Source organism: Neltuma alba, unplaced genomic scaffold (genome assembly GCF_004799145.2).
Source record: "Neltuma alba isolate B1F8T4 unplaced genomic scaffold, ASM479914v2 tig00013037_pilon, whole genome shotgun sequence".
In the NCBI taxonomy this organism is placed as follows: domain Eukaryota; kingdom Viridiplantae; phylum Streptophyta; class Magnoliopsida; order Fabales; family Fabaceae; genus Neltuma; species Neltuma alba.
The window spans coordinates 1-62,566 of record NW_021637383.1 but is presented as its reverse complement, the minus strand read 5'-3'; the positions used below and the strand labels follow the sequence as shown (position 1 = coordinate 62,566).

The window sequence follows — 62,566 nt, the reverse complement described above, 5'->3', positions numbered from 1 at the left end:
CGTTCACCCAAAAAAGAAAAAGAACCAGTACCTAAAGCTCATCCTATCGAGATCATTCAAATTTGATCTAAATGATCCAAATAGGATTTTTTAATTAATTATTTCTAAATAAAGAAAATCATCTTTTGATAAAGTGATGATTAAGAAGTTATTTTTATTTTATATTCTATATCATTATAAAAAATTATTTTAAAAAAAGTAAAAATAAAAAAACATTAAATCAGGACCATCCATATTATATCTGGACAATTTGGATGGGACAACCTTTGGATGAGCACCTAAATTGGCTTCCTTTTTTTTACCTTGTGAATAGATTAGATGACTATAAATGGAGTATACAATTCAACTATGTGTTTGCATCTCTCGAGATTAAAAATGGAGACGATGGGTTAGTGTTGTATGAGCCTTGAAAAGCCAAAAATTGATAGAGTTGTTATAACAATGAAGAAGGCTATTCTAATTGTTTTATTAATTTTGCCTCCACACTTCTCTTCCTTCCTTCCTCCACTCATGCTCGAGTATTTGCCGGTAATTAATAACCTAAACTCAGTTAGTTAGCTACTTTGTCTGGTCTCATTTTCCATAACCATATCTCTCCTTGCATCAATTGTTAAATCTTGAGTTATATATTAATTATTTTAATTTTTACTGTGAATCAAAATAATGTATTTATGGGTATATTATTATATGATTATGCAAAGGAGACATTGCCAGTAATTAGGGGAACAAATTAGTTTAGATCCCTTTTTTGGTAACGCTGGTCGGGAGGAAATAGCGAAAAAAGAGAAATACTAGTATATATTTACTTTTTATAAACTTTTTTGACAACTATATTGCCTAAAATTAAAGAGTAAATTATATTGATATAATTTAGGTTTAAATATATTTTTATAGCGTTTTCTATCCAACTCATGTTGACTTAACTTTTCGTCAATGAAACCATCTTTATATCCAATTGTATTCGTTTTAAAAATGAATTAATATATTAACGCGCCATATTCATCATCATATATTAAACTTGAACAATAGGTTTACAAGATAGTTTAACTCGTAGTTTATTTCTAAATATTATTTCTCACTTTTATTATTTTTATAAATGAAGATTATCCATCATCACAGTCGAGTCTTCGTTTGAAAATTTTATTAATTATTGGAGGACATGAATTTGAATAGTGGTACCTTTATCTATGAAATCCTAGAGTACCGCACTAGTACTGTTTAAATACTACTCCACTAAATTATAGTACAAAATAGATTTTATATTTAAAATTACAGGATTATAAGATTTCCAAATAGCAACTTTTTTACGAATTTCCCAAGTTTTTCTCATCAAATTAAGGCAATTTTTTTTTTTCATAAAAAGAAGTTTAGATGAATAGAGTCATAACTCTTTTTTTTTGATGTAATAGAGTCATGATAACTCTCAAAGCACTACAGATAGATATATCTATAGATAGCCTCCCAACATAATCTTTATTTTAATAGCGAGATTTGAATTCAAAGATTAATGGATTATAAGGCAAATTCTTATGAACTGGAGAACTTTAATTGGTTCAAATTAAGACTATTGCTTGTCAAACATTGAAATGTACTATCTCTGGTTCTTAATATAAAACATCGTTTGACTTTTATTTTGGTCCTAAATAGAAAACTCCAAATCTATTTTATTTCTTATATTAAAGATCAGAGGTAATACAAGAGATTCCCGCGTCATAACATCACTTTCGATATCCTCAATATATGCCAATCTTTAATAAAAATAAATTTCTTTGTTTATAGGGGCCAGCCAATAAATTTTCAAGAAATTGCCTTTGACTTAGACCTAAATTATATTGATAAAACCAAACCATGGTTAAAAAATAACTTCCGGGAGAAAGTTATTTTTGAAAATAAAATTTGAAAGAATAAATTTTTGTGAAAAAGTGATTTTGATAAAATAAGAGTGATTTGATATTTGTTATCAAAAGTACTTTTTTTTTTCATACACAAATTACTAAAAAAGACATAAGTTGATGTGATCATTATATAAAAAGTATATTTTTATTTTTATTTTTATTTGAAGCCATAAATTTGTTAATAATATTTTTTTACCAACATAATAAGTAATATATAAAAATATAATTAATTAATAAGTAATATGTGTATATACATCTATAAAATATAAGATTAAATATGATTTTTAAAAAATGATTTTTTCAACAGAAAAATATTATTTTACCTTAAAGATTTTACATGTGATATCCCATAATATTTTTTATTACAGAATTGAATAAATATACATAAAAACAATTTATTAATTATATAACTAATTAATAATTGCAAGTGTATATAAAGTATGAGATTAAATAATCAAGTGTCATAATCATTGTGAGGTTGCAACTATATACAGCATTTGAGCAACTACATTTTTAACAACATATTACAGAAAGAAAATAAAATAAAATAAAAAGGCAACGAGAAAGTGGAAGAAAATGAGAAAGGAAAGTAGAATGAGGAAGGAGAAAATGTGAAGTTTTTGACTTTTGCTGAAGGGTTTTTTTGGACACTTACCGTTGGCTTTACTCTGACACTTTAATAGTTATGCGACAACCACACATTAAACCTTTCAGAAGCAAAATTTTTTCACTTAAGGTAAAACCATAGTTTCATCGGGCCAAATCACGGTTTTCTAGCCAAACCACAGTTTCAAAAATATGTAAGGTATTTGGATACTTTTTAGGTCAACCATGGTTTGGGCTGCAAAAATATTTTTTACAAAGTTGACAAATACCCCCATTGTACAATTGATTGATGCACTCACATCCTGCATAATATTGGCAAATTACATCAATTCTATTTTTTAACTTTGATTATACTAATTCGACAGCTCTTCATATATGTCCAGCTATTCTTTCATTTTTTTTTTTTTTTTCCAAACTTCAATCCCTTATTCACCACCTGGGAAGTTGGGATATGCATATGTGTACATTTTTGATCTTGCAATTGAAATGTGCAGACTCATGGATGGCTTGTTAGTTTTAGAAATCACCCATTAATAAACATGCTGTTAGTCTAATTATAAACAAAATTTATTCTACTACAAAATAATTCCATTTGCTACTTGTTATTTTGTTTTAAATTATTCACGTTATTGTGATTTTTGCCGCTATATATATGCATTCCTTAAACTAATATCAACATCGTCAATTCAAAACATTGTCATTTGGTCCACATTGGCGGCGAAATATTATACCTTTGTATTGAACTCCTATGCTTAACTTAAATTTTTATTATATATAATCCATAATGGGCGGGGGAAAATTTCAGGTGCCTAGTGCTGAAAACTTTTAGGGTAAATTTGCACCTTAGCCCATACCTATCTATCAAATTTTGGATCCTCTCCTCATCCCTTTTCATCTTTTCTTTCTCCTCAGCTTATCGTTATTATTGGATCAACAACTGAACGGTTGAGATTTAATAATATATAAATTATGATTATAATATTAAATAAAATAATATGAATTAATTTAACATATTAAAATTTAATTTGGATAGTTTACAATCGTAAAACCAGAAAAATGATGAATTTATAAAATATTAAATGTCAGCGGTTTATTTTTCTGATCCTATCATAGGAATGAGATGAGCAGAAAGAAAAGAAGAAAATGTATAAGGAGATGAGCTAAAAATCTCATATTCATCACAAATTCATATTTCTTGTTTTCCATGAACGTAAAGTTTTTTGTTTTCCATCCCAACGAATATGAGGGTCCCAGTCAATAATCAATAAAAACATGAAATTTAATAAAGCAAATTATTGAAAATAAAATATTTAATTATATCTGACCATTTCAACTTTGGATTTCTATCTAGAGGCTAAAAATATAGACACATTGAAACATACAAAAGTTGTTTCGTCATGTACCTCTGCACCTTGTTAATTCACTTGAACTTCTTATCTTCTTTGGCAATATATGTATTTTTCTTTAAAATAATATTCCGTTCGGTCATAACTATAGAGCTAGACAACGAATTTATAGAGATGAAGAAAATTAATTAATTTAGTTATATATAACAAATATATGTTGTTTTTTTTTTCTAAAACACCCATTCTTCTTCATTTGCAGATTGAAACTGCTCCTAATATATGCAATCAACAAAAATACTTTAAGAAAAAAATTATAAATTTAGAGCAAAAAGTCAATTGCAGTCTTACGTTTAATATTCATATATTGTCATTTTTGGGATGGAATTCACCAGGAAACTCACACACCAATTATTGTTGACAATTTCAACTTCGATTCTCTTCCTGAAGCCTATAACTAGATATGAAGGGGTAGTGTTGTGTGGAGCATATCAAAGGCATTATTGACAATTATTGTTAGTGTTTTCTCTACTCTCTCTCAAACAATGAGGAAGGTTATTATTCTAATTGCTTTTCTGACTTTGGTTTCTTCATTTCTCTCCCTTCCTTCTTCCACTCATGCTCGTGGATTATATGGTAACGACTCAAAACTTCTTTACTTTAGTTTAATTTGCGACCTTTTCCAACCGTGAAATTATTATGAGTTACAGATTCATTTTTCTTTCTTCTTTTTTTTTGTTATTTAAACTGAAGTTATACGTTTGTAAATATTATATGATATTTTGCAGATGCTAACAAACCAGTGATCTCGCCAACAAATAATAGGAACAAGCCTGCAGTTCAATGTCCTCCTGGTTCTTCTTACAGATCTTGCCTTAAAAGTCCGCCCACAACAGCAAAACCTTGCCCTACATATACCCGTAATTGCAAGAAGTAGCAAAAGAAATATATGACTAATAATAATGATTAATATCACATAAAATGTTAGATAAATGGTCGTTTTGCGTATGTGGAGAGAGAAACTACTTGTTTTTAATATCTTCTCTCTAGCTTTTATTGTCTCTTGGTTATCATTTCTGATGAATTCTGTGTATTGTATTTGTCTGTGTTTTTGTGTGTGAGAGGTTCTTAAAGTTATGTATGTGGCCGTATTGTACTTGACAAGAGGATGGTATCCTATGGTTTATCTGCTACAAGTCAGTTTAATAAACATATGAAGTTCGTCTTCTATCATGTAATTTTATTGTGCATATTTTTACATTATTTTATATCATTTTCATTTAATATAATTTGGGCGATTCATATACAGAAAAATGGAGAACGCAAAAGCATATTTTTATAAAAGCAACTGAAGCCCTATGATCAAAAAGCCGAAAGCAAATGAATTTGGACTCAAGAATGAAGGGTAAATTATTATTGTGGGTTGGATCTAATGGAAGTACTAACTGTAAAAAAATTTTACTTCATAAGCTTGACATGTAATTATTGTATAAAAAAAGCTTAACATGTAATTAAGATGCAAAATATATGGATCCTCACCACCCCTTATTGAATACACTTTTAATTCAATTAACATGGAACATAACTTTCAATGCTAAAAATCCCTTTGCCAACGAAGTGAAATACTATTTTTGAAAGTTAGAAATTGTTATAAACCTATTCAAATCGAAATACTATAGGAATTTTCCTAAAGGAAGTGTGAACAGCCTTGCTTCTAAGTCTTACTCGTAATAAAGGAATTTGTTCTATCAAAATTTTTTAAGATGTTACCTCAATGAAGTTCATTAACAAAATTGTTAATGATTTAGGGGCCGGATTTTTTGCAGTACCAAAACAAAGGGTATTTTAGGAAAAGCATTATTATTAATGTTTTTAAAAATATGTGGAAGCTCGAATAATAAAACCCATCGGGAGCGATCATATAAAGATTAAATATCAAAGGAAGTCAAAATTAAAGGAAAAAAGAAAAGTAGCTCTCGTCGTTATTAATGGACGAATCTTTGTCTTCTTGTTTTTTTTTCATATCTTGATTTTCTCAGCTGATATATATAAATTATGCTGGCATTTTTTGAAAGTTAGAAATTGCTATAAACCTATTCAAATTGAAATACTATAGGAATTTTCCTAAAGGAAGTGTGAACAGCCTTGCATCTAAGTCCTTGCGTAACCCAGAAAAATAAAAAAGTTTTGATGGGAGTCAATTTATCCAACTTTCTTTAGCCATTTTCCTCCACTATTATTTTGTCCCTCAATACTAATTTAATCTGAAATCAGAAATACTTTTCTGAAATCAGATAATGTCCTTTATAATTCGAGCTACCAACAGGCAAGTAGCACACTAATCTAATTCTACGGTAATTTTATAAAATTAAGATGAATTGTTATCGTTCTCTCTCATGCTTTTCTAACAGTGACTCTATGAATTTCCAGGAAACAGCGTCTAAATTGTTTTCATTCTCAAGTCAATGAGCTAGTCTTCTTACGATCCAGTCAGTTTAATTATCATATCTTCTTATTTTTAAAAAAATGTCAACAGTTAGTACCACTAGTCCGAGATAAAATAATAAGTTACGTTATAATATTCTATGAAGTTGGACTAGCCTCATGAATAATACATATATTGGTGGAAATTTTTATATTTTATAATTATAATTTATCTCTTTACCTCTCATTTTTTCCTTTTCTCACTGACCCCTATCAATTTCCTGGTGACAGCATCTATGTTGTTTTCATTCTCGGGTCAATGAGCAAGTCTTCCTATGACCTCGTCAAAATAAAATGATTTTTAATATCTCTTTTAGCTCCTTTTTCTCTTCTTTTTTTTACCATTGGTTATAGCGATGAAAGAATAAATCATACTTAACATTCTTCACATTTTAAAATGGTTAGTCCATGCAAGAGTTTCTTAAAAAATCTTAATCCAGCAATAAAGCTGAGAATACAATTTAATCAAAATAGCAATCTTGTAATATCAACTACTCCTTTAATCCTATATATAAGACCATTTTAACATGTTTTACCAGGAGTAACAAAAATCTTAAATCTCATCAACTCTTTGTTAAAATTTAATAAGTTTTCAACCTTATCCCAGTATATTTAACATATATATATGCACACCCTTTCCAACAAAATAACAATTTATAAAACAATAAATTAAGAGTAAAATTATGTATTGCTATGATAAATTTAACAAGATGACTTGAATTAAAGATACAAAAAAAAAACTCTCTCTCTCTTTATAGAACCGGTACACAAAGCTCATCCTATATAGATCGTTCAGATTTGATATGAGTGGTCCAAATGAGATGTTTTTAATTAATTATTTCTAAATAAATAAAATCATTTCTTTTCATAAAGTGATTATTAAGATATTATTTTATTTTATATTCTATACTCATTGTAAAGAATTATTTTAAAAAAAGTAAAAATAAAAAACTATAAAATCAGGACGATCCAGATCATATTTGGACAGTCTATGATGGGATGAGTTTTGGGTGCTCATCTCCTAAACTGGCTCTCTCTTTCTATTTTAAAAATAGAATTAGATGAGTATAAATGGAGTAGACAATTCAACTAGGTGTTTGCCTCTCTCGAGCTTAAAAATGGAGACGATGGGTTAGTGTTGTATGAGCCTTGAAAAGCCAAAATTGAGAGTTGCTATAACAATGAAGAAGGCTATTCTAATTGTTTACTATTTTGGCTTCTAGATTTCTCTTCCTTCCTTCTTCCACTCATGCTCGAATATTAGCCGGTAATTAACAACCTAAGCTCAGTTTAGCTACTTTCTCTAGTCTCATTTTCCATAACCATATATCTTCTTGCATCAATTATTAAATCTTAAGTTATGTATTAATTATTTTAATTTTTATTGTGAATCAAAATAATGTATATATGGGTATATTATTATATGATTTTGCGTAGAAGACATTGCCAGTAATTAGGGGAACAAATTAGTTTAGATTCCTTTTTCGGTAACGGTTGGTCGGGAGGAGATAGTGAAACAAGAGAAATACTAGTATATATTTCAACCGGCTCCTTATGATGAATTGAAAAGGAGGGAGTATTCTCTGGTCAAAAAAAGAAAAGAAAAGGAGGGAGTATAATACAATAAATTCTATTGCTTTCTGAACTGGCTTCTCATGATGTCTTCGCACTAAGGTTTTAGCGGTTGCTCATGAATAGTATGTATTAAAATTCTGATTACATGTGAAAAAAACTCTGAAATATATGTTCTGGTTCTTTCAACCCTTCTGGGTTATATATAATATGAAGAACAGATGGGTCATTATTTTCTTAATTCAACTAGTTAGACTAATGGTCAAACTAGTGACATAATAATTAAGTGAAAAATATTATATATAATATGTATAAAAATAAAATATTAAATTTTTAAATAATTTATAATTTAATTGTATAGAAGAATAAAATAGAGAAAAAATATTAAATGTTGTAGACTTACGTTTTAAAGACCTATAGTACTAAGAAAGTGATTCACTAGTTTCTGTGAGATTTCTATCTTTGATGATTTGGCTTCTCTGGGATAAGGTCATTTATTGCTGAAAAGGTATCAATTAATCCATTTTCTTACCACTCTATTTTTTATTATAAGTTACTTGTAGAACAGTAACACAGCCTATCACAATAATATTTTTTTTAGTGGGACAATAACTTTGAAAAGATAGGTAAGCGAAATACGATGGGGGGAGCCAATTCAATATCTGAATATTAAATATAGTTTTAGCAATTTTATTCTAATTAGTTGCATTATCATTTTCTCAGACCTAATCTTTTATCTTTTTTTCTTATTATTTCTCACTCACTTACCTTATTAAAGATATATTTGATAAAAGAAAATCACACTTCTTGTCAACTTATTATCAAATTATTACTTTTAGTTAATTTTAACAGTAATATTTTTAAACCACGCGATTCAATTATTTGGATTTTATTAAAAAAAACACGGAGGTAATACATTATAAGTATGAAAAAATCTGATAAGTTTCAATTATATATTTCATTATTAATTTTAATGCGATAATGTTTTATGAGCTCATGAAATAAAGGCCAGCTTTACGGTTTGTGGTCGGATTTTGCCATGACCCTATATATGTATGTATCTATATAACTGATTTAAAAATATATAGGATTTAAATCATTAATTCTTTTAATACAATAGTGCTTTATGAGACCATAACATAAACCCTAGATCTATCAGATTCATTAGGGTTTTTTTTCTTGTGGGGGGGGGGGGAGATGAGCCTAGTTTATAACTTTATGTATATAATTTGGAATTTCATGGTCTTCATCATCACCAACAGGTAATGTCACATTCACAAAAGCGATTGCCGGTAACGTCCTTACATGTGGTGTGGCGAGGCATCTGAGAAGCTGCATACTTAAGCAGGAACTTGTCCAGACAGTCTATGGCTCCATCTTTCCCACACTTTACCGGTAAAGTCATATTCACATGGCATACCTTCTCTGGAGATTCGCCTATTCCTTCAATTCTCATCAAAATCAATATATTATTAAATATGCTTTCAATAAATTTTTTTGGGTAATAAAAGATAATATTGGAAGAGAATTAATCGTACCTTCAGTGTGATGGCCAGGGAGAGAAAGGATAAGTAAAGATAGAGTCAGAATGGCTCCTAACATTATCATCTTTCCTTCAAGCAGTTTCTCGGTGATGAAGATGAGAAGATGACTCTTGTATGAGAGTATTTATAAGGGGGCGTTTAAGAGTGTGTGCGTGTGTGTGTGTAGAGCAAATAGTATAATTTAATTTACTCTTCCAAATAAGTTATTGATTTCTGGCTAGGGAAAAGGAAGAGATTCATTAATTTGCGGGTATTGAATTTGTTTGTTTCTTTGATCTTAGGTCCTCTTTTCTCAACAAAGGAGACTTCGATATTGAGATTCAATGCTAAATAAATGCAAATTGAGCTTTTACTGAAATTTGGTCAGACATATGATTACTTATGAGCTTTGATTGAATGCTGGATTGTTTAAATTCTACTCATTAATTATTGTAAATACTATTTGATTCAATTGGACCAAAATCTTATAATTAATTCTGATTGATTAGATTTTCTTTTACTGGAAATTAAATTTGAATTTTATTATTAGTTACAATTTATTACACATTTAATTTGATTGTACAATTATTTATTCTATTCTACTTAAATTGTAGAGTAATTATATAATTAATAAGCTATTTGATCATAAGGAATTTAAAAGCAAATTGCAAATATTTATTTAAATCTGACTTACTTTTGAATTAATTGTAATTATTTAGTATCACCAAAACAATGTATTTATTTCTATTTTTTTAGCTGAATTTTCTATGAAATTTATCTATTGTAATTTCTTGTTCGTGATCTTTATAACTGCTGCACGTCGTGGGAGAAATAGAATACAGTCCATCAATCATGAACCACACAATTAGGATGGAAACAGGCCAGGCCAGGTCAGGCCATCGCCTTAACAGGCTAGGCCTGTTTTGTATCAATAGGCCTTAGCCTGGCCTATGGCCTGTTAAAGCTTTCCTTTTAGCCTAAGCCTGGCCTGTACAAAGGCCTGGCCTGGCCTGAAGCCTGTTAACAGGCCTGTATTCTTTAAAAAAACTATAAACACTAACAGGCTTACTGAAAACAGGCCTAGGCCTTCCAACGGCCGAAAACAGGCCTCGGCCTTCCCTCATTTCCGCACAGAAAAAAAAATTGAAAGCAATATGCTTAGAATGACCATGATCCAGACAAATTCTCACCATACCTCACGAATGAAGGATAAAGTTCATTCTAACAGCATCCCAAGATCAAGTTCATTCTACCAGCAGTAACACAACATTAAAAGAAAAAACTATCTGAATAAAAACCAATTAAGCTCGACCTCCAAGCTGGGTGAGCTGCGGGTTCACGTGTTGCGTCTACTCAAATTACAAGTTTGTAGGAAGCTTACTTGCTAGACGAGCATGAGTACTGACGAGCAAAGTTGTCGATGTTGAGCAATAAGGAAGACAGTGATGGTTCAAGCTTCGACCTATGAGATGTGGCTTGGGAGTCACTGTAGCCTCTGACTGCGACTCTGCGAGGACTGAGGAGGAGGATGACTCGACGCCTCCGATGCTGTGGCTAGGCTTCGGAGTCGACGCCGCCGAGATATGGAGACCGGAAAGCCAACACGAAGACTGAGGAGAGGTAGACGACTGAGCGACTGCGTCACTGATCGTCTTCACGTCGATGCTGAGCGACGCGGCGTCGAGCGTGGCTGCTGTCTGACTCCAAGTAGGAGAAGGAGACAGAGAGGCAGAGAGTGAGCCTGAGTCTCTGAGAGCTGAGGTAAGACCGTGAGATGGTGAGAGGAGCGTCGGCCGTTGAAAATTAAACCGAAGAGCTGAAGTTGAAGACTAAAATGATAAGAGGGAAAACGAAAACCTAAGCTGAAGACTGAAGTTTGAAGACTTAACAGGATTTAAAATTAATATTATGTAAAAGAAGTAATAACAACACGAAATGGTGTAGCGGTAGTGGTAGTAGTAACTTTCATCCACTTATAGGTCTTGGGTTCAAGGCCTGCGTTTTGCATAATCCACTTATTATGTGAAAAAGCATAACAGGCCCAGGCCGGCCTGATTAGTCCATAGGCTTCTTAGGAGCTGAGCCTGGCCTTTAAGCGAATAGGCTTCTAAAAAAGCCTGGCCTGTATTTTTTTCCTAACAGCCTGGCCTGATCAGCCTAAAACAGGCCAGGCTGCAGGCCCCTGACAGGCCGCCTGCCTATTTCCACCCTACCACAATAAGATCTCTATGTGCGTTGGTGGTATAAATAGCTGCTTCGTGTTGCGTTTGATCTTAAGTAACGTGGGTTAATAATAGATCACATAAAGGATCTCTCTTTCAAGTTCCAATTAGGTCATTTGATACGTCACATTCGCTGACTTTTATTTTTCTTGTTGCTCACTTGAAAGCTTCACTGCTCACTTGAAAGCTTCACTGTATTGACATATTGACATGGTCATACGTATCACCAAACCCAATTTAAAAAAAATTTTTTTCGAATTCATCGATTTGTGTCTAATATATAAGTAAGAAAAAACACGTAATTGATTAGTGTTGCTTTTAGCTTTAATTCTCTCGTCTTTCTCTTGCCGTTTTTGCTCGACTCATGGCTGATCCAATGGGTAAGATAGATAGATATATACACACGCATATGCTTCCAATCAATAATCTCCTTTTGTTAATTTCTAACTCTCCTCTAGGTCTAACATTCGAATTGATTTTGGATGGTCTAAATTAAATTAAAATTCTTTATATATTTTAATTAGTTGTTTTACTTTAATAGATATAAAATTCAAAATAAAAATAATCTTATAATTAAAACTATTTTAAAAAATAAATTTATTATTGGAAAAATTGCATATTAAAGATTTTAAATATGAATTATCTATATCAAATTTTGAATAGTCTATATTGTATTACAGTGATTAGGTTATGGTGTATATTGATATGATAAGCACTGAACGAGGACCCATGACATGGTGTTGATAGGAAAGAAATATAAAGCAGGACGAGGTTTCAGTGCTCGATTACCACCATCACTTGATGAGTAATCTTTCCAAATTTAATATATTTTTAATTAATTGTTTTTGAATAAAAATAATTTTTTGAAAAAATGATGGTTGAGATGTTATCTTTCCTCTTATTCTATACCCATTAAAATAATTGTTTAAAAAAAACAAAGAAACTAAATATAGACCATCTAGATCAGATTTGAACAACTTATATCTGATTAGTAAATTCATTCTTATAGACTCGAGAGTAGGATAGAACTCATCTAGAATGGGTGGCCCACTTTACTTATGAGTCATTGTTTATCTCTCTCACATGGTGTTTTTGTTTTTGTTTTAATTAACTCAGAGTATGCTCAAGTTATTTTAGTCTTGAGACTAATTTTTGTCAGATTGGGAGTGTTAAGGTTAAAGTTTTCCTAACAAATACGTTTTTTGAAATTCAAACTTGTATTTTTTTTCATCTAAAGATTAGACTACTTACTATCTCAACCAATAGTTTGTTGGTCATGGTGTTGCTATCTTGCCTACTCTAATACTACATTTAGTTATAATACAAGTGTTTGTCAGAGTTAGGATAAATTGTTATTGGGCCTGAAGGCCAGGAAGCCCATTTACTATGCAATCAGTTTTGGACTGGCGAGTTAGCCCTTTCAGTATTGAATAGATTAAAAAATTTATTTAATTTAGTTATTTATAACAATTATAAATTAATTTTTTTAAAGTATCTTTTTTAATCATAACTATATTTGGATGAAAACCCTCATAATATGCGTAATCAATAGAGATACGTTAATTTAAAAATAAATTATAAATTTGAAAAATAAAATAAATTGATGTTTTATATTAAAAACTAAATTCAATCATTAACTATCTTTTATATTAAAAATCAAATGGAATAATTAATAACATAAGAGAAAATGTCGTGAAGCCGACAAACTCCTCTTAACTCTAAATTAAATTAATTGATGATACAGTCAAATGGTTGCATCGCTTACTTGACAGCTCTTAAAATCAAGCAAATGTTGATTTAAAAAAAATAAAATAAAAAATGTTTAACAGTTGTTAATTATCAAATATTTCTATAAAATAGTTTACAGTTAGTATAAAGAAACATCAAGCATTATTTTCTTTCATTCCCATCTTATCTTATTTGACGCTTGTCTCTTTAATAGTCCAATATTAAGTGTCAAATATTCCATGCAATAATGGGATTAGGCGAGTTGATGTCATTAAATTTACTTATTTTAATACTTATTAAGTTAGTTATTTAATTCTTATATTTAAAATTAAAAATGACATCTTTAGAATCTTGATTTAAAGGAAAGGAGACATTTGATACCTTAATAATATAATAGGTATGCATGTATAATTTTCCTCACTCGCTAATTAGTTTTTTTTTTTAATTGGCCAGAAGAAGTATTCATAGCTAATTAGTTATTTAATTTTATCCTTGTTCATCATTAGCGTCTTAACCCACCTTCAGCTTATGGGTTTGATTTTATATTGCAGGAATGAAGAGTTGTACTGGTATTAATTAATATCAGTACTATTTCCGGTCCTAATTATAAAATCTTATTTATTGTTTACAAACGAAGTCTTATAATTATGACCGGAGGTAGTATTAATTGATGAATAAATAGTTAATTATAACTCTTTGATTAAATATCTGAGTTATGTTTGTACTGCTACTATCACAAGTTTTAAGCAGAGAGCTCTGGCGTTTTAGGTCACTCCCGTATAAAACACAAGTAAAAATTAATTCTACTTAAATATTTTTCAATCTCACGTCTCTACTTTGGAGTTAATGTTTGAACTTTCACTTTTATATTATTGAATAACTTAAATCTTTTTGCATCCTAATTTTCATGTAAGATGCTCAAGCATTTGGTTTTATTATGTCCACTAATTAAAAAAGTTTTCCAACTGAAAGTGTCTAAAATCTTCATAGTATATGTGTGGGTAAATGATACTCATCCGGTAATAAATATAAGACCCATTTTGTAATATAAAACTCATTTTGTAGTGTAAATTACACTACAAAATAGGTATTATATTTAAAACTGGAAGAGTATTCAAGATCCTTGAAAGCTTTTCTAAACATGATTGCATCTTTATCCGCATGCCGCGTTCAAGAACACATCGAAGTCTTAAGGTACATATTTCAATAGTTTATTGTATGTTGGTGTTGTTGAGCTGTGACTTAAATTTGATAATATTTATATTTTAAAGTATAAATTTTATTATATTAGTTTTATCTCTTTATAAAAGGTTGATTTGATTAAACGGGTCTAAAGCGGGTGCTCTCACATGCTGGGCTTCACAAATGGAGCTATTTTAGGTAAGCGGGCTTCTAGGCCTAGCCTGTTTAAGCCTGAACTCATTTAGAGGTGCCGATCCGCTTTTCTAGCTATAGTGAAAAATGAGTTAACTTAATTCTTTTTATATATTTGGCCAAAAAACGGTTCTTTTTAGATAAACTTGAGAAGCTAACTTATATGAGTTTGACTAAAATAATTTTAGTCCTTGCAATTCTTTTAAATGGAATTTTGCCCAAGGACTTTTGTTGTATTTTTGCAATGTTCCGGGGTTCACATTTTTGTTCTCGGATGAGGAATCTCTCAAAATCCTCCTTTCCCTTTTTTCCCCTCAAAGTTGCTTTTTCATTTTCAGTTTAAAACAATAGATGGTTCAGTCATGGTATTTTACAAAACTATAATTAAAATACTTTATAAATTATATTTTATACTATATGCGTATGAAGTGTTCACATTAAATTTTAAAAGTTTAAATTTATTTATTCATATTTTAATAATATTATGATAATATCTTATAAGATGTTACATTTAAGCTATCCATTATTTTTATCTAAGAATGGAGAATCAATTTTTAAAAAAAAAATAGAGAAAAAGAGAACTCTGACAATATCCTAATCCGCTTAATCATTGGTTTCTAAATGTCATTTTTTCATATGGACTAGGGAAAATGATATCTAAATTTCATATAATGACCACTAATTTGTTTAGAGGTTTTAATTTTTTTCAAAAATAAAATTTCCTTTTTTCTTTCTATTTATTATTTTTAGAACTAAACTAAGTTTTATTTTTTAAAAAATTATCAGAAATCTACTTTTGTATTTCATTAACTATTTAATTTTTGCAGTACCTGCTACCTTGACAGGCCCATTATCATATATGTACTATCATCTTATGTAATAAAATTGTCTTGTTATTAAAAAAAGTATTAATTTATTTAAAATTTTCGAAATTCGTGATCTTAACTATTTATAAATTAAAGTTAGAAACTCTTTCATCCATCTATGGTCACGTGCTGATGTTAGCACATTGAATCCCGCGCCGGCACAAAATTGCAAGTGGACGACAATGCCAAGCATTTTAGCAAAATTTAGCAATATAATTTATATGAATCAAGAAACTATAGGGGAAGTACATATCTAGATGTTCCTCTCCTTTGCTTATCTTCATACAAGTAGACTGTACCGAATACTTAAAAGGCACTTTCTAAACCATGGAATTTCCACATACACATGCCATCCCTTATTAATTTAGCTACATATCCTCGACAAGAGTTTCTTAAGCAGAAAGCTTGTTGATGATTGGATGGCGTGCTTTACACATGGCCTCCAAAGGAATAACTTTTGGCATGGTGACCCCTGCTCCTTCTGTCTCATCAATTTCTTCCTCACTTACTCGTTTCCATTCAAAGCATTGAATCAATAATCCCAAAGTCAGTCCCACAGTTCGTTGAGCTAAACCTGATCCAGGACATGCTCGTCTTCCCAACCCAAATGGAATTAACTTGTTTGCTTCTCCTTCTTTCTCAAACCTCTCCGGCATAAAACCTGTAGGATCGCTCCACAGCTGGGGATCTCTATGGATTGCCCAAGCATTGATTAATACCATAGTGCCTCGTGGAACATTGTATCCTGCGATTGTGCAGTCATTTGAAGCCTCATGTGGAACCAACAATGGTGCAGCAGGATGCAATCGAAGTGTTTCAGAGATAATGTTTTGCAGGTATGGTAGTTTTGACATGTCTGGCTCATCTATTAATCGTTCATTCCCAATTTGGGTGTCTATTTCTTTCTTTGCCTTTTCCAACACATGAGGATTGTTTAGTAAACAAGTCATTGCCCATTCTAACGTCGTAGCTGATGTATCCGTTCCAGCAAGAAGCATAACCTACATGTCAAGATTAGCATAGCAAAGTTAATATATGATGGCTTTTAACAGCAGATATAATGAGAGTAGTTTAGCAATTCTGTGTCAATCTTCGAAGTCTACGTTTCCAAAATCCAATGAAACTTGAAATAATTTTCCCTTTCTTCATCTACTTGATCCTACCATAAGCAAGAAATATTTGAACAGCATTCGTATCTTATAATTATTAGCTTTTGCCTTTCTACAATTCTGCAAAGAAGCTATTGTAGCATAATCCTCGAATTCTTCCATCGTTAAATCTAAACATCCAGTATCCACAACTTAACAGAAGTTGCAAGCACATCTCAAAGAAAAGAAAACAAAAGATATCACAGAAACAAAAGGCACAACAAAGTACAGTTTTGTTTACTTACCAAAGCGAGGCCCTTGATAATTTGATCCGTGTAGTACTCAGGCTGCGATTCTTGGAGACTCAAAAGATGATCTATCATAGTATTTGCTTTCTCCTTTGCATTTCGATGCTCGTCAATGAGTCCTTGCAAGAATCCATCACTTCTCTTGGCGAAACCCTTGAGCCTGCTCTCCAAGTGATCATAATCAAACCACCTCAATATGGGCAAGAAGTCTGCGGGGTTATTTGCCCCTCCAAATGTCACCAACTCCTTTATCATCTCTCTGAACTTTCTTGCCTCTTCCACGTCCCCAACTTCATGGTCATCTCCCCAGTACCTCTTACCTGAAATCATTCTCATCATAGTGTTGAACGTCATCTCTGAAAACCTTGGCTTCATTTCCATTTTCACAAACTCGTCACTTGAGTCTTGAGCAAGCTTTTGCACCAGGCGCTTCATCTCGTCTCTTCGCATTTCCAGGAATTTGTTGAGACGGTGGTTGGACAGCACCTCAACTGCCGTGATGCGGCGGAGGTTGCGCCAGTGGTCGCCATAGGGAGAGAACACTAAGGTGGTGCAGTTGTAGGAAATGTACTCACCGACGAGAAAGCGGGGCCGGTTTGCCAGGACGATGTCATTTTTGCTGAAGCATTCTTGGACTGCAGAAGGCGACGACACAACCACCACCAGACGAGAGCCAAACCATAGAGAAATGATTTGGCCATAGCGTTGAGAAATCCGGTGAAAGGCGTGATGAAGTGGTTTTTTCAGTTGGTGTAGGTTGCCAATAATGGGAAGAGAAGGTGGACCAGGTGGGATGTTTTTGAACTTCTTATTTTGAACGAAGAGGTTGAGAGAGAAGAAGAAAGCAAGAAAAAGAAGGAAATAATAGAACAAGAAAGTGATCATCATTGTTTGGTTCTTTCGTTTGGTGGAGTACTCAATGGATTTGATTCATGGAGACAAGTGTGCTGCTGTTATATACATAAAATAGCTGCTATGTGTTGCGATTTTGCGTTTGATCTTACGTAATGTTTCCATTGATAAAATATTAAAAGATCTGTTCCCCAAGTTACATACGTCATTTGATACGCATTATTCGTTGTCTTGTTGCTCACTTGAAGCTTCTCACTGTATTGCTGTTCACGTGGCCGATGGATTTTATCTTTGACCAGTATTTAATACTTATCAGCAAACCAATTAAAAATTGAATTCTGCGACTTGTGCTTGAAGGAAATTTACATCCCTCACTGTTCGTATCGAATTTTGATCCGGCTTCTTGATGGTACGCGTCTATACTTGTCGTTTCCACTGTGGCTCCATTATTATACATGTGTATGTTGATAAGGCCTTTATCTAAAAATCACTATCCTTTTCACGCAAATATATTTGAGACTAAGAAGTTTGCTCATAACTCAATTATAAATTCAAAAGCCGTGATAATGAAAGATTTGTAAATACTTCTATAAACACTCTTTAAGTTTTGGGGCATATTTTAGTTTTGACGAATTTGTTGAAACTTAACTCATCTAAATTTTTTTTTTTAATAAAAAATACATCAGACACATGGGAACACTTGGATAAAGTTCTTTTTCTCCATTCCTTATAAGTTATAGTGTTATGCTCCTGCAAGTCACAAAATTTGAGACAGGACCCATTTTTTATAAAATTTAATTCTTTTTCCTATTTACCCCAGTTAATTTATAAGTGACGGGAAGTCCAGAAAAGAGAACATGTTGAAATTTGTTCAGCTGGCTAAACTAGCACAACAGCAAGGACGTCATGATTGTTTGATGCTTTTCTGTGAGGCGTTTAATGATGCCAATGGATTTGAGCCATGAAGACACGTCGAGCGGTGTTGCGTTTGTTTATTAGTCCCTCCGTCTTTTTTATAAATAACTTTAAATTTAATTACGTAAATAAAAAAATTATTTAAAAATAATAAATAAGTAAAAATTAATTTTTTAAAATATCCTTATTTATGAGAGAGAAAAAGAGTGTAAGAAAAAAAATAAAAAATTATTATAATAAAGAGAATTATAAAAAGAAAAAATGTGAATAGAGAAAGATGATGGTCTAGGCAGACTTTGAACTCTTCTGGAATTGTCTTGTCTTAAGTGTACTTTTGGGCCTTAGGCCTCTTTTATTACCCAAAAAAAAAATGATAGTTTAAAAATAAGATAATAAATATATTAATATTAAAATAAATAATTAATAGGAATAAAACAAAGAACTTGTTATAAAAATTTAAAACAACTTATAAATATTATTTATATTTAGAAATAAAAAGATAATGATAGTTGTTGTTTATAAAAAAAATACAGGACTATAATGTTATATACACATATATATTATTTAACGTGTGCATGTGTTGCGTTTGATCTTACGTAATGTTTTGATTAATCGTAGATATACTTGATCCCATTCCCAGGTTCCAATTACCGCACTGACACTCATGTCTTTGGCCAATGCCTATCACCTAACCAATTCTTTTTTATCTTTTCGAGCTGAACAACACATAATCAATTAAAAAATGAGTATTACTGCTACTTCGTCCTTGCAGCCTCACATTGGATATTTTTTTTTAGGGAAAACATATACAAAACATATACGTGCTTATACTTTTGCTTGATTTTGAATTAGGTCTCCATAGTTTTTTTTAATTAGATCCTCAAAATTTTTTTCACTTTAATGATTAGTCCTTCTGCTCATATTCTGTTTACCATTCTAAACGGCGTTTGTTTATCTGAGAGGTGATTGCCATGTGGTCAAGCAGAAGAGTTTGGTTTTCAATAGTCTTCAAAACCGATTTTCTTTCCGACGGCATATTTGATGCTCCGCAACTTCCTTGCTTTTAATAGTTCTCTCTGCCAGATCTTGCACAGAGAAGATAGCCCCGACTTCTTTTGAAGGAGGAACCGAGTGATTGGAGGGAAGAAAAAAATGCTTGGGTTTGTCGGCAACGGCAGAATCGTCTTCGGAGAAGAAGAAATCTAAAAGATTCATGTTCCTATTAGTGTTGTTATCGGTGGACTTTGCCTTTGCTTTCGCCAATAATAAATCCATCATCGTCTCTGCTTGGCTCTGTGGCCGTCCAAAATGCTACGAAGCTTTTGCTCTGTTTGGCCTTGTTTTTGGACGCTTTGGAAACAATAACGAAGAAGAGTTGTGAGGCTTGTGTGTAACTCGTAACGGTGGACAAGAAACGGATTTCCTATTTTTCTTAGATGTGCGTAATCTCTCTTGAATTTTCTCTCCCTAGGAGGTTTGTCCCTTTTGCAACAGTGATGAAAAGAAAAGCATGGTCAAAATGCCATTTCATAGGCACAATCAAGAGTGATGAAACTGGTTAAAGGTGGACAAAACTAGTCAAGGTTGGTTTCCCTCTACAAGAACCAGCTGGGCATACTCTCAGAAGCAAGGAGCTTGCGCAGTATCATCACTTGCCGTCGGAAAGAAAATTGGTTTTGAAAATTATTGGAAATTAAACTATTGTGCTCGGCCACGTGGCAGTTACCTTTCTAAACATAAACAAACGCCGTTTGGAGCAGCAAACTGAACGTGAGCAGAAGGACTAATAATTAAAGTAAAAAAACTCTAAGGATCTAATAAAAAGAAAATAAACTGTAAGGATCTAATTCAAAATCAAGTAGAATTATAAGGACTCCTGTATATGTTTTCCCCTTTTTTTTCCAATGAAAACTGAAATTAATTAATTCATACAAAAAAGTACATCAAAGCTGCAACTTTAGTGTTTTATTATCCAAATATCTAACTCACTCCAGAACAGTGCGTTTTCCTTTGTTTGCTTGAATTTATACTACTTTAAGTAATTAATATAAGAGCTAGTGGTAGATTTAATTTGATCCTAAATATAAAATCCAATCTCCTTTATCTATCATATTTTATTTATTTTGCCTTCAAGTAACTTTTATGGTGATTACAAGAATTATTTCAATACAAGTGATTAACAAAAATATTTCAAGAAAGATAACATTTATTTACTACGAATAACTAATTTAACTAGTTTTTTTTTAATATTCACAAATTAGATTTCTAGCTCCTATACTAAGGACCAGAAATAGTATTTTGAACAAGCTTATAAGTGAGTTGACTCAATTTTCTTAACTACAAATTTAAGCTCAGATAAATTAGAAGTGTTAATTCACTGAGTTTGAGAACAATATTTTAAGCAATTGCAATTTTTCGGCTACAAGCGAAGTAGCTAGTAACGCTGGCAGCGCTTTTTGGTTATTCATCACGCTTATTCAAAGGGACATAAGGCTTCTGGGGTTTGGGACATTTACATCTTTCAACCTTGATTGCTACTGATGGCATGAAATAAGGCTTCTAATCGACCTATTACTTCAAAATTGAAGGTGCATCCAAGAATCTGGTCTCTGCTGTGTGGAAACTGAAAGTTACGCGACAGACATACAATAAGTTTTATGTGGCGTCTTCTATGTGAATGGGTCAAGATGGCTTGGTTTGGTTGCCCTTTGCAAATGCTCATTAATTAGCTCTTTTAATTTGGATGGTTAATTAGATTATTGGTGCTCGTCACTTTTGGTGATCCTCCAATGACTAGGTGATTTGATCACCATGCCATACCAAATGTGAATGTAACACCTAACTTAAATACACTAACGAGGTCAAATAATATAATCACGAACCACTAAGAGTCGGGTTTCAGTCCTGAGAATTTTTTTTTTCCCAAAAAGTTTCCAAAACATATTCTAGCACAGAGTTCGATCTTATATAATGAATGATATTTTTTGAAAAATTTTAAAGTTTTCAAAACTTACTTTTAATGAACCCTATCTTGTGGTTCAGCTCTATAATAAACATTGATTAAAATTTTACGGAATAATATAAGAATTGGGTTCATGTTCAACAACATTCGACCCATTAATCTCTATATATAACTATATTATAACTGTACTAAATCAGTTATGACCTGCAAGGCTTAAAACATTCATTATTCGGCCTGATTCCTAGCCTGCTTACAGAGTATTGACAAGCAAATATATATATATATTTATATAATATGTATGTATCCATAACTCTATACTTACATGTTCTCATGCTAGACTACTGTATTATGACACAAACAGATATATAACAATCAAAAGATAATTATAAGATAGAAAAAAAACTACTACCTGATCTGTTTCCTTCCAACTCAAACTTTATAGGTTTCTTTTTCTTCTTTTTTTCCCCTTCTTAGCAGTGCGGGTAAATGTCAAAACCTAACATTTATACTCCTTCGGTTCTTAATATAAGACCTATGTAACTAATTTGATTAGATTAAGAAAGTTAGGGAAGTTAATTAATTACAAGAAATATGATATGTTTTTTCTAAAACACTATAATCATCTTTCTTAATATTATCTCTCACTCTTCTACTTGATTATGGTTGAGAGAGTATTCATAGGAATAATTTAGAAAAAATTAATAGATATAAAAAATATATCTTATATTTAAAACCAAAATCAGTATAATTATTAGGTCCTATATGAAGGAATAAAATTTTAAAAACCACTCATCACTATCCAGATGTTCCCATGTGTAATCATTATAGAAATCCATTTGTCTGTTTTATCACATATTTTTATTGAGTCTGAATACCATACGGAAGTATTTTTTTTACCAACAGATCTAGATACATTTATATAGGCTGAAAATTTAATTTCTTGAAGCATAAGTAGCATCATTCAATTTTTTTAAAAATAAATATCAATCAATATGGCTAAGTTTGACCTCTAATTGAGAAGCAGACCGGAAATCGAAGTCTAGGCATTTATGATGAAATGACGTAATTGGAACTTCAACACTGGGTGTATATAATGAGGATGAAAACGACGTCTACATCATACTACTCCGGTTATAAATATAATTTTGTAAGAGAAATTTTGGTTATAAACGTAAGTCAGTAATCGTAGCATATTTAATATTTTTTTTGACCAGCTATTTAATACTCACTCTGATTCGAAATAGAAGACTTATATTTAGAGTCGGTGTTGTATTTGTTTTCTAATTTGATCCGTACGTCATAAAAGTGGCATTGAAGTGATTCATGTATTAAGCATCGAAGTGGTATACGGTTGTTTAGGATCCAAGAAAATATTTCTTCGTCTTCTTGTCTACCACTCCAATAGGAAACAAAAGCCAACGGTACACTGCCAAAAGTATCATAAAATCAGACTAGCTCAGACCTAAGAGTGGTCCACTCAGCCTGATCATGGCGCAGCGATAGACCTACACGCGTTGCGTCGTTGCGGGGACCGAGGCGATTGATTGTTATTATTTAAAAAGTTAATACTACTTTCATCCTAATTATAAATAAAATTTTATAATTAAAACTGAAAATAATATAATTTGGGTATGAAATTTCAAATTTGACCCCAATTTAATTTTGATCTCTCAAATTTTAAATCTACAATTTTAATTTCTGAAATTGAATCCGACTTAAAGTATTAGTCCTTACAAGTATTACGGTGTTAAAATTTGTAAAAATGTCATAAATTGTGATAAAAGTAATAATGTGGACTTATCAGATGACACTTAACTGGATCTTGTAGATAAGGAAAGAAAGAACAAGCTCTCAAAATGCAATTCAGAAAAGGATTATACAAAAAGGCATGAATTCTCAAAACGTAATACAATGAATGGGTCCTGAAACGAATAACGAGGAAGAAAAACTGGGGAATTTGTTCTTGGCTTTTTTCCCTTTCTGTTGTCCACATGAGATCCGGCTATATGCTATGTAATTAGTCAGTATCATTATTTTAATATTATTTATGACACTTTACTAAATTTAAAATCATTATATGTCTAAAGACTAATGTTTTAAACTAAATTTGAGAAATTAAAACTATCAGTTTAAAATTTAAAGGACTAAAATGAAAATATGTCCAAATTTTAAGGATTAGATATTATATTAACCCCTAATAAAAAATTAATGTATAAATCCTTGTATTTTCTTGCCAACATAGCTCCTTCTAGTTTCCTCTCGTTTTTCAATCAAACATTTATGTTTTTTTAATTGAAATTAAAGCAAAAAAACGCAGATGCCCTTATTTGGGCGAGAAAAAAAAAGGTTCACAACCCCTCGCTGGCAAGGCCCGCAAGCGCGGGCGAGATCCCATTGCCATTTGGATGCCAAAACTTTGGCTGAGGCCTTTGAGCCAATGGAATTTCTTAATAAAATAATAAAAAATAATACCACATTTAGTCTTTAATACTCTTCCAATCCTTAATATAATACTCCTCCGGTCCTTATTATAAGACCCAATTTGACTTTTTATTTGGTCCTAATTATAAGACCCAATCCATTTTGTCTCTTATACTTATGCATTTTTTTCCAAGATAATCCTTCTAATAATGATAGTTTTAGCCAATATACTTAATTAGCAAGGATATTTTAGGAATGACAACACTTATTTATTATAAATAACCAATTTAACTTACTTCCTTAATCTCCTCAAATAAGTCAATTGGGTCTTATAATTAGGACCGGAGGAGTATCTATTTAACTAATTTGATTAGATTAAGAAAGTTAGATAAGTTAGTTAATTATAAAAAATATAACATGTTTTTCTTAAAACATTATAATCATCTTTCTTAATGTCCTCTCTCCCTCACTTACTTGATTATAGTTGAGGGAGTATTCATATAAGGTCTAAAATTAACTTAAATTAAGAAATATAAGAAATAGGTATTATATTTAGGACTAAATTTAACTTAACAATTAGGTCCTATGTTAAAGACAGAAGGTGTATTAGAATTAATTTGTCATTCAATTTATATGATTGTAATATATTTTGTCTTTTATATTTATCCATTTTTTTCTCTAAACTAGTCTTTTTAGTAGTTGTAGATGTTAAAGGTTTTATTAAATGGTAATTCTTACTGATATATATAATTACCAAGGGTATTTTAAAAAAAACAACATATATTTATTACAAACAACTAAAATAACTAATTTTCTCAATTTACTCAACTTAATTAATTAGTTTTTATATTAAGGATCAGATATAGTATATATATAAGTTAATCATTAATTTTTAAAATTTTCACTATAGCATTTTTACAAATTTATTATAATAGTTTAGCAATCAATAAGGCCTTTTTCGCTATGTTTTATTCGCTAGTTACTATAATAACAATTAATGATGACCACGTTTTTCAAATTTCAAATTTGGTAAAACAAATGTATAGAATCCCTCATTCATATTATTTACAACTTTTGTTTAGTTATTTTTCTTAGTGTTTAATTACAGAGTTACTATTTAAATTTGCTAAGTGATCATTTTTCATTTAACAAAACCAATGGTATTAAAGTTAAAAGGATTAAAAATTCACTTATTATATTTAAGTAACTAAACTTACTTAATACTCTCTATACGCTGGCAAAAAAAATAAAAAATAAAAAATTACTCCCTATCCGAAGACAATGTATTAAAAATGTAAAACTGAAATGTATACGTCAATGTAAAACTTAAAATAAAATACTCATCCGGTTTTTAATATAGGACCCAATTCTTGAGTTAGTTTTGATCCTAAATATAAGACTCATTTATCATATTTATCAATTTTCTCTAAATTACCCTTATAGATACTCCTTCAACCATAATCAAGTAGAAGAGGGAGAGGGGGTATTAAGAAAAATGATTATGGTATTTTAGGAAAAATGTGTCACTTTTCTTATAATTAACTAATTTATCTAACTTTTTTAATATAATCAAATTAGTTAAATGGGTCTTATATTAAGAATCGGAGGAATATTTTTTTTGTAACTTAACGAGGACATGATCCTCGTGCCATCCTCATCATGAGCCAACGTGTCAATGTTGAGAAAATTTGCAAAAATATTTGGCGTTGTTTGTGACCAATGTGTTCACATCAGCACGTGATAGGTTGACAGTTAGCGTGTGTGTGTATAGAGTCTGTGCTTCTTCCAGTCCCGGACAAGACAAGATCCTTATCAAAATCTACATTCAATCACGCAGCGACAAACAAAACGACGTCATTATTTCAGGACATGGACAATTTTCGCTGACTCTCAGGAGCCAATTAACCCCTCGCTAAATCATGACAAAACCTGAGGGATTAATATTCACACATGTAATCATCAGTATTTGTAAGGATATGAAGATTTCTTTCTTTTTTTTTTGACCAGAGACGAAGATTTCGGGTGTGTTTGGATGAAACTAAACCGTGGTTTGGAAAAGTGATTCTGGAAAATAGATTCTGGGAAGAATAGATTCTGAAAAGAATAGATTTTATGAAAAGTGATTTTGAGAAGTGAGAGTGTTTGAATAGTTGTTATCAGAAGCACTTTTTATATATACAAATTACTAAAAAAAGACAAAAGTTAATATGATAATTACAGAAAAAATAAATTTTATGATATATTTTAATTTGAAGGAATAAAATTGTTAATAATATATTTTTATTAACATAATTAATAATACATAAGATAATATAATTAATAAATAATTAATATGTATATCTATTTATAAAATATAAGATTAAATATGTTATAAAATATGTTTATAAAAGAATAACAGATACATATCCTATAGGCTCTCACACACCTCTTTTTTTTTTTCCTCCAGCATATAAATTTTTACTTTTTCCAAAACCATGGTTTGTGCAATTGGGTGGGTGTTTGGGTGACTTATCACCCAAACCATGGTTTGGGTCCCCAAACCATGGTTTGGGGTGTCACCCAAACGGTGCCTTCTTTTAATTGCTTCTCCGTGGAAGCTGATCCGACATGGAGATGAATATCAGTATCCTCTTTCAAGTCCTTGATATAACATAACAATTATTTAATTCATTTCAGTGGATTGTAAAAATTAAATACTCATCTAATCAAATTAACAAATTTAAGTAGATAAGAATATTAGTTAAATCAGTTAATATGATAGTATATCTTTTTTTAAAACACCTTAACACTACAAGAAAATGGTGAGTTAGCAGCGGAACATTTCTAGCGGTTCAACCAAAACCGCTAGAAATTCCAAAATTTCTAGCGGTTTTAAGAAAAACCGTTGCAAATTAGCGACGCTTTGACCATTGCCCGCATATTTCTAGCGGTTATAACCTAACCACTAGAAAATCAGAGCTAGAAAAATTCCTGGGTTTTGGCGGGAACTTGGCGCCAAAATTGTAGCGTTTATTTTCTAGCGGTTCAGACCAATAAACCGCTAGATAAGGAAAATTTCTAGCAGTTAGAACATGAACTGCTAGAAACGTTTTAATTCCCGAGGAGTTTTTGAAACCGAGAGAAATTACTAGCGGTTCATGTAAAAACCGCTAGAAATTACTAGCGGTTTTTACATGAACCGCTAGTAATTTGTGCAAATTCCCGAGGCGCTTGGTGACCGTTAGGCTTTTCTAGCGGTTTTTCCCAGAACCGCTAGAAATTTCTAGCGATTTTGACAAAAACCGCTAGAAATGCTCGGCCTATATATACCCCCTCACTTTCACTTTTTCAATCGTTCAGGAAGCGAAGCTCTGTTGAATTTTCTCCACAAAATATATCCGAGTTCTGATTCAGTTGCAGATCCTTATTTTCAGGTAGAAATAGTAATAGTAATTTATTGATAGATAATTTTTATTTTTATGTTTTATTTTATTTAATTTATTATGTTGTGGCTTATAAATAATTTTTCGTTTTACTTTATTTATAAATAATTACTATTTGTTGTTATTAGGATGAGTCGTCGGTCAGGGAAGGAGCCAGTTGATCCTGAGAGAGCTGGACCCAGTGAGGTTCATCATGATGCTAGTGAGCCATTCCCCAGCATTCATGATTACGATCTCAGCGAGGAGGATATCCTCAGTTTTATGGAGCAGGATGATATTCAGCGGACTGAGGAGGCTCATTTTACTGGGGATGAGCAACCTCATGCTGATGCTGATGCTGCTGACGAAGAGGAGGAGGAGGAACAGGATCAGGGGAATGAGAATCCCTAGGCTGCGCAGCGTCCTGCTCCCAGACATCAGGCTGGTTTTGAGGTGGAATTTGTCGGTAAGTATTTATTTAACTTTTTTAAATTTTGATAAGTATTTAATTTATATAGAAATTGTATTAATTCATTGATATATAATTTATTTCTTAATTAAATTTTGTAAACACTGAGGGGAACAGGTCCTATAGGAGGCTGACAGCCAAAGAGCTGTCGATGATGACGAGCGGACGAGTGGTTGAGCCGCTCAATGAGTTGGGCCAACCGACGAAGAAAGGTGGCCAGTTGTACAACAAGTACGTGCGCCTCCTTGGTTAGCAGTGGACGTTGTTCCCCATCTACGTGCAGGACTGGAAGAAGATCACCTCAGAGAAGAAGCAGCAAGGTTGGGAAATGATGAAGGTAATATAAAATTGTTATTTATCATTTTTTTAATTTAAATAAATGATTATATATTTTGTTTTCAAATAATTTAATTGTTTGATTATAATTTTTTATTTATTTAATTTGTTTGTTATTTATAATATTTTTAAAAGTAGTTAAATGAATATATATATATTTTTTATTTAAATTATTTAAAAGTAGTTAAATGAAAATAATTTGTTATTGATTTCATTAATTTATTACTTATAATAATTTTAAATTTAGTTGAGTAAAAATATTTTTTCATTTAAATTACTTAATTGTTTAATTATTATTTGTTTTTGATATAATTTATATTTTATTTATAATTTTTTAATTAGTTAAAAACTAAATATTTTTATTGAAATTGCTTAATTTTTGTTTATAATTTGTTATTTAGTTAATTTATTATTTTAATCATAGAGTAAATTTATTCTGGGGAGGAGTTGAGGGCTGACACGATCAAGAGGCTTGGGATGGCATGGAAGAACAGGAGGGCCGACCTGTGGAGGGAGAAGAAAGGTGACGGGACGAGGCCCCTCCAGGAGATACTGGCAGATGTACCTGGTGGAGTCCCGGAGCAAGACTGGTCCAGTTACGTCTATTTTAGGATGACGGCTGACCAGATGGTATGATAATATTGTATTAATTATAATTTCTTTATTTTTTATCCGACTTGACTAATTTAATTTAATTTTTTTACATTTTGCTTCAGGCTCTTTCTAGGAGAAATGCTAGGAGCGTCAGGCATCAGACGATACATCATAGGGCTGGATCTAGGAGCTTTGCGATCACTTATGACGAGATTGTGAGTACTTGAAATAAATTTATTAAATATGTATATGTATTTAATTTGTAACTAATTATTTCTTTGATTTCATTTACAGAGGGAAAAGATACGGCAGGAGCGGGGATACACGGCCACTTATGGCGAGATGTGGCCGATGGTGTATAGACCTCGAGACGGGCGTGCGTCGGATGAGGTTGAGGAGATAGCGGTAAGTAATAAATTAAATATTAATATAATATCACAGTGTAAATATCATTATATTATAATTAACTTCTTTATATTAATTTTGGTAGGCACGGATGACTCAGGTCGATACCGAGTTGCGTGAGTCTCAGGGGTCTGCCTTGGATCCCACCGCCTCACTTTTAGCGGGTCGTGGCCGGCCGCAGCACCCTGGTCGAGTTAGCGGGCTTGGACTTGGACCTACACGTCGACTAGGTTGCCCCGCTCAAGTGGCGCTGACCCTTCATATACTGCCGGGAGCTCTCAGGCGAGTGCGAGAGCGAAGCGGCCGGGTTCCTCATCCTCAGAGGAGTTGCGAGAGGAGCTCAGACATGAGTTAGAGGCCAGCATCGAGGCCAGGATGGAGGCCAGGATTGTGGAGTGTGATCGTCGTCAGCTGCAGGAGCGTGATCGTCAGCTCCAGGCGCAGCTTGACCAGCTCTTGGCAGCTGCTACGGCTATGCGTCATGTGGTGGTCAGTATAGCTCCAAACATCTCGATTCCTGAGATCCCCGACCTACACCTGCCACCAGTCCCGCCCCTACCCCCCATCCGCCAGTCCAGTCCCAGCAGGTTGAGCGGCCTGCCCACCCCCAGCCGGAGGATCCAGCAGAGGATGATCACGATGATGCTGCTTCTGCTCCTCACCCATGATTTATCTTGCTTTCATTGTATAGGATTTTATTAGAATTTTGATTTTATGATTTTATACTATTTAGATATTTATTTAAATTTTATATTTATTTGTTTACTTTATTTTTTATTTCTATAATTTTATTTATGTCAAGTATTAATTAATATTGAAATATTTATTTATTTATTACAACATGAACATTACAATTTATTAAACACGTTAAACATGTTAATTAATCAAAATAATTCTATAATCATTTATTAATTTAATAAATATTATTTTTGTAATGTTATTAATTTATTGCGCAATATTTATATTTAATATTTAAAAATAATATCATTTCTAGCGGTTAATAAACCGCAAAAAAATAACGGTGAAATATTTCTAGCGGTTCTAAAACCGTTAGAAAATTCAACAGAATCTCATTACAACGCGAAACTTTTCTAGCAGTTACAAAACCGCTAGAAAATTATGAATTTTCTAGCGGTTCATAACCGCTAGAAAATTCAAAAACCGCTAGAAAATTACATACTTTTCTAGCGGTTTTTTAACCGCTAGAAATATCAAAACCGTTGGAAACAAAATTCCCGTTAAAACCGCTAGAAATTTCTATCGGTTTGTAACCGATATTTTGAATTTCTAGCGGTTAATAACCGCTGGAAAATGAAAATTTCCGTTAAAACCGCTACAAATTTGTAGCGGTTTTGTAACCGCTACAAAAAATGATCGTTCCACTTCGTTCACAGCCTCCTTTATAAGCTGAAGCACTCCAACTGAATTCCATTTTAACTTCTCTTTGAGCTTCCTGTGTCATATTTTCACGAAATTTGAGCAATATTAGTGATGGATAGGTCGTGGATCAACTTGCACCGGTCGACTCCGCAATACTTGGCTGGTCTAAACTATTTCTTGGATTTTGCTTTCGCCAATGCTGCCGTAAATGGTAAGATTCAGTGTCCCTGTCCTAAATGTAATTTCAAAAAGTGGCATCCCAAAGATATTGTTAGGGAACATTTAATCTTTAAGCCTTTTCCGCGAGAGTACGTATTTTGGCAACTACATGGGGAACGGCTAGATATGGGTGCTGAGTCAGTTCCAGTAGTTTCACGGATGGGAGTTCGAGTGGATGAAGCCGATGCCGTGAATGATGCTGTGCGTGATGCTTTTGGTGTTCACGAAAGCCCGAATCCCAACGAAGATGAAGTAGAGGGACCTCAACCGGAGTTTCTAAGAAACGAAACTGCTCGGGAATTTTTTGACCTCATGACCGAAGCTGACAAGCCTCTTTATTCTGGGTGCACAAAGTATTCGAAGTTGTCATTCTTGGTGAGGCTGTATCACATCAAATGCTTGTGCGGTATGACTGACAAGGCGATGTCCATGTTGCTGGAATTACTGGGAGATGCTTTCCCCCAAGCTGAATTCCCTCCATCTTTTTACGAAGCAAAAAAGATTATTAACAAGCTTGGCTTGAACTATAAGAAGATAGATGCATGCCCAAACGACTGTATGCTATACTGGGGAGATGATGCCAACAAAGAGATTTGTACGAGATGCAAGACGTCACGCTATAAGTCGGTACGGAAGGGCAAGAAGCAAAAGAAGAAACCGGCCAAAATTCTCAGGTACAAATTATTACAGTGTGTTACTTGTTCCGTCTCTAAATATTCGATATTTGAAATTCTTAAAACAATTGATTATGTCATCAATTTTTTTAAATTGAGTCGATATTTAGTATTTAAATATTCGGTATTTTAAATTTTTAATATATTATTTTCTTAGATACTTTCCTTTGAAACCACGGTTGCAAAGAATATATATGTCATCAAAAATGGCTCAGCACATGAGGTGGCACGCGACTGAGGAAAATCTAGATGGTAGGTTAAGGCACCCACGAGACTCGGAGGCGTGGAAAGCATTTGATGCGAAATTTCCAGACTTTGCCAATGATCCTAGAAATGTACGTCTTGCATTGGCAACCGATGGTTTCAATCCCTTCGGAAACATGAGCACAAGTTACAGTATCTGGCCGGTGGTGTTAATTCCATACAATCTATCACCTTGGATGTGCATGAAGCAGAGCTCCTTTTTGCTTTCCATGATCATTCCTGGCAAGAAAGCACCAGGAAATGATATTGACGTATACCTGCAACCGTTGATACACGAATTGATCGACCTATGGATGAATGGTGTTGAGGCATATGACTCACATGACAAGCAACTATTCAATCTCCGTGCAGCCTTGATGTGGACAATAAGTGATTTTCCCGGTTTGGGAACTTTGTCTGGTTGGAATGTGCATACTGGGTTGGCCTGTCCTGAGTGCAATTTTGATTCTGTGCCATGTCGCCTTCCACACAGTCGCAAGTGGTGCTTCATAGGACATCGACGGTTCCTTGATTCCAAGCACAGACTTAGATTGCAACGGATTCGCTTTGATGGGAAACAGGAGAAGAGAGATCCTCCTGTTACTTTGTCTGGTATGGATATTTTGGCAGCAGTTAGAAGATGTTAATGTCGAGTTTGGTAAGAGTGTGGATCCCGAACGATTGGGACGACGATCTCGTGGGACATCTGATACACAACCTATGCAATGGCGGAAGAGAAGCATATTTTTCACTCTTTCTTATTGGGAATCTAATTTGCTACGATACAGTTTGAATGTTATGCACATTGAAAAAAATGTGTGCGATAATGTGCTATATACGTTGCTCAATGAAGCTGGAAAGTCTAAAGACCATCTCGCAGCTAGAAAAGATTTACGGGCCTGGGGAATTCGTGAAGAGGCTTGGCCTGATGAAAACGACAAGTTTCAACCAGCTAAATTCACCTTGACAAAGCAGAACAAGGATATCTTCCTCTCGACATTGAAGAACATAAAAGTACCAGATGGATATTCTAGCAACATCTCAAGGTGTATCGATCTGCAGGCTCGAAAGGTTACTGGGTTGAAAAGTCTTGGAGATGATATTTCCTCCATCATTCTTCACTGTTATGGTTCACTTGACTGTCCACCTTGTTCGAGAAGCAAAGGTTGCTGGTCCAGTTCACTATCGATGGATGTACCCTATAGAGGTACTAGATTATCTTTTATTCCCGCCTCTTTAAATTTCACATTGTTCTTTCATTTACTCGTAATTATTAATGCAATTTTAACTTACAGGTACTTGGGAAAATTAAAATCATATGTTAGGAATAAGGCATGGCCTGAGGGGTCAATAGCAGAAGGTTATTCCGGAGATGAGGTCCTAACTTTCTGTTCGAGGTACTTTGATGACATGGAGACATCTTTTAACCGCCTGCGTCGCGTAGATGATTCTCCTCCTGGTCCTTCCACGTCAACTTTATTTCCTCCTGTTGGGAAACCAGTTGGAGGATATGAATTCTTCAGACTCACTCCTATAGAGAAACTCCAGGCACACAGACACGTTTTGATAAATTGCAGCCAAGTTGAACCCTTCATGCAGTAAGTATATATATCATATAAGCTCACTAGCTTTTACACTTTATATTTGTTTCTTACTAACTCTTCTAACAAATTACACTTTACTATAGTGAGTTTAGGAGTTATCTCAGGCGTCAGCTACGGGGCCGTGCACGTTCTGCTGACATTGATAAAAGAGTCCACAAAAAGTTTCCCAGTTGGTTTACACGTCGAATACATAATGACAACAGCCCATACATAGATGAATTCAAAGCTCTTTCTCTCGGTCCGTTAGACCATGCACGAAGGTTTACCGCGTACAATGTCAACGGCTTCAAGTTCTGTACGGTTGGACGTGATCAGGGATTGCTCACACAAAACTCTGGAGTTTGCGGGACATTCGGAACGAGATGTTATGCTAGCAGTAGTGATGGCGATATGCGCTTTGGAGGCGTCACTTACTATGGAAAGCTAATTGACATTATTGAGTTGAGTTACCAGCTTTTCACCGTGACACTGTTCAAGTGCTCCTGGGCAAATACGACAACTTCACGGGGACTCGCTACTGACCATTTGGGCATCACCTCAGTTAATTTCTCTAGACTTATTCATACGGGGGCATCTGAAGATGATGAGCCATATATCCTTGCTTCTGAGGCACACCAAATTTACTACGTCGAGGACGAGAAACATAAAGACTGGAATATGGTCGTTCACCTCAAGCCACGGGATCTTTATGATATGGGTGATGGTGACATTATTTACGACAGTGAACCCTTCCAACCCTCGAATTTTGAAGACTTCTTTCCTCAAGGAGATGATAATTTGCCAATTATCAGGTAACACGTCTTTTCTTAAATTATTTAAATAATTAACTACTAATTACTAATTTTTTCCAAATACATTATAAATTTAACAAATTTTTTTAAAATGTGTCCTTTCAGACCGGATGATGATGGAGAATAGCAGCATCCAAAATAAATTATTAACAAAATTTTTCGTCCATAAATACATATGTATAAATTAAAATTTGTACAGATTTTAAAAATAAAAGAAATTAAATTTGTAGCGGTTACATAACCGCTACAAATTTATTATAAAAAATTATAATTTGTTAACCGCTACAAATACATATCTATAAATTAAAATTCGTTCAGATTTTAAAAAAATTAAATTTGTAGCGGTTACATAACCGCTACAAAAATAACTGCTACAAAATACTAGCGGTTAGGTATACGCTAGAAAATGACTAACAGCTACAAAATGCAATAAAACGCTACAAAAACACTGTTACAAATGTGTCGCTGATCTCTATAAACACCATATCTTCTCTACATTCATTTACTCCATCTCTTTTCTTTCCTCTCCTATTCTTCCTCATAATTCTCTCTTTTTTTCTTACTATCTCATATGGTGGTTTCTTTCTCTTTACTGTATGGTAAGTGAATTTTATTTTATAATTCATTGTATCTTTTATTTGTTTTTATTTAAAATTTACTAACATATTTATTTCTCCTTTTCTTTCAGATTTTTCTTCTTCATACTTGTCACGCCCTCCTCAACTGATTCAAATACTCCTCAACCTAACACTATAAGTTCAATATTACAAACTATCTCATCTTCAATTCAATTATCTTATTAAATTAAATTCACTTCTTTTGACACACTCATAATTTAATTATATATTGTTTATTACAAAATTTAAATATATAAAATGTAACATATAACTAATTATACAAATTAAAAAAATTCTTCAACATAATTTATTTAATGGTTTTTAAAATTATAATATGAAAAACCATAAATTTTTTTTCTGGCATGGTAAACATTTCTAGCGGTTCCAAACCGCTACAAATATTTCGTCAAATTTAAATTTTGCGCCCAAATTTCTAGCGGTTCAAACCGCTAGAAAATTTTTTTGCCGCCATTCCAAAAATTTAATTGGCTGGAAAATTTAATTTCCCAAACATTTCTAGCGGTTCTATAACCGCTAGAAATTTCGGCGTGCTAATGAAATTATTTAATTCCCGGCAAAATAGATTTGGTTTAGCATGTTTCTAGTGGTTGTAAAACCACTAGAAAGTTTTTTCCCTTAAACATTTTCTAGCGGTTATAAAACCATTAGAAATTTTTTCCTTTAAACATTTTCTAGCGGTTAAAAACCGCTAGAAAGTTTCTAGCGTTTTGACCATGATGTGTAGCGGTGCCATAACCGCTAGAAATTTTTTCTTGCGCCTAGTTTTCTAGCGGTTTTGGTAACCGCTACAAATGTTATTTGTTGCGGTTAAAACAGCTAGAAATGTGTCACTTTAACCGCTACAATTGACATATTTTTTTGTAGTGTAATCATCATCATTAATTCCTTTCCTTCCTCTACTTAATTATTGTTTGTAAAATATCAATAAAATTAATAAAAATATTGAATAGGTCTTACAACCAACATCAACTCTCAAATTAGCTCTTAGGTTTTCTGGAACAGTATATTACTTTATTAATTATGTATTCTAATTAGATTATATATCAATTTATGAGTTAAGAAAATTATTAGTTGAAAAAAATTATAAATATATGAAATAAAATAGATTTAGATATTTTATCTATAATCAATATCAACTCCCAACTTTTATATTTAAGACTAGACGAGTGGATAGTTAAGTTTAACCTTATCAAATGAGGTAACTGGAACTTATTGTTTAAGGACATCCCTTGGATATAAGACTGATGAAGCATTACGTAAGCTCAAACGCAACACAAGCCGCTATATATAACAATAATATCACTAAACCAAACTTCCTAAAGAGAAAGAAGCGTCAAAAGACCATGAGCTCCTTCTTATTCTATTATTTTCTTCTTCCTCTTGCTTTCATCTTCACTCTCAAGTTCTTCCTCCAAAATAAAAAGTTCAAAAACATACCCCCTGGTCCACCTTCTCTTCCCATTACCGGCAACCTCCACCAACTCAGAAAACCACTGCATCAAGCCTTTCACCGGATTTCTCAACGATATGGCCAAATCATCTCTCTTTGGTTTGGCTCTCGTCTTGTCGTCGTTGTCTCCTCGCCGTCCGCAGTCCAAGAATGCTTCACCAAAAACGACATCGTCCTGGCAAATCGGCCCCGCTTTCTCGCAGGTGAGTATATCTCTTACAACTGCACCACCGTAGTATTCGCTCCCTATGGTGACCACTGGCGCAACCTCCGCCGTATCACGGCGATTGAGGTGCTCTCGACCCACCGTCTCAACAAATTCTCGGAAATGCGAAGAGACGAGATGAAGCGCTTGGTGCAAAAGCTTGCTCAGGACTCACATAAGGAGTTCGCCAAAGTGGAGATGAAATCAAGGTTTTCAGAGATGACCTTCAACACTATAATGAGAATGATTTCAGGTAAAAGGTACTGGGGAGACGACTGTGAGGTAGAGGATGTGGAAAAGGCAAGAAAATTTCGACAAATGATAAAGGAGTTGGTGCCACTAGGAGGGGCAAATAACCCTGCTGATTTCTTGCCCATATTGAGGTGGTTTGATTTTGCTCACTTGGAGAGCAGGCTCAAGAGTTTCGCCAAGAGAATCGATGGGTTCTTGCAAGGACTCATTGATGAGCATCGAAATGCAAATCAGAGAGCAAATACTATGATCGATCATCTCTTGAGCCTCCAAGAATCGCAGCCTGAGTACTACACGGATCAAATTATTAAGGGCCTCATTTTGGTAAGTAAAGCCGTACCCGTTTCGCCCTTTTTTGTTTTTGGGGATATCTTTTAGTTTCTTTTCTTTGAGATTTGCTCGGAATAGTTAAACCATGGCTACTACTGGAAGTATAGTCAAGGAGGGAAGAATTTGAGAATAATGCTGCAATAACTTGTAAGCGGGACCGTAAAAAGGAAATAAAAATTACAGGATCTATCTTAATGCCGCAATAAATTCTTTTTTTAAAAAAAAAAATTGGTTATGATAGGATTAAGTACATGAAGAAACGGGATTATTTAATTCAGCGTTTCACTGGATTTTTGAAGTGCAGACCCCACCATTGTAGCAGATTTGCAAAATCTTGATTTTGTGTGAGCATTCATTAAATTTAGTCTAGTTGTAATGATGATTTTTTTTGTGTGTAAATTTTGTTATGTAGGTTATGCTTCTTGCTGGAACGGATACATCAGCTGTGACTTTAGAGTGGGCAATGTCTAGTTTATTGAACAATCCTCATGTGTTAGAAAAAGCAAAGAAAGAAATAGACACATATATAGGGCAAGAACGATTAATAGATGAGCCGGACATCTCGAAACTACCATACCTGCAAAGGATTGTCTCTGAAACACTTCGACTGCATCCAGCTGCACCATTGTTGGTTCCACATGAGGCTTCAGATGATTGCACTATTGCAGGATATAATGTTCCACGAGGCACTATGGTATTAATCAATGCCTGGGCAATTCATAGAGATCCCCAAGTGTGGAGTGATCCTACATGTTTTAAGCCAGAGAGGTTTGAGAAAGAAGGAGAAGCAAACAAGCTGATTCCATTTGGGTTAGGAAGACGAGCATGTCCTGGCTCAGGATTGGCTCAACGAACTGTAGGATTAACTTTGGGATTGTTAATTCAGTGCTTTGATTGGAAACGAGCAAGTAAGGAAAGAATTGATATGAGAGAAGGGGGAGGGATCACCATGCCAAAAATTATTCCTCTAGAAGCCATGTGTAGAGCACGCCATCCAATCATTGATGGGCTTTGTTCTTAAAATGTTGTAGACGATAGCTATGTTAAGGAATTGCATCCATAGGCGTGGGGTTGTGTGTGGGTGGGAGTTTCATGCTATAAAAAGTGCATTTTTAGTAGTTGATATAATTTATTGCAATAAGTGAATGGGGACATCTACATGTATACCAACAATTCCCTTCTAGTTTTTAGTTTTGCATGCTTTGTATGGATACGTTGCTTTGTCGGTTCTTGCATTTGAATTTCTGTTATGAAATTACCCTGGATTTTAGATTTCATCATGGACTTGTTGAAAAAAGAGATTAATGAGTGATATATTGGCTTATAATTGTAAAAAATGCATCTTAATGTTGCGTTTTTTGCAATTCATAGTACATTTTAATCTCGTTAGAATAAAGGAACACGATCGGATGTCTTACCTGATCCATTCAAAGCCTCTTATTCTTCCTCACCTCCTTCTTGATGTTTCTTGCTCTAAAAAGTGTTTGGATGAAAACAAAATCATAGTTTTAAAAGTAATTTTACAGTGTATGAAATACATAAAAGAAATTTTATTTTGACCGAAAGTGTTTGTAAAGAGAATTTTTGGGAGAAACCAAACATCCCCAACCCTCTCATAGCCCTACGTCTCTGTATGCTAGTCTTTCTTTGTCTTGAGACGGAGATAGGAAGAGAATGAATGCTCTTCTACAGATAGCAGGTGTCGGTCCGATTTTACTTATAACCTTAGATTGTTAGAAGCTGGATTGTTGATTTACTTTTGTTTCCCAATATGATACACATTAAAGATCTGAGAGGATAACAAAGTTTGGCATAGTTTTTTTTGTGTGTTTTAATACAACATCCAAGGTATGACGAAACTATAATAAGGAGAAGCAAACTCTGACATGGTGGCAAAATTTATTTATCCTTTGTCCTTTTATCCAACTTTTCAACCTTTTCCGTGACTTTTGTGAAGATATTATGAGATTTTAAGGGACACAGACCAAGATTTTAAGGGACACAAAGACCACATGGTTAAAAAATTTCAATGTGCACTAGCACCAATGCAGCTTTTGTTTTTGTTTTTGTTGTTTTAATCGAGAGAACAAATAAAATTATGTAACTAGCATGCAAAGTTATTTTCAAACGTCAAATATTAGTGTCTAATTTTTTTTTGGTCAGAAAATATTAGTGTCTAATTTGAATCATGATAACCATTTCTTATTTATCAGGTAGCTGGAGAAGAAAATCACTACTTCAGATTTACTAATATAAAATACTGAGATGAATCAAATAAAATAGTGTACTATTATGAAGGTATCTGAGATGATTCTGCCTTTATGATCGAAGTGACTGAAAGTACTAATACATGATCCATGGACTGTGGCAATGTTCTTCTACATTATTGTGGAATTTTCTTTTAGAATGCTAAAAGAGAGACAATGTTCCTTTGCATAGAGTGTTCAAGTGATTAATTTTTTATTAAATGTATGATGTTTATCTATAATTTGTTGGATTTTGAATTCCATAAATATAATTTTTTATTTAATATTATATTCGCTTATTATTATCAATGATTATATTGTCTCGTAAATAAAAACCAAAATAATACAAAATAACTATATATAATAAAAAATGAAGCCGTTTTATTTTTCATTTTCAAATAAGATGATCTTATTTAATAGTTATTAACAAAGAACTGTCAAGTAATTCTTTCATATTTGGTGGTTTGAAACTATCAAATATAAACAAAAATAAGTCAAATATTAATAATTCTATGGCAGCGAAGGGTGATGGTAAGGAATTTGAAATGACAGAGATGATAGTAATCAAAGTATTTGAAAACTTCTGTTGACATTGTCTTTTAAGTGTTTGAGATTGGTCATGTTCACTGATTCTATAATGAACTTTATTGAAATTTCTGTTTTGATCATCAGCTCCACCATCTTCAAACTCCTTACCATCACCATTATCTTCTCCAGCTACCTCATAAATAAGAAATCGTCATCGTGGTTCAAACTAGGCACTAATTGACCTTTGAAAATAACTTTATATGCAAGTTATATAATTTTGCTCTTGCATATTGAAATTTTTGGCTGTGTGATACAATATCTTTAGAAAAGGCTGTGGAAAAGAATGAAAAGCTGGGGAAAATGACAAAAGACATCGCCGAACTAAATTTTGTTGCAATATGTCAGTTTGCTTCTTCGCCTAGTAAATATAATTGCAATATTTTACTAGGAAAAGAAAAGTAAATCAATCATCTTTCAAAACTCAAGACTTACCGGGACTTTGAATTGCTTTGCATCCCCAGCCTTCTTCTGTTTTCTCTAAATCAATCCAAATCATGTTTCCGTCATCTTCCCATTAGTCTATCTCGCTTATATATATTGTTGCCGCTTTGTTCTCTAAATTGCGAGGGGCGGGCAAGACTGGATATGTACCAGGGGAAATGATATTTGAATTTCATATAAAGACCTTGAATTTTAGAGCTTTTAAGTTTCAAAGATAGACCAAGGCCCTTTTTAATTTCCTTCATATTTAATATCTTAATTTTTTAATAATTAATAATATTTTTAAAATGAAAAAATTTCTTAAAAAGACACTTAAATAATCCAAATTCTTATTTGGGTAATTAAATTTGTTAAATACCTAATCAAGTCATATGACCTAAAGAGAAATTTTAAAATTTTATAAAACGACTATAATGTCTATTTCATTAGAAATCAAAAGAAAATTCTAAATTAAGATGTTCAATTTTACAGTTAACACATTTTAATTGTAAATTAATAACTTTCTGTCTTTATAACACACTTGTAACAAGTCTTTGAATAAAACTTGATCACAATACAATCTTAAAAAATTCATAAGTTTAATTACGTAGTTAACAAGTTTCAGTTCGAAATTAACAGTTTTATGTCCCCATAACACTTGTAGTAAGCTTTTGAATAAAACTAAATCATAATATAACCTTAAAAAGTAACATGTTACATTTCACTATTAATATATTTTAATTCTAAATTAATAATTTTTGTCTTCAATATACACTTTCAATAAATTTTTAAATAAAAATGATCATAATACAACTTTAAAAATTAACAAGTTCAATTACATAGTCAATACGTTTGAATTTTAAATTACCAATTTAAAAATGATAGAAAATTCTCATTTCCTTAGGTTTCTAATGAAAGAACATTAGAGTCATTTCATAAAATTTTAAAATCCTTTTTCGGGTCATGTGACCTAATTAGGAGTTTGATAAGTTCAATAAACCAAATAAGAATTTGGGTTATTTAAGGGTCTTTTTTAGAGATTTTTCTTTTTAAAATTCTCTAGTAATCAACCTTTATCTTTTTCATTACCCATTTGATTTTTGCGTTACACTTTTGCTATTTTCAAAACTCACTTTTAATTTTTTTCAGTACAAAAAATGACCATTTGAAAATTCAAACATAAGTATTAAAAAAAGAAAGATCAAGCATAATGAGTACCAATGGGAGCATTTTTAAGAAAGAAATGCTCCCTAAATCCCTTTTCTATTGAAAACAAATGTTCTGAAGCCAACGAACAAGATTAAACGAGACGCAATTTTCTCGTTTGCTAATGTTGCTGCATGTCAGTTGGCGAAAGAAAAACTAGTTAAAGGACTTGGACTTTACTATTTATACAAGAGTTTGATGGAATCAATTTTTAGATTTGGATGAATTTGCTATTGAGTGTCAGTTTGGATTAACCTAATAACAAAAAGTATTCTTGTGCTATAAGATAGAAACTTTGTCTCGTAGAACATAAAGTAATTATTTGAAGAGGTCCCAAACACTCAGGCATAGTTTGGTATGAAACATTGAAAATGAAGAATTGGGATTGGGATTGAAAAAAATCTATTAAAAGAGTATTAGGTATGAGAGATTGCTTATTATATGATATTAAAGAAACTCATATATGTGGGATTGAGGAATATCATGGAGGAAAGTGATATTTTCTAATTCTACCTTCATGGGTTTGCCTAATTCCATGTAACAAGTAATTGTTCATGTTAAAGACTTTTTTAGTGACTTTTTTCAATTACAATTCTAGTCTTTATCTCTCATTTTTAATGTTTCGTATCAAATAGGACAGTAAAGTCCACTACTACTATGACACAGTCTTTTTATCTCTGTTTTGACTGACTTTTTATTTTTGTTTTGGTTTGACATAAAAAGAAAAACGTAATAAGTACTTCATATTTTTTACTTCTACTTTAAACAAACGTGAAAAATGGCACTTTTCTTCATCTCTATCTTATATCTAATAACTTGAAATCTCAGTCGATAGAAACAATAACAAAAGCAAAGAAGATAAGGTGAGAACCAGCGGGTTGACTACTTGAAACACTTACCATAGCTTAAACAAATCAAAGGAGATCCTCATTATTGCCGCGATCAAGGAAGATGATATACACTATTACAATTTATTAGAGAATCCTGTCCTCATGCTTTTTTGAGGGCCAATGAGTATTAAGAACTAATCAATCCCACTACAAAAAAAATTGACTTAGTCGCCGCTGAAAGTACAAAAGTCGCCGCCGAAAGTTTTTTGCGGCGACAAGTCGCCTCTGAAAAGTCGCTGCCGTAGCAGCCGTGGTTGAAAACTTTCAGTGGCGACTAAAAAGGTCGCTGTTAAAAGATACTTTCAGCGGCGACAATGTCGCCGCCGAAAACACTTTCAGCAGCGACATCTGTCGCCACTGAAAAGTCTTCAGCGGCGACAAAAAAGTCGCCGCAGAAAACACTTTCGGCGCGACACTCTTGTCGCCGCTAAAAGACTTTTTAGCGGCGACAAGAGTGTCGCCGCCGAAAGTGTTTTCTGCGGCGACTTTTTTGTCGCCGCTGAAAGTAATGCCTAAGAAGAATTGGCTTTACCAATGCCACGTTGTCACCGTCGACCTCCACGTCATCGCCATCGGCGGCCACGTCATCACCGCTGACCGCCACATCATCACTAGCCACCTCCACGTCATTGCCACGTCACTCCTCCTCGCCACGTCATCGTCTAAATATTTTCACCTTAAATGTGTCTTCTTCCAGGTTCGAACTCGTGACCGCCTCTTTTCGTGTCCAACCTTCTTGTCGCTGAGCCAGATTGAATTTGTTTATTAATATTGTAAAATAAATATATATTATTATATTATACTTTCAACGGCGACAAAAAAGTCGCCGCTGAAGGTCCACTTTCGGCGGCGACACTTTTGTCGTCGCTGAAAGTCTTGGTTTCAATGGCGAACTTTCAGCGGCGACAAAAAAAGTCGCCGCTGAAGGTCCACTTTCGGCGGCGACACTTTTGTCGCCGCTGAAAGTCTTGGTTTCAATGGTGAACTTTCGGCGGCGACAAAAAAAGTCGCCGCTGAAGGTCCACTTTCGGCGGCGACACTTTTGTCACCACTGAAAGTCTTGGTTTCAGCGGCGACTTTTTGGTGTCGCCGCTGAAAGTGGACCTTCAGCGGCGACTTTTTTTGTCGCCGCCGAAAGTCGTCACCTAAAGTCTATTTTTTTGTAGTGTCCATTGCCTTTGAGGACAATGACAACCGGGCAAGGGACCTTTAAATAGCTATCCTCTATAACGTTTTAAGAAAGATGTGTATCAATTATTGGATGGCGTGCTCTACACATGACCTCTAATGGAATAATTTTTGGCATGGTGGCTCCTGCTCCTTCTGTCATATCAATTTCTTCCTCGCTTACTCGTTTCCATTCAAAGCATTGAATCAACAATCCCAAAGTTAATCCCACTGTTCGTTGAGCTAAACCTGCTCCAGGACAGGCTCGTCTTCCCAACCCAAATGCAATTAGCTTGTTTGCTTCTCCTTCCTTCTCAAACCTCTCTGGCTCAAAACTTGTAGGAGCACTCCACACTTGGGATCTCTATGGATTGCCCAAGCATTGATTAATACCATAGTGCCACGTGGAATATTATATCCTGCAATGGTGCAATCATCTGAAGCCTCGTGTGGAACCAACATTGGAGCTGCAGGATGCAATCGAAATGTTTCAAAGATAATGCTTTGCAGGTATGGTAGTTTTGAGATGTCTGGCTCATCTATTAATCTCTCTTGCCCTATATGTGTGTCTATTTCTTTCTTTGCCTTTTCCAACACATGAGGATTGTTTAATAAACTCGACATTGCCCATTCTAAAGTCGTGGCCGATGTATCCGTTCCAGCAAGAAGCATGACCTACATGTCAAAATTGGCGAAGTAAAATCAATTTCAAAATAGTGCTTTTTTGGAAAACCCCCATAGCAGCAGCATTCAAATCCTATCATTATTTTTCCTTTTTGCAGTTCTGCTAGGAATTTATTGCAGCATTCTCAAATTCTTCCATCATTAACTCTACATCTACTATCCGCAAGCTTAACATACGTTACAAGCACACCTCAAAGAGAAGATCGACAAATTAAAAGATTTCACAAAAGCAAAAAGCACAAAAAAAAAAAAAAATACAGTTTTAACTACTTATCAAAGCGAGGCCCTTGATAATTTGATCTGTGTAGTACTCAGGCTGTAATTCTTGAAAACTTAAAAGATGATCTATCATAGTATTTGCTCTCTGCTTTGAATTTCGATGCTCATCAATGAGTCCTTGCATGAACCCATCACATCTCTTGGCGAAACTCTTGAGCCTCTTCTCCACGTGATCATAATCAAACCACCTCAATATGGGCAGGAAGTCTGCAGGATTATTTGCTCCTCCAAGTGTCACCAACTCCTTTATCATCTCTCCAAACTTTCTTGCTTCTTCCACGTCCCCAACTTCATGGTCATCTACCCAATACCTCTTACCTGAAATCATTCGCATCATAGTGTTGAACATCATCTCTGAAAACCTTGGCTTCATCTCCACTTTCGCAAACTCGTTACATGATTCTTGAGCAAGCTTTTGCACCAGGCGCTTCATCTCGTCACTTCTCATTTCCAAGAATTTGTTGAGACGGTGGTTGGAGAGCACCTCAACAGCCGTGATGCGGCGGAGTTTGCGCCAGTGGTCACCGTAAGCAGCGAACACTAAGCCGGTGTAATTGAAGGAAAGATACTTACCGAGGAGAAAGCGGGGCCGGTTTGGCAGGACGATATCGTTTTTGGTGAAGCACTCTTGGACTGCAGAAGGCGACGAGACAAGGACCACGAGACGAGAGCCAAACCAAAGAGAAACAATTTGGCCATAACGTTGAGAAATCCGATGAAAGGCGTGATGAAGTGGTTTTTTCAGTTGGTGGAGGTTGCCGACAATGGGAAGAGAAGGTGGACCAGGTGGGATGTTTTTGTACTTCTTATTATTTTGAACGAAGAGCTTGAGAGTGAAGAAGAAAGCAAGAAAAAGAAGGAAATAATAGAATAAGAAGATGATCATCATTGTTCGGTACTTTTCTTTGGATGAGTCACGGAGACAAGTATGGTCGTGGCTGTTATATATTATAAGAAGACCTTGTGTAGCGTATGATCTTGAACAATGTTTGCATTAATAAAATATTGTAAAGGATTTGTTCCCCGATTTCCAATTACGTCATTCAATACGTAATATTCGTTGACTTTTGTTTTTCTTGTTGCTCACTCGATGCTTCTCACTGTATTATGTTGATATTCATGTGGGAGATAATAACTTATCACCTTAAAAATCAAATTCTGCAATCTCCCTTGTGTTTAGTATGTACGTATTATATCACGTCTGCATTGACCCCCGCAGCGTTCATACATATCGACATTGCCAAACACTTAGCAAATTTTCACACAAATAGTAAGACACACAAACGCACCAGAACAGTTAATTATTAGATAAAGCTTCACGTTCTTTTTCCTTCCGCCCTTGCGCCTTAAATTGCTGTAGATTATGTGCTTCTTGGTTATGCATGGGTTAGATAAAATAATAGATACCACTCCGGTCATAAGGAAGAGAGGAAAGAAATTCGTTTGGCTGGGTAAAATAGTAGGATTTGAGCCATGAAGACACAACGTGGTAATGTGTGTGCGTGTATGTGTTGGGTTTGATCTTATTTAATGTTTTGATTGATGATAGACATATAGAGGATCCCATTCCCAAGTTCCATTACCTCATATACAGCATATAATAATAACTGCACCAATATTCATCTTCGGTTAATACCTATCACCTAACCAATTCAAAAGTGAAGATTAAGGGGAAATTACTGTGTACTCTCATGGAATTAGAGACCAAAAAAATGGGTCGAATCTATCATGTCGGCCAATTTAAACCCAAGCATATCAATGGCTAGGCTTTCAAGAAAACATGATTTTAGGCTAAACGGGCTTTTAGGCCTGACCCGGTTAACTCTGAAGCTTGTCAAGATCCAACCTGTTTAAACCTGAATATATATATAATTGTTTGAGGTATTTTTTAATCATTTTGATAATTATATTTGTTTATTTTTTATTAGGTTGTATTCACTTAAAATCATTTTAATCCTTTATAAAATTACATGATCTAACATGATGCAACATATATCAATAATGATTTTGTTAATTTGACACTTTAATGTGCTCATATATATTATTTAAATTAAAAAATGAGTTGCTTTGAATTTTAAATAATGATTTGATTTATATTTTATGGCGTTATTAAGTTGCCAACATTTCATCACCCCTCCTATCTAGATTTAGGTGGGTAGGATATCGCTTGAGAGAGGACCAAAGCTTTAGGCTTCGGCTTATCTAAAAAGAGTATGGGTTGAACCATGTAAATGCAAAGTTTGCCATGAATGTGTGTCCTCTTGATGATTTAAATTAGGATTTTATTTGTATATAGGTAGATTAATGAATTGATACTCCGTTTCTGAGTATATTTTAGATGAATATGGCATGTTGGTACTCCGTGTGTGTATATATTTATATTGAAATGAAATTTCAGCACCCTCACCTTAATATAAGGATATATGAACATGAGATGGGCAGTTGTAAATTTCAGGAAAATCCCTTGGCAAAAGCTCTTCGCTCATGTGTGCTCGGGCATATGAAAGGATACTTAGTATTACCTCATGTATTTAATATGAGAACTAGTTAATTAATTTAAGTAGATTAAAAATTAATTAAGTTAGTTATTTGTAATAAATAGATGTTGTCTTTCATAAAATACTCTTACTAATTACATGTATTATGTAGAACTATCATTTGATAAAATATTAACATGCACAACTACTTCAAGGACTACTATAAAAAAAAAGATAAATATTGATTAGAGAATTATTGAGAAGCTTCAATCTCTTAAAAACATCCTCGATCCATCCTATACTGACTCTCTAAATATGGATTCCTCCTCAAAAAAGTTGGTTGAGATTGGGCAGTAGGTGTGTTAGAATGATGAAGCTACCCGCTCTGAGACAATAAGGCAGTTTGAAAACTTGGTTTTGTTAAAAAATGAGGATACACTCCCCATATATTGCTGCGGAAATTATGGGAATCAATGAAGGAATGCACCTAAGTTGGAATCACAATTACCGAAAAGAAATTGTCTCTAGCCGCTCTGCAGAAGCATTGCAATTTATTAATAGCAACCTAACTCAACCGTCATCCTCTCAATGGCTGGATCAAATATATTCACAACCTCCTAACATGTGACTAGACTTTTGCCTTCGATTCTTTGGCCGGCCAAGGTTATCAAATGGATGTTATGAAACTGTCATTATAAATGTTCCTCCTGTGGAATACAAAGCCATTCTCACCTTGCTGGTCAAAAAAAAAAAGCCATTCTCACCTTAGAAAATTGTATTCCTAGGCTCTCTTTAGGAAGCTAGACTCTAAATGTTTTCACGCCGTCTTTTATTCCCAAAAAAATAATAATAATAAGACGTAAATATGCACATTTTCACTTTTGAAATGACCAAAGTTCGAAGTGTGCGTGCACACACATATATAGAAACTGACAAATTATTAAGGGTGATAATACGGACCAACTAGCAAAAGGTTAAGTCGTGCGGGCTGAAAGGCTCGTGTAATAACGGGTTGGCTTCTCGTTATGGTGGGTTGCCAACTTGCCAACTATTATTTTTTTTAAAAAATAATTTTGTCATTTTTAAATATTTTTTCTTATACAATATAAATAAATATAATGAAATTTTTATTTTTTTCCTTTAAATACTTGATTGAAAACACCAAATAAATGATAATGGTATTTTTTATTTTTTAGATAGGATATAAAATATAATAATATAATTATAATAAGTAATAAAATTAAAAAATACCAAAAAAAATAAACACAAGTTAATCCGCTGGTTGGTGAGCTAACCTGCGGTGAGTTATAGGTTAAACGATGCGAGTTAAAAATTTTATCTGCTGGCCAACCCATCTTTTTTGGTGGGTTAGCGGGTTGGACCCGCAGGTCCAACTTATATTACCAGCTCTACAAATTATACTAACTCTAAGGCAATTGTGGTCAAATATGAATAATCTAAACCCGATTTAAATGGTTTATATTTAACATTTTTAATTTGTAAATAATAATTAAAAGATTATTTTTATTTCAAATTCTATATCTATTAAAAATAAAACGAATTAAAAATATAAACACTAGGTAACATTAAATTAAATCTGACCTTTCCAGTTTTAATTTGGATGGTTAGAGTAGTGCTCATCAATTTAATTTCTTAGAGCATAAGTAATAGCACTGCACCCCCCCCCCCTTTTAACTGATTAGGTGTGTGCTCGAACATGATAAAAAATAATATCAATATGGCCAAGTTTAACTCTTTGGCTGATAAGCAGGCCGGAAATAGAAGTCTAACAAACATTATTTATGAATTGACGAAGTTAACACTACAAGGAGAATGAAATAATATTTTTTAAAAAAAGTTTTTTTGGAGTTTAATTGCAAAAATTTTTCATTTACAATATCTCTAGTAACTACAGCTGCACCCGTGAAACATGAGAAAAAGAAATAAAAAAAAATACCTGTTAAATTTTAAAATAATAAATTAATGATTTTGATAAATTTTAATATGATTCTGCTCCGAAAACAAAAGCCTATGGTTCGCTCCCTAATATCATAAAAGATGTTTGGAAGCATCCGAAGTGTTCTTTAGAAGTACTTTTTCGTAAAACAAGACAAATTTTTTATATATTTATTTCATACACCGTAAAAACCTTTTAAAACTATAGTTTTGATTCTATCTAAACACTTTTGAGATCAGACAAGCGCAGACCTAATGGCGTGGTTCACTTAGCCTGACCCCAGCGCAGGCATCCCCCTCCATGCTTTGGCTCGTAGAGGGGAGTCGGGGACCAAGGGGATGCATCATTATTGCCTTAAAAGAAATATTAATTAAATATTTATAGTTTTTTTTTTAATTTACTAGATCCTCATAAGTTCCTTAATTATGGGCATGAGTTCCCAGACCTGTAAGCTGTTAGTTATGGTTGACCTGAATAGTAACAAAGTAACATATATCAGGCCAAAAAAAAAAAAACAGAGTACTCGCAACATAGAAGTTGTCACAAAATACAAAATAACAAAAGAATTTTATTTTAAAAAATAGTGGAATAAAATTATTTATCACCAACATAATAAAAATTTATCATACTCACAATGGTCTATTTGCATTTATATATAGAATTTATAATGGGCTGATTTTAATATTATCTCCGGTCTTAATTATAAAATTTTGTTTTTAAACTACAAATGAAATCTTATAATTACTATAGGAAAGAGTATCATTTAACTTATTTGGAAAATTAATCTAGGGGTGTGCTAACTTCGTTTTCCTTTCAAATCAACAAATTATGAATTGATGATGATTAAGGAAACTATAAAAACTTAATAAAAAAAATTATAAGAATCTAATTAAAATACGGCAAAACTGTAAGAATCTAAGAATTAATTTCGTTTGTTTAAGTACATACCTATGTTCAAATATTTCATCTCTCACACACATATATCATACATGTTATGGTGCATTTTATTTTCGGCCACATTGATAGTTACAAGGGCTTGTTTGGATTTATAATAAGTTGAAATAAAATTTTTCTCACATTCTTATATTGTATCTTGTAAACTATGGTTGAAAAGTTAGTTATGAGTTATTATAAGCTATTTTAAATAATCATTAATATTAGAGCAACTATATCTTTTTTCAAGCACTAATGCATAAATAAAACTTTGGGTTTGTACATAAAAAAGAACATTTCTAGACTGATTGAATGATTGTTTAATTATATATTGAGAGAAATTTTTTATAGTGTTGAAACAAAATAATCGTTTAATCTTTATAATTTTGATTAATTAAAATTGAGTCCCTAACTTTTGATTTTGCGCAATTTAATTTCACTAAATTTAAATCATTTAAAATATTAATTCTCATATTTAGAAAATATTATAAAAACTAAACTATTTCTTTGACATTATTAAAGATTTAATCATTTAGAATTGAAAAGATTGTATTGAGTTAAAAATTAGGAGAATTGGTACAAATTTTAGATAAAAGCATAATTATGAAAAAAAAAAATCTCAATAACACATAAAAGTTTATAATAATAAGTTCTAGAAAAAATTATAAATAAAGACCTCTAAATATGTAGAATTATGATTTTGAGACTTTTAATGTGAAAAATAGCAAATAAGGACCCGATCTCAAATTGTAAATATGAAACCTTGGTAAAACGTCTGAAATGCTCCTCAGCCAAATAACAAGTTAACTATGAAAATGACAAATTTACTTTAACAAATGACAATTTCAGTGGACCAAATCACAACTTGACTGAGGGTATGTCAAATAACAAATTGACTATGAAAAATGACAAGTTCACTTTAGTGAATAACAATTTCAGTAGACGAAATCACATTTTGTCTAAGGGTATTTCAGACATTTCACTAAGATTTTATATTTATAATTTGAGATCGGGTCCTTGTTTACAATTTTCTCTAAGTTCTAAGTTGATAATTATTTTTTCAAAAAAAAATTTAAAGACTAACTTATTTTAATCCAAAGTAGCAAAAATATTTGTCATTATTCGTGAGATATGTGTCAATTGTGGGGGACCCAGTTTGAACAGCAGCACGTGATAGGGTGATATATAGGCACTAGGTAGTCTGCCCTGCTTTCAGACAAGATAAGATCCTTGTCAAAATCTACGTCAAAATAGCGGCGCAAACCAAAACGACATAATTCCAAGAATAGACAAATTTTGCCGACCCTCAAGCGCCATTAGCTGCTCGCCACGCCACGACAAAAGTCGAAGAAGAGTTCATCTCTATATTCTAACAACCAATCCCACCATACATGTTCACGAGCGCAATCGGCATTTGTAGGAATGAGCAACTAAACTAATCAAATTTGTTTTGTTCAGATTGAATTCTTTTTATGGTTAAATTTCATTCAATTTCTACTGTAGACAATTAATATTAGTCCATTCACAAAAAATTCTAAAATTTATCAAAATTTCATGAGTTGAAAAGACAAAAATATTCTTATTTTATTTTTTTAAATTTTTTTATAAATCAACAAATTTGGGCTGCAAATCGTGGAGTGAGGGTTGTTAATCACCGAACTGAATGTCAGCCCTTACAAATTTTATTGCTAAATGAATAACTCAAATTTTGACGATTTACAATGAAAATTAAGCGATTTGCAACTAAAATTTGATGGTTTATAAAAAAAGTATAAAAAAATTCACAACCCAAAATACTATTGTTTTGGTATAAGTGAACAATTCAAACACAACAAAAATTCAAGATTTGTAAGAAATATAAGAAAATTAACAACTCCAAAATAAAACAAGGGTATTTTTATCTTTTCAATCATAAAATTTTGGTCCTTGGGAGTGCAATGAAATTTTACAATTTTTGAGAGTTGACTAATACTCCCTCCGTTCCTTATTAAAGAAACAATAACCGAAGTACGTTGATCAAAAAAACAGTTAAAATTAGTTAAGAACAATAATGTGTAAAAAGTATAATTTTTTTCCAAAATACCCTCATTAATAAGGAGAGAGAGTATGAGAGAGAACAATTAAATTATTAAAAGAAAGAGAAGTGGGATGGAGAGAAGAGTGTGAGTTGGAGATAATAAATATGGGTAAAATAGTAAATCAACACAAAAATTAGAGACAACTTGTAAGTGTCTCTTATATATAGGAACAATGCCATAAGCATCAAATGTCTCTTATAATAAGGAACGGAGGAGTATTAATTATCTTGAGGGGTTAAATGAAATTTTTTGTTTTATTTTTTTTAAAACATTATCTTAGTGGATATAGAATCTAAATAAAGATAATCTCTTATTATTTTCTTAAAAAATAATTTTTTACTTAAAATAATTTATTAAAAATATTAATCTCTACTGTCCAGATCAGATCTAGATGGTCTAAAGTGCTTATTGAGTGCTGAGCACAATTCAAATTTGTGTTCTCTTCCTTACGGGATAAGATCCCTTACCATCCCAACCAACAATTTGTTAGTAAATTTAACCTTAATTTAACTATGGAGCAACAATAACACATACTCCTCCCGATCCTATGTCCTAAATACATAAGAGTTAGTTAAAAAATTTACTTTAATTGTAAATATAAGATTTAATTCATTTTGCCTTAATTTGTAATTTTTTTATGAATTCTACTTATTGATTACACATATTAAAAAACTTTTCAATTAAAGGTAGAGTTTTCAATGAAAATGATTAAACTAGTATTATAAAAAAATAACATTACAAATAATTAATTCATATTAATTTTATTTTATTTAAAATTAATTAACTAGTTCATGTATTAAAAAGAAAAAAGTTATATAATATATATGTGTATCAAATGAAGTAACTTGAACTTTTGATTTTTGTAGGACATTCCTTAGATCTAAGATTAATGGAAGCATTTACTTAGATACTACTTTCGATCTTAAATATAATAGCTAATTGAATATTTAATTTGATTCTAAATATAAGACTTCAATCTGTTTTGTTTTCTATATTCATTCATTTTTTCAAAGTAATGCCTGTAATGATTGCGCATATTCAAAGTTTTCATTATATTACATATGACTAATAAGAGATTTTGATAAAGATAATACTTATTTATAAAATAATTAATTTAACTAATTTTTTAAATATTCCAAATTAGTTATACTTAGTATTACGTAAGCTCAAACGAGACACAAGCAGCCATAAATATCATGTATTCTTTGACCCAAACCCATGCCTATCGGTAAACTTCCCAAAAGAAGGTATCGAAAAAACATGAGCTCCTTCTTATTCCATTATTTCCTTCTTTCTCTTGCTTTCTTCTTCACTCCCAAGCTCTTCCTTCAAAATAAGAAGCTCAAAAACATCCCACCTGGTCCACCTTCTGTTCCCTTTATCGCCAACCTCCACCAACTGAAAAAGCCACTTCATCGTGCCCCTCACCGGATTTCTCAACGTTATGGCCAAATCATTTCTCTTTGGTTTGGCTCTCGTCTTTTCGTCGTTTGTCTCGTCGCCGTCCGCAGTCGCTGCTTCAAAAAAAACCTCGTCCTGGCAAATCGGCCCCGCTTTCTTACCGGACCGTATGTTTCTTACCAACGCTCACCCTACATGACTTCGCTCCATATGGCGACCACTGGCGCAACCTCCGTCGCATTACGGTAGTCGAGATGCTCTCGAGCCACCGTCTAAACGCATTCTTGGAAATGCGAAGAGACGAGGTGAAGCGCCTGGTGCAAAAGCTTGCTCGAGACTCACATAAAGAGTTCACCAAAGTGGAGATGAAATCAAGATTCTCCGAGATAAGCTTCAACGCTCTCATGAAAATGATTTTGGGGAAAAAGGTATTGGACAGACGACAATGAGGCTGGGGATGTGGAAGAGGGAAGAAAATTCGAGGGATTATGCATGAGTTTGTGCCAATAGCAGGGGCAAATAACGCTGCAGACTACTTGCCCATATTGAGGTGGTTTGATTATGATCACTTGGAAAGCAGGCTCAAGAGTATGGCCAAGGGAATAGACGGGTCCCTGCAAGGGCTCATTGATGAGCATCGAAATCAAAGCACAAAGCAAACTCTATGATCGATCATCTTCTGAGTCTCCAAGAATCACAACCTGAGTACTATAGAGATCAGATTATTGAGGGCCTCATATGGGTAAGAAATATTCATTCAATGCTTAAGGTAAGATTTACTTAACTGATTTGAGTAGATTAAGAAAGCTAAATGAACTACTTAATTCTAACAAATGTGATATCTTTTAGTTTCTTTTCTTTGAGATGTGCTTGAAACCTGGAAGAATTCGAGAATGCTGCAATAACTTCTTAACAGAACAGTGAAAATGAAAAAAAAAATTATAGGATCTAAATGCTGTTCAAATATTATTTTGCTTATGATAGGATTAAATACATGAAGAAAAGGAATTATTTCAAGATTTGATTGGATTTTGGAAGTGTAGATCCATTTCGAAGCGTTTTTTTCCCCCAAGCAAAGGACAATTGCTAAGCTACAAATCTTTATATCAGCCGCAAAAGTCATCGTATAATTAATAAAATGTAGTAACTGTAAAATCCTGATTGTGTGAGCATTCACTAGATTAAGTCTAATTTTTTATGTTGTTTTTTAATTTTTTCCTGTAGGTTATGCTTCTGGCTGGAACGGATACATCAACTGTGACTTTAGAATGGACAATGTCTTCTCTATTAAACAATCCTGAGTGACAAAACTCAATTACTATATGAACTTATCACTATATTATCTATATAAAAAAGGGAGGGGTTTTAAGCTCAAGCTTTTCCTGTTATTTTAAACTATTACAACTTAGGTAGCAAAAGGATTTTTTATATTATCAAATGGCTTTTACAAATTCTTAGAGTTTAAGTAAAGGAAAATGGCAATGACATTAATTCGGTATTACGAGACTAAGGACAGATCATATTACAAAGTTTAATAAATAGGAGTAGATTATACTTTTGGAGCACAATACGCGCATGAATAATATCCCATAATGGTTATAACAATATTTTTTACGGCTTTTTATATTAATTAAACTAATTTCTTGTGTTAGGATGCTTAATTAGGATGTTACTGTAGGATGTTATATAAACTTGTTATCACTGTTTTCAGTCTTAAAATTGTGGATTATTTAGATGGAAAGTGACATATGATTTGGTTATGTTAAATGGCTGTCACTGTTGTTAGACTGCTGTCTATTTTGATTTTGCACGTGTTTTTTACAACTGCAAGTTACATAAAAATTGCCAATATAAAAATTCACAATTTATTTTAAATATATATATTTTTGTCTATCCCAGCTAGAACGGACGAAAATATAGTACCCTATTTTGGTCTGTTCTTGGCTTCCGGCTAAAAAACAAAAAAATACACCTTATATTTGTCCTAGAAAAGATGAAAATAGATGCACTATATTCATTTATTTTTCCTAGCAAACAATATTTTCGTTTGTTAAGAACTTTAGCCCAATTATTAACTATGCATATTTTCCATTAAGCACTTCCAAGTATGCATTAATTCACCAAAAAATTATAACAACTAAAGAAAAATGTGTTGAAATAATATGAATTTGTAAGCTTAACAACAAGCTATCATATAACTTTTGGGAAAGTCCAACTTATAGTAAAGGTTCTGCAGAAAATTTTATAAATGCTTAATAATTTGATGGTAAGAAATATGCTTTTATATATATATATATATAAATATTTGCCAACAATATGTTTATATGTATAAATTATAAATGGTATATACATGCTTAAAGTTATTATAATATAATAGTCATGATATTATAAATGGTAGTATAACTATCAAGTTAAATGAATTCATTTATCGATGTCAGTTCCCTAACACCGTAATATCTATTTTTTCTCCTACTCCAATTTCTACTATATCTCTTATGCAGTAGCAGAAATGCATTTTTAATTGATGACGAATATAATATTTTGTACTAGTGCTGGTCTACCTTAAATTTTTAGGACGTGACACGATCCGTCCATGGAACTCTACCTATAGCTTCGTCTTTCACCACCAATGAATGGGATTTTGGCCATACATAGCATGGTCTGTAGCTTCACCGAAGAACAAACCCTCCAAAGCCATCGCAGCTACCGAAACAAGAGACGGAAGATGAGAACGGACCGGAAGTGACAATGGTTAATGGAGAATGAAATGGAGGTGGTGGTCGGAGAGAAGAAATCAGAGGTGAGAAGCGGTGAGAGAGCCAATGGAGATTGATGTTGTGATTACTGACTAATAGTAAAACTGATAGTTAATAGGCATTCCATGCTCTTTCAAACGGTGTTTTGATGCTCTAGGTAGCTTCAAGTGGAATCCTAGATTAACTCATTCACCTGTGGGATATGTCTCCTACACAGCTTTTGAAGGGATGTGCTCTCTTGATTGGGTTACAAAACCCCCATCCCTTGTTAACCCTTTCCAGGTGGCTCGGAGTTGCTTGGATTGTCCTCTTTCTTTTGCTTTTTCTGTGCTACCCTTGTTCATGGTTTTGTATTTCGACTTGGTTCTGTCTGCTCATATCTTGGGCTGCATTAATTTTTGTTTTGCTTTCTTTCTTGAATTCTATGTACTTCCACACTTGAGTTTTAATACCATATTACTGTGGTTTGTGCAGGGAAAAAAAGAAAGAAAACAGAACTAGAAGGAAATTATTCTTGTACATGTAGATATTCCCATCGCTTATTGCAATAGATGGTAATAAATACTAAAAATGAACCATTTATATAGCATGAAACTCCTACTATTCCAAGCCTTTGGATACATAATTCCTCAACTTGGTTATCCTGGATAACCTTTTAAGAAAGAAGCATGTTAATGATTGGATGGCGTGCTCTACACATGGCCTCTAAAGGAATAACTTTCGGCATGGTGGCTCCTGCTCCTTCTGTCATGTCAATTTCTTCCTCACTTACCCGTTTCCATTCAAAGCATTGAATCAACAATCCCAAAGTCAAGCCCACTGTTCGTTGGGCTAAACTTTCTCCAGGACAAGCTCGTCTTCCCAACCCAATGTAATTAGCTTGTTTGCTTCTCCTTCTTTCTCAAACCTCTCTGGCTTAAAACTCGTTGGATCACTCCATAACTGGGGATCTCTATGGTTAGCCCAAGCATTGATTAACACAATAGTTCCGCGAGGAACATTATATCCTGAAATGGTACAATCATTCGAAGCCTCATGTGCAAGCAACAATGGTAGGGCAGGATGCAATCGAAGTGTTTCAGAGACAATGTTTTGCAAGTATGGCAGTTTTGAGATTTCTGGCTCATCTATTAATCGTTCTTGCCCTATATGTGTGTCTATTTCTTTCTTTGCTTTTTCCAACACATGAGGATTGTTTAATAAACTTGACATTGCCCATTCTAAAGTCACAGATGAAGTATCCGTTCCAGCAAAAACCATGACCTATAAGTCAAAATTAACAAAGTAATCAAAATCAGGGAATACAAATTTTGTAATCAACTTTTAGAGTAAATTGAGTAAGTGGTCACATTACGATTTTAATGTATATAGTATATTTTGCGCTATGCTGCAATAAAAGGAGAAGGCAAATTCTTAATTAAAAGCTAAGTGATCTAAAGTACATGTTCTGCTTGACCATAAAAAAGAAAAAAAAAGTACATGTTCTGCGATATCAATATCAAATTGTGCGGTGATTTCTATCTGGGTTTTTTTTTTTGTGTGTACAAAGACATAATGTTGTAGAGTTTTGCACTGCTCATAATGTACAGTTATGCAATTCTCTTTTTATCATGGGGTCCATCTGTATTTCCAAAATCGAATTAAATACTCTCCCACACCCACTGTCTATCTCGATAGATATTTCCCTTTTCCTATTTACTTAATCCTTTCACAATATATGTATTGGCCAAAAAAATCCTTTCACGAGATATATTAATTAAAAATGTACGAATAACCTGTTTAATCGTTGAAACTTAATAACAAATCACCCTAAACTATCAGGTCTATGCAAATAACTTCAAACTAATAAAAGAAAACTCTATTCTTGTCCTATTTATAAATATTTACTTCCAACATGTTTCATATGGACTAAAGAAAACTCCAAACATTTTTAACTCATTTAAAATTCAACAACTTTTCAACTCTTTTTCCTATTTAATATAATTATACTTATAAATAAAGTGTCAATAATATATAAAGATAAAATAAAATTTGTATAAAAAAATTTCTTAGTGCCCTATAAAGAGGACCAAAAAATATCTTCTTTCTTTGCCCATTAAATAGGACTAAATGAGTGTTTTTTTTAATGCATATATAACCTCTCAAACTTGGAATTATATGCATACAAACCCATAAATTTTAGTTCATTTGCAAATAAATAACAAATAAAGTTAATGGTATGGAAATTATATGCATGAATGTAAAATTTCAGGGAGATTCATTATAAGGTGTTAAAGGTTATGGAGGTTATTATATGACATAAACTTTTAAGTTATCAACTTCAACATAGGTTGCATGCAAGCACATCTTAATAAAATGTAATCAAAAGATATCTAACTGCATGCAATAAAAAAGGTAAAAGCATTCTTTACTTTCACTTACCAATATGAGGCCTTTAATAATCTGATCCGTATAGTACTCAGGCTGTGATTCTTGGAGACTCAAGAGATGATCGATCATAGTATTTGCTCTCTGCTTTGCGCGTCGATGCTCATCAATGAGTCCTTGAGAGAACCCATCGGCTCTCTTGGCCAAACCCTTGAGCTTCTTCTCCAAGTGACCAAAATCAAACCACCAAAGTATGGGCAAGAAATCTGCGCTGTTATTTGCCCCTCCTAGCGACACCAATTCCTTTATAATCTCTCGAATCTTTCTGGCCTCTCCACATCCCCAACCTCGTTGTCGTCTCCCAATACCTTTTGCCGGAAATCATTCTCATTATAATGTTGAAAGTCAACTCTGAAAATCTTGATTTCATCTCCACTTTGAGGAACTGATCCTTGTGTACTGATTCTTGAGCAAGCTTTTGAACCAGCCGCTTCACCTCCTCTCTTCGCATTTCCAAGAATTTGTTGAGACGGTAGTTCGAGAGCACCTCAAGCGCTGTGATGCGGCGGAGGTTGCGCCAATGGTCGCCATAGGGAGCCAACGTTAAGGTGGTGCAGTTGTAGGCAACATACTCTCCGATGAGAAACCGGGGGCGATTTGCCAGGACGATGTCGTTTTTGGTGAAGCATTCTTGGACTGCGGACTGCGATGAGACAATGACAAAGAGGCGAGAGCCAAACCAAAGAGAAAAGACTTCACCATAACTTTGAGAAATCCTGTGTAAGGCTTGATGAAGTGGCTTTCCTAGTTGGTGAAGATTGCCGAGTATGGGAAGAGAAGGTGGGCCAGGTGGGATGTTTGTGAACTTCTTATTTTGAAGAAGGAGCTTGAGAGCAAGAAGAAAGCAAGAGAAAGAAGGGAATAATAGAACAAGAAGGTGATCATTATTCTTAGGTAGTTCCCTTTTGTTGAGTACTTAATGGATTTGAGTCATGGAGACGTGTGTGTTGGTGTATATATATAGACCTTGACTTGAGGAAATGGAATAGTTACGTTATTTATCAATAGTGTGTCATTAATTTGCTGTATCTATCATTAATGATCTTGGATACATAAATGACAGTTGGGTCTTATAGGACTGTCATGTCTTATATACCTAATATAGAGCTGCTTTGCATTTGAGCTCATTAATGCTTCAATTATCTTAAGGATATGTCGTTCAAGACCCAAAAGTTCCAGCTAACATCAGTCACTGATATATGAGCCGTGTGAGATTTAGATTTAATCTTAATATAAGATGTTTTTTCATTTTTTATCTCATATTTATTATTTCCTCCAAACTAATTTACCTAATTTATATATTCAAATATAAAATAATATTGTTATATGAAAATATCTTAGAAAGGCGATATGATATTTATTTGGGTTCTTTAAATTAGTTATATTTGTTTAGTGCTCTCCTCAATTCTTGTCCTGGCTCGACGACTTGGTGATTGGCGGTTGAGAGTAAGCAAAATTTGTCTATTTCTTGTAGTTGTGTCGTTTTCGTTGCCTCTGCGTTATTGAATGCAGATTTTGTCTGAAAGTAGTGCAGACTGCATATGTACTATCACCTGTCATCACGAGCTGATGCTAACACATGGCCACCGACAATTCACCTGATTCTCAACGATGCCAAATATTTATGCAAATTTTCTCAACATTTAGATTGATTTAGTCTTGTGATAAATGCTTCTAAGTCTTTGGCCACTATTTAAATTGATTTTGTCATTGATTGGGTTATACTTGAGAGAGATAATCTAGGTGTAGAAATTGAATAAAATCATTCTTGACTTGAAATTAAATTTACTTATTGAATGGATAGTTCTGTTAGTAAAATAGAGATGTTTTTATTAACCTTGCATTGTCACCGTAAGGTTGTTGCTATTGAATTTATTAGTTGTATTAAGAGATTGTGCAATTTGATGAGAGTATATAAACATGATTCTAATTTGAGAGAGCTTTTTCAAGTGCTTTAATCTTAAACTAACACATATTTTTATTAAAAATCTATTGAAGAGGAAATTAATCAATTGTTATAGAGTAAATGGGGAGAAATAATCTACACTCTTACAGTAGAAGTTTCATTTTTAGTTTCATTATTGAGTTAAACACCGATAGTCTAAAGAATTTCTTTTTAGTAAGTTTAATAACAATGAATTAATATATATCAACCGCAATGAAGGTTCGATGGCAAGTTTTAACCCGTTTTTGCATTAATCCTCATGGAAATAATAACTTTAGTCAACTTCACTGTTGGTAACGACCCGTACGTTTTGGTATATGCTTGGCGGCGAACACGAACAAAGCAATATGATTTATAATAACCAAGAAAAAGAGAACTAAATGGGAACTATTGGTGTACATAAAGATGGATGTTGTCGTTCGCTGATTGCCACAGATTGTGCCAAAGACTAAAAATTCACTTTTCATAGTATGAAACTCCCACTCACAACCCACACCAGTGGATACAATTCCTTAACTTAAACCAACATTAATTTTAATAAAAAGCATGTTAATAATTGGATGACGTGCTCTGCACATGGCCTCTAGAGGAATAATTTTTGGCATGGTGGCTCCTGCTCCTTCTGTCATATCAACTTCTTCCTCACTCACCCGTTTCCATTCAAAACATTGAATCAACATGCCCAAGGTCATGCCTATTGTTCGTTGAGCTAAACTTGCTCCAGGACAAGCTCGTCTTCCTAATCCAATGGAATTAGCTTGTTTACTTCTCCTTCTTTTTCAAACCTCTCTGGCTTAAAACTTGTTGGATCACTCCATAAGTGGGGATCTCTATGGTTTCCCCAAGCATTGATTAACACAATAGTTCCACGAGGAACATTATATCCAGCAATGGTGCAATCATTCGAAGCCTCATGAGGAACCAACAATGGTGCGGCAGGATGCAAACGAAGTGTTTCAGAGACAATGTTTTGCAAGTATGGCAGTTTTGAGATGTCTGGCTCATCTATTAATCGTTCTTGCCCTATATGTGTGTCTATTTCTTTCTTTGCTTTTTCCAACACATGAGGATTGTTTAATAAACTTGACATTGCCCATTCTAAAGTCACAGCTGCACCATCCGTTCCGGCAAAAACCATGACCTATGAGTTAAATTAGCAAAGTAAAATCAGTTACTACAAGTTCTATAATCAATTTCAGACCAAATTTAAGGAGTCACATGACATATAAATCAAATTATTAGCAAAGTAAGATCAGTTACTACATTTTATGATCAATTTCAGACTAAATCTAAGGAGTGCCACACAAGTGGGAGTTTACAGTACTATATTTTTCGCTATGTTGCAATACAAGGAGAACGCAAATTCTTACAAGTTAAGTGATCTAAAAGTACACTTTTTATATATGAGATCATTATGAAATAATACGATGATTAGTTTCGGACCACTCGGAAGGCATAGTTTTGCACCATTCTTTTTATCATGGAATCCGATCCATATGCATTTCCAAAATCCAATTAAAAACTGTCCCCCGTTTACTATCTATTTCGTTAGATAGTTTCCCTTTCTCTATTTACATAATCCTATTAATTAAAACTACGTACAAATAACCTCCTCACCCTGGAAACTTAATACTATCTCTGGTATTTAATATAAGAGTTAGTTAGGAGGTTTAGATTTGATCCTGAAAATAAGACCTAGTTTACTTTGTCTCCCAATTTTATAATTTTTTCTCAAAGTATCCTTATTGATTGTATGTATTAATTGAGAAGCTTCCTACAAAGAGGTAGTTCCAATGCACATAGTTAAAATTTAATTTAGAAAAGCCAACACACATTTGCTATAAATAATAACCAGCTCAACTAATTTTTTTAATATCCGCAAGTTAGGTAATTAGCTTTTACAAAAAAATTGGATTAGGAATAAATAATCTCAAAATACCAATTTTGTACCCTTCAAACTTT

General features: G+C 33.1%; 3 protein-coding genes and 3 pseudogenes across 5 annotated transcripts; 2 read left to right on the top strand and 4 right to left on the bottom strand.

Moving 5' to 3' along the window:
• Positions 1-15,893: 15,893 nt before the first annotated feature.
• LOC114733883 (cytochrome P450 81E8-like) lies at positions 15,894-36,708 on the bottom strand. Of its 3 annotated transcripts, none has more exons than XM_028921373.1 (3): positions 36,677-36,708; positions 17,007-17,452; positions 15,894-16,614 (listed from the first exon to the last, which is right to left on the bottom strand). In XM_028921373.1, the coding sequence occupies exons 2-3, from the start codon at positions 17,442-17,444 to the stop codon at positions 16,006-16,008; spliced, it is 1,047 nt and encodes a 348-aa protein (XP_028777206.1). In that variant the 5' UTR covers positions 17,445-17,452; positions 36,677-36,708; the 3' UTR covers positions 15,894-16,005. The 3 variants fall into 3 exon arrangements, with proteins under 3 accessions (XP_028777206.1, XP_028777205.1, XP_028777204.1); XM_028921372.1 differs by lacking the exon at positions 36,677-36,708 and adding an exon at positions 36,304-36,390 and having other exon boundaries at positions 17,007-17,816; XM_028921371.1 differs by lacking the exon at positions 36,677-36,708 and having other exon boundaries at positions 17,007-17,940.
• Positions 36,678-38,171, top strand: LOC114733884 (cytochrome P450 81E8-like). The gene is made up of 2 exons (XM_028921374.1): positions 36,678-37,144; positions 37,563-38,171. Exons 1-2 carry the CDS (start codon positions 36,692-36,694, stop codon positions 38,169-38,171), a joined length of 1,062 nt encoding a protein of 353 aa, XP_028777207.1. The 5' UTR covers positions 36,678-36,691.
• A 5,563-nt stretch (positions 38,172-43,734) lies between these two features.
• LOC114733881 (cytochrome P450 81E8-like) lies at positions 43,735-45,519 on the bottom strand (annotated as a pseudogene).
• A 7,816-nt stretch (positions 45,520-53,335) lies between these two features.
• Positions 53,336-53,725, top strand: LOC114733880 (isoflavone 3'-hydroxylase-like). Its single transcript, XM_028921370.1, has one exon. The coding sequence runs from the start codon at positions 53,336-53,338 to the stop codon at positions 53,723-53,725; it is 390 nt and encodes a 129-aa protein (XP_028777203.1).
• Positions 53,726-56,846: 3,121 nt separating this feature from the next.
• Positions 56,847-59,544, bottom strand: LOC114733879 (cytochrome P450 81E8-like; annotated as a pseudogene).
• A 1,572-nt stretch (positions 59,545-61,116) lies between these two features.
• LOC114733882 (cytochrome P450 81E8-like) lies at positions 61,117-61,742 on the bottom strand (annotated as a pseudogene).
• Positions 61,743-62,566: the final 824 nt, after the last annotated feature.

What these genes read in the sequence shown, in the direction of transcription:
- LOC114733883 (XM_028921371.1), bottom strand. Translation starts at nt 17,897, where the DNA reads ATGATGATCACTTTCTTGTTCTATTATTTCCTTCTTTTTCTTGCTTTC. An exon ending in TTATCAAGGGCCTCGCTTTG is followed by an intron (nt 16,615 to 17,006) that starts GTAAGTAAACAA and finishes CTTGACATGTAG; the next exon opens with GTTATGCTTCTTGCTGGAAC.
- LOC114733884 (XM_028921374.1), top strand. Translation starts at nt 36,692, where the DNA reads ATGCGAAGAGACGAGATGAAGCGCTTGGTGCAAAAGCTTGCTCAGGAC. An exon ending in TTATTAAGGGCCTCATTTTG is followed by an intron (nt 37,145 to 37,562) that starts GTAAGTAAAGCC and finishes TTTGTTATGTAG; the next exon opens with GTTATGCTTCTTGCTGGAAC.
- LOC114733880 (XM_028921370.1), top strand. Translation starts at nt 53,336, where the DNA reads ATGAGCTCCTTCTTATTCCATTATTTCCTTCTTTCTCTTGCTTTCTTC.